This window comes from Vidua macroura, chromosome 8 (genome assembly GCF_024509145.1).
Source record: "Vidua macroura isolate BioBank_ID:100142 chromosome 8, ASM2450914v1, whole genome shotgun sequence".
Lineage (NCBI taxonomy): Eukaryota > Metazoa > Chordata > Aves > Passeriformes > Viduidae > Vidua > Vidua macroura.
This window is the reverse complement of record NC_071578.1, coordinates 9413263-9485351: the sequence shown is the minus strand read 5'-3', so window position 1 is coordinate 9485351 and position 72089 is coordinate 9413263. Positions and strand designations below refer to the sequence as shown.

Here is a 72089-nt window from a genome sequence, read left to right as displayed (position 1 = left end):
TGTCTTCTATAGCTGTGAACATTTGAACTGAGTGTGGACATGTGTGGCCAAAGTGAGGGGGAAAAAAAGCCCCAAGGGTGCTATAACCCTTAGCTCATTATTATTAGAGCATCATGAAAATTAGTAGTGAAGGCACCACAAGACAGATGGGGCTTCCAAATAAAAGGTACACTGATGCAGGGAACTCGAGGCTAACTCCAGCTGACCTGGACCCAGAATGGGTAGCAGCAGGCTAATGTCTCCTCTGCAGCCTGTCACCAGCACATGGACATCCTCTCACCATTGCCAGAGAAGCAATTTGGCAGGCTACCCTCACCATGCATTTGTTTTCATCTGCCACCTGCAGACCATCCCTCCCTTCCATTTGCAACACTCTGATGCTCACTAAAAGTCTTCTAGTCCTGAACAATGCAGCTGCTACCAGGGGTTAGAGCTAAATTATCTCTTTCTGCTCTCTTCAGCCCTCACTGAGAGTCCTACCAGCTGTGGAGATGGTAGTTGCTCCAAGATCACGCGTGAGTTGAGTTTGAATCATTGAGGAAAAAATCTCCCTTACATGCGGCAGAATAAGCAAGTTGCAGAGTTTTGAGTAGTTAACCATCATTTATTCTGTTTGTAATATCACAGCTCATATCTCCTCTTCTAATACACTCACGATTAATTTGGCCTCCACTGAAACACAATTCTCTTAAGGGTCCTCATTCCATCGCCTGCCTTTATTAGAATTAATCTTTATAAGAAAAGCATGAGTCTTTCTGAAAACTTTTCCAAAGGGTGGTGATTTTGATCACCAAGCTCCAGCTATCTCAAATTATTAATGTGTACATCACAGGCTAAATATTAACAATGCCTCCTACCAAATCCTCTCTAGTAGGCGTACTACTGTCAATAAAATGAGAGTAGTGGGGCCCATGAGTCAAAACTGCATAGTAAAAAGATTCAGAAAGAAAGAAAGATCAATCAAAACAAAGCTTACAATCCATAAAAACCTTTTAGGAAATGAATGAGCAGTCAACTAAACTGTGTTAGAACAAAATTCCAACAGTAAATACAGAAGCTGGATGTCAGAGAGGTCTCAGCTGTAAAAAAATAGCCTTGATAGGTTATTCCATGTTTTTATCAGAGTCATCTTCAGGAGGGCTGACAGCTCTGCAGTTCATCCACTTGCACAGCGCTTTAAACTGTTGCCCACCTCGAAGACTCTAGGGGAAGGTTGGGCACCTTTTGTTTTAAGCCTTGACTCCACCAGCCAACAAGACTGGAAATTTTTTAATATAGTCACTATTCTTTTGGTAGCTGTAACAGGTTGATACATGGATACATAGAAGCCTTTTACATAGGGGAAGTTCATAGGAGCCACTTAAGGGAATATTGGTTAAAGCACATCATCCTGCTCCACAGCTCCATCACAGCTCCCAAATTTGTTTCTTCCACTCATCCCCCCAACCAGTTCCTTAGGTCTTGTAGGATACTTTGTCTCTCCTGGTCAGTGCTATTGATTTGCACTGGGGTAAAACGTGGCTTAAAACCCTCACAAACCAATCTTTAAAGAGCCTTGAAGACAGACTCACCTTTTCTTCAGCTTCTCTCTGCCCACCTGCTGTTAGGAGCATTGCGTATTTTAAATCCTGAAGGCACAGCTCCCACCCCTGGAAGAGGGGGGGAACATGTCAGTACGAAACAGGCACTGAAACCCTGATTTCCTCTTACTATCCACTTTCACCTTACAGTGAAGTCATACAAGAAACAAACTTCTTAACTTGGGTCCAAGAACTTTCCTTAATAGTAGATCAAAGGTTTACAAAGTTAGATTCACCGTTTTCCATAAACAGCAAGATGCCACAAGGCATCTAGGAAGCAATTTGTGGTAAAGACAAGCCTTTGGAAAACCAAAAATTTCAAATCATAAGATGAGATTTTGTTCAGTGAGAACATTGTCACTGTTCTCTGAGGAATGATGCCATTTCTAGGTCACCTGTGAGAAGCAGCTGGTGAACATCAGAAAAAAAGTTCCCCCAGAGCACTTTTGGGTTCTGTTTATCCATTGGTTCCAAGAGAGTGGTCATGGTCATCTTCCAGACATGTTCTTATAGCAGCTCTTTTCTACAATTGTGGCTTCCCTGGCACATTTCAAATATCACGAAGACGACAAAACTAGAATACCCCTGTGTCTACAACAGAGACTCTCAATTATATATAAACATTCATGGCAGAATTCTTGTAATTAGTTTGAAAAAGTTACAACATAGCAGCAGATGTTCCAGGAAGAGATGTAGGGAGCCAGAACTGCCAGACGGGTTATTTTCTAGAAGTTATTTATTCAGCATACCGTCACAGAAAATGCAGATAGAATGTAACACAATAGGACAGTGTAACAATTATTCTAAATCTCTGTGTAGTTTAGAAGAAATTACTTCCCTCTTGTAGCTCTACTGAGCCATCAGGATGCTTCTGTAATTGAAAAATGGTAAAATTTACTTGCTACTTCTGTAGCAAATTCTATCAGCCAGTTCTTTACAGAACAAAGTAGAGAAAAGTTGCAGAACTTTACGGCTTACTCAATTCTCAGAATTTCCTTTAAGGGATTACAAAGGAAGATGTTCTCATTCTAAGTACAGATTTTTTTTAAAAAGAAACCTGGCCTTTACCTACTAAGCAAATGAAATGGGAAAGAGGTTTTACAGCCACATGATCCATCCAAATCTACCAGTGAAAATTACATCAAATTCATCAGTTCCCAAAATGAATGGACATTTTTAATCCAGTGCAGTGCTTTGTACCTCCACAGACAGAATTCCTGGAGCCAGTTTTCTACTTCAAAGAGAGCAAAGCAGTACTAGACACCAGTCCCTTTGAAGCATCATAGTCCTAATATAAAGGAAACTCTTCCTATGAGGGAGTTAGATCAAAAGAATTTGGTCATATAAGTCACTCATTTGGTCGTGTTTGGTCATTCATACATCGAGCACATATAGAAGGTCAATATAAGCAAGTGAAGTCCTACCCTGCAGTTTGAGTGGTCTAACACTGCACCTTGTCAATAACAACCTCTGGCAGTCATACTCCAATCATTACAAACACAGTGTTGTGTGCATTGGTACCCTCAGCTTCATAAACTGTCCAAGGGCATTGCTAAACCAGCTGTAGGGACACAACATCACTAATGTAGTTAATACCATTCACACTGTTGACATTGATCCTCTTTGAAAGAGCTTCGAGATTTTATAGGTTATATCCAGCCTGCAATATCTGAAATTATGTTGATGTCAAAATTCAGGCCAATCACCAGTTTCCAGGAACATGGTAATGCAGGGTGCTGACATTCAAAGCATCAAATATTTGCAAAAAATATAATGCAAAATCATGATTGATTTTAAGTAGCAATTATCATTATTCCCCCCATCCCCACAGTGCTACAATACATTTTTAAGGTTCTAGAAAAAAAAAAATGAAGCTTTTGAAAAAAGCCAAGTGCAAACTTAAAGTACTGTATGGTAGATTAGGTGATATACCTTGGGGCAACAGTAAAAGATTACATCAGTGACTCCTTTTAGTGTGTTAAATCTAGTATTTCACAGGGTACCAACAGTCAATCTTCTGCCTTGATTTATCTTTAGATAAAAGGATAGAATTTCCTTATTTGTGCTGAACAGATCCCTAGTTACTAATTTCAGAGGGAATTCCACCATAACAGAACTGAATCCCAGACTGCTTCCCCTGGGAGCCCACGTACCCCAGCTCTGTGCAGGTTGACTCTTACAGCAGCAAGAACTGCTACAAAGCTCATTAGGATTCAATTCCTCTTCCTATGTTAATTTGATACTTATCTAAATTAAATAACTAATGCAGATTCTTTCCATAATTTATGGAAATAGAAAACACATCTTGAGAGAAATTTGTTCCACTTCAAGTCTGTCCAGAGGGGTCTCTTGACAACAGAGGGAGCCTGGGAGCTACATCCAAATAAAGTAGACCTCAACATTTGAAGTTTCTTGATATTTCACGAGTCATGTAATTATGTTAAAACTAATTTTACCATCCAGTGTGAAAGTTAGTGTTTTTGGCATATGTATATAAGAATATATATATAAGAACATATATAAGAACAATTTAATTCCTATAGTTGTTAGTTGGTATATTAACAATAAATATCCAAAGAGAGGAAAAAATCCCCCAACTCTAAAAAAGTAAAGTGTTATTATACTTTAAAAATAATATGTTTCATATCTCTGAAGGTTGACATTAGATTGCTTCCCTACAGTTTTCCTATTTGCACCCTGCTAATGAGAAATTGCACACCATTTCTTTTGCTGGTCTTCTAATGAACCTGATTTGTTTCAGTTTGCAGCCTCAATACAATTTTATCCCAAACACTGAATGTCAAGTGCCACTCCCATCCCTCACCTGTGTTCCTAAAAACCTAGTCAACTCATCCTCTGGGAGAAAGGAAAATGCTAACAATCAAAATTACAAATACTTCATTGTCTTATTACAATATGCTTATTTACATAAATGCCCTCTACTCATCTTATTGGATCAGCCTGAGAAAAGCAGAATTTGCATTTAAATAGTATGACTATAATTGCCATCAAGTACCTGCACTTATTTTCATACTCTTATATCCACATATAAGAGTCAGGGAAAAGCTTTTTCTACTCAGAGAACAAAAGACAAGGATGAGATAATATGCAGAACAATTTCTCAAATTTTATTTTTCAAATTCTCCATGGATCCTGTACTTTCCCCCTTTATAAAAGTGTGATAGTAGAAGAAGCAGCAGAGAAAAATCAGACTTGAGTTGGTCAAGGAGAAATTGAATCAGCTTGGATGATGTAACAAAGAATCACTTTTAGATAGCATCTCTGAATAGAAACATCCCAGGCAAAAGAGACAGCAAAACGCGATCAACAGCCATTGCTTTTTTGGTGGGGTTTGCATTTCTTTTTCTAATCAAGACAACTATCAAATCATACACTGGAAAGCAGAAGCATAAGCCCAAAGCAAAAAGGTTTTATTATCAGTCTGGAAGGAAAGGTTGTCAGAACTCAAAAATAAAGCTGCAGAACGTCCTTGGAAATTCCTTCAGTACCACTCTGCTGCAGGAGGAGAACTGGATTGCACCTGAGAGATGAGGTGGGAGAAGTGGTGGAGTGGACAGTGGGACAGTGGCCATGAAGTGAGAAGTGGAGCAGGAAAAGACTAAATACCACCAGCTACAAGAACTGGGACAGGATCATAGAGCAGATTATTACCTTCAGGCAGTAATGCACCCTCTGAACAGCAGCTGACTGGAGATGAGCAGCCCACTACCTGAAACCATGCCATAGACACACATAGCAATTAGAAACTGCTTTCTCATCTCAAAAGGAAGCCCAAAACCAGAATGAATTATTGAAAGCTTCATTTCCTGAGGTTCTGGAATACAACACAATCATTGCTAGGATGAAGGAGTACAGTAATTATGGGATACTGATTATGGTTTTATTGGATGTTGTTGACACTGTGGTTCTCTTCTACACTGCATTTCTCCTCCATAAAGCCACAGAAGTGTGTCATTTCCACATGACAAAGCTCCTAAATGAAACATTTAAATGAGGTGATTTGTTAAATCCAAGAAAGGGGGAAAAACTGTAGCAACATTCAGAGGATAAAAGCTTGTAGCAGAGTTATATGAACACAGCTGAACTGCTCCAGCAAGAGCAGCATTCTCAAGGCAATGGCCAGAGAGCAACAGAAAGCTCACACAGGACATCCCACCTCAGGCAGCAGGATGGCAACTCCCCCTAAAGATGTGATTATCCAGCGATGGGCTGCAAGAGTTACACAAGAAAGGAGAGGGTTAGCTACTCCTAACTGCTCCTATCCTGACTCCAAGTCAAAATAGCTTTTAAGCATTTCCCAAATCTTTGGGGTGGAAAAGCAATCTTAGAGTAGAGAGAGTTCACAGAGGCTGACACAGATAGACTGATGTTTATGGACTTCAGAAACCCTCTGTGTCAGCCTCAGTGCCATAGTAGCACAGGTTTGTTGAGCTGAGTTAGTGTGATTTATTTGCTCAAATATTTTGTGGCTTGAGGACAGAAAGAGTCTCCATGACATTTAAATAGATCCAGCTCACTCCTTGCAATATCAGCAGCATGTGTTTTGTGTTCGATTTCTCCTTTTTTTTTTTTGTCCCAATAATTAAAAGAACATTTTTGGAAAAGAAAAGCAAGAAAAAATCACAACTAAATCCCAGGCAGAAAAAATTGTTTTCAAATATCCTTCAAAGCTAATACTTATATTTTTTGCAAGGCATTTTTTAATTCATCAAATTCAGACAAATAAAATACTTGCAAGACTTCGCCCTCAAATTAACATCTTCCAGCTGCTTTGTCAAGCCCAACAGCATCCTTTTCCCCAAGCACACCAGGGGCATTTGTCCAGAGCACTTTGAAAGTTATAGATTTGTTCACCTGATTTTCAGATTCTTGACTCTAGAATCTGGCATACAGGCATTATCTCAAGAATTTGCACAAATGCATGGTTTGCCACAGCAGCCAATTGAAAGGGCCCTTTTCAATGCAACTGGGAAAATTAATCTTATTCCTCATGAGAAGAAATAGCACCCAAGAGTTCAGTAACAGTGTCTCAGACTTAAAGTGCAGTATTACAAAGTTAGTGGCAAAACACAATTAACTGAAATTTAAAGTCTTTAGTAAAATTACCAATACTTCCTTTTTCTTATGTATGGGTGACATCTATTGCAATCATCCCAAGACTTTCCCAAGAATTTAGGCCAAAATTGTCACCAATGTCACCTTGGCCCTAAAAAAGCTTCAGTAAATGCTTCAGATCTTTTATCAATACTCTGATTTGTCAGACACTTTATGTCTTAAAGGTATTTACTCAAATTGATGTAAATTCTACCAGAGTCAAAATGGCCTTTTCCATTGCCTACAAACTTAAATCAGGCCAATGACCTACTAAAAATTATGATAAAATATTTTTTTTCCTTTACATGATTTGAGTTTTTAAACATCTTTTTACAAAACTTTTGTATAATCCAACTGAGCTATTGATGGGATCTGGAAAACAATTTGCCTTGTTTCCCTGCATTTTTGCAGAACAATGTACTTTGTCAGCTCTGACAAAAAATATTTTGGGTTTTTTTCTGCCAAAATACGTCATCCAGTTACAAGCTGAATTGTTACTTTTTTTCAGATCAATTCTTAATCTTCAGAATAGTCAGAATAAAGTGATCCACTCAACTATTTGAGATTACGAGTAGCAGAGTATTCAGTCTCCACCACTGTAAATGAACCTTACAGGGGTTAAAAGTCAACACATGTATTCTAACAAGTTAATGCTTTTCACTTCTTCCAGCAGAGGACTCAAGTTCTCTATAGACAGATTATTCTGTGCACTTGAAGACCTCTACATGACATCCCATTGTAGGCATCAATTTGGTGCCCAAGTCACATTTCTGTGACCCATTTTTTCCCCTGCACATCCTGATCTGCTTGTGAGGTGGATCCTCACTCCTTTTCATGCTGGAAACGTCCTAAGAATTTTCAGGCAAATGTGACTGAATATCTCCATCCCAGGGATATCAGGACGCTGTGAAGCACCAGCTGTTCTGCCCATCTCTTCTACAAGACACATCAATTTCAACCTGGTGAAGATCTAGCTCCAGCTTCCACTTGTTAATACCACAGAAGTGAGTAGCTTTGACCCGCTAAAGTCAATTGAGCTACATCTAAATTTGATAGAGAAATACTTCTTGCTGTTCTTTATGACCCCATGGACTTTTGAATATGTATAACTAAGGTTTAAACCATATTATAGCAGTACCTTATAGCACTTAACTCACTCTTTTCTCACTCTCCTTCCTTCTGCTTTCTTTTTGCATCCTTAATGTCTAAAAGGCATATTTAGTTCCCAGGGAGTAGCAGATTCTTAATGTTTCTTTTGTTGCATTTGCAAATCATCTTGTCCTTTTTCCCCCTTCACCTTCTGTATCATCGTCAATTATCTTTTTCATGATCATCATCACCATTGATCACCATCAATTATCTTTTCTTCTTCTACTAAGAAATTTCTGTTCTTTTGTACCCTTCCAGTCCTCTTTTTTACTCTCCCACCCACTACTTGTGTGTTTTGTTATCCCAGCATGTTTCTTCCTGATGTTGTTTCAGTGCAGTCTCGCACATCAATCACTGATTTTAGAACATTACTTTCATTTGGCTCTGTCATCACTGCACTACTCCATGAGGTGCTCACTAGGCATCCAGAAGTGCTGCTTAATTACTTGCCTTCAGCACTGCAAGCTGCTGACATGATCAGAGGCAGGAGCTCCAGAAGTCACAGGAGGAACTAATTTTCTGACATTTTGGTTGAAATTTAAAGAACAATAACATCTATGACAGCTACAGAAGTGAGCTGTGCTGACTAACTCAGAGGGCATTTCACAGGCTCAGGATAGTTTGCAGGATAAGGGTGATAATTATGTTTTGTACAGTTTTTCCTAATTTCTACTCCAGTTATTTTTGTCCTCTATGACAATTTCTGCTGACCTACATGCATACAGAAAAACAAGAAGCCTGTAGACGTTACTAAAGGCTCCTCTCTGCAAGCAAGAGACTGCTTGGTTATTTTCCCCCTTCCCATTTTATTTAAAGGGTCAGGAAGCAAAAGAATCCTCCTGCAGGCCTGGAGATGCAGTCCCAGCTAAGCCAAGGGGAATGGAATTGGTACAGATAGAATTGGTGCATCTGCCAGTCTGCAAGGCCATTTTCCACCTTAGAATGCCTGGAGATGCCAGCACCATGTGGCAACGTGGCAAAACCCTACAAAGATTATTTAGGAGAATCACAGCATCCCAACACAGCGTCAAGTTTGCAATTACATCATTTCTGTCTAAGGGGCAGAACTACATCCTTCAGCAAGCCAGCAGTGCATGTGCAGCAAGAGGAGCAGTGGTGCAGCTCAGGCTGCCTCACTCTTTTACTGTACAGTTTGTCCCTGTAAAAGTCACTCTTTAACTGTACAATTTGTCCCTTCCTGTGCCCAGCAGTCTGATTTGGGCAGCTATTTGTCAACCCACTCACCTGGGCCTTCATTCAGCACAATACCAAAGCACACAGTCTTTGTTATTTTAAGGCCAAGTACAATGCCCATGATGGACTGCATCTGTACCTAGCATTAGAAGTGCTTTTGATGAAATCAAGGCTAGATAAGCCCTTCATGGAGCACACAATGCTGATCAAACACCTGCACACATTCAGGTTTCTCTGGTTGTTCCATAAACATCAAATTCACCGGACCAATCAATTTCTCCCAGTAAAACCCAATCCTTGAGCCCACACTGCTCCTGACATTCTCAGCCTGAAGCACATTCTAAAGGCATTACTCTCTGCCTGTTGTCTTCCCTGCTGCCACTAACACCAGGGAAGAAATTAACTTTAGCAGACAGAGCAGCCAGGACAATTATTGCTTCAGACAGGGAAAGCACAGTGTTATGGTTTCCAACCCTATTATGAAGGAACTCTAAAGCCTTAGAAAAGTCATTATTGATGGACTTGAATAAGTTTGTAAATCTATTATACTGCATATCACCTAGACAACTTGTTTTCTCAGATTCTGACTTGCATAATCAGTGAAAAACCGGGGCAGGGTGAGGGGATCTGGAGGGAGAAAAAGCCTTTTCTGCCTACTAATTCAATCATAAATAATAGCAGAGAATGCAAGATATCCATTTCTGTATAGAATCAAATCCCCAGGGGCTGACTGCCTCCTTCACTAACCCATCAAACTTCATACAGGCAGAGCAGAGTTTCTCATTAACTGTTTTGGGTTTTTTGATGAAAGAAAATCTTTGAAAACAATATATTTAAATGAAGCAGCATTAAAATTACTTGTTCTGATAATGTTTGACTAATAAAATAGTTTTAAAATATTTATTTCAAGTTTCATTATTAATTTGCCCACAAAGAAATGACAATGTTTCAAATCTGATGATTTAATCATTCCATCTTGCAAAATAAAGATTTTTTTTTTTTTTAATAATACTGCCTTATCCTAGTTCACAATAGATATAGCAATTCAGGAGAGGTACATTTTACACACAAACAAAAATAATTAAAAAAAAAAAAAAAAAAAAAAGAAATCTGGGTTTCCCCCCCATGAGCATGGCTGTGACTAGAACTCAGTCCAGGGTTTGAGTGGCAGATAATGACTTTTCCTTCCCACAGTTTGTTGGGAAAAAGTGACAGTTACTGAGCCTCACAAATCTCTCTTGGACAGGGCAGTGCATTATCCCACAAGACAATAGCAATTCTCCACACAGCTCGGAGAAAAAATTATGCACTGCTGGTTTATCTTATTCCTTAACTTTTCTGTCTTTTCCTTTATTTCAGCAACTGATATAATACCACCTAAAATGGATTCAACATCAGCTTTTACTGAGTCTCCCTGCTAAGCCATTTCTTCCTCACTCATTGCAAGCTCAAACATCTCTCCACAAACAATTCTATTTTCAGGGGAGCAAGAAATGGTGGGGAGGGGAAAAAGAGGAGACAGGAAGAAGAGATGCTTGCTTTTTGTCTACAAAATAAATTTGAGCAGTGCTTCATCTCCTCTCCATTCCCACTGTTGCATCCCAAGCATCTCACTTAAACTGTAACTAATGAGCAAAACCAACAAGCTCAGCCATAAGGCAGCACCTGCAGCAGAGCTTCTGCTGTGGTATCAGGTGGCAGAGATCAGCAGTCCCCATGGACATCCTCACAACTCCAAAAGAAATCCCGATCTCCCTTTCCAATTTATTTCTTGCCAGTCAAAGCCTAAGGCCTGCATTAAAATGCTGTACTCTAGATTTGCACACAAAGGAAATGCCATCAACTCCAGAGGCAGCTGCCTCACTTCAAGTTGAGTGAAAATAAGCATGGCAGCAGCTGACAACTGATTAGTCCATTCTCAGCTGGAAGAAAAAGGTCTCTGACTAAACCAAGCTACTACACAAACACAGAGGCAGGTCAGCTAAGTGAAAAAAGTAGGAAAAATGTAACTGATTCTGTCACTAAGAAACAGGGAATTTTCCTGATGACAAAGCATTGCTGAAGGGATCACAAGAGCTTGGTTCAAATCCTGGGTGCATCTTCAAACCCTCATCATGGAAGCTTCATCAAAATGTACACACCTTTTCTTAGCTTGGCTCAGATCTTGGTGAGTCTGGAGGAAACTCCAAAACACAGCAGGAAATATTGCCCTAGTACAGAAGCAGCCCAAAGTTGCATTAAATTACAACTAAGGGTGATTCCCCAGCAGCATGGAAACCAATAGACTTCAAGACTTATTTATAAGCTATGTTTAAGTTCATATTTATTTTCACATTACTAGAGCACTAAACATACATCAAGACACTGTTACAAACATAATTCATGCAGCCACATCTCCTGTTTTTACCAACAAGTTTCCTGTTTGAAACCCATAGGAACTCAGTCCAAAAGCCCACAAGAAAATATGTTATAACAGTGCTAGAGAATAAGCAAAGTGTAAGAACCACCTAGGCCTTCCTTGGAATCAGAACACTTCAGAGTAGTCAGAAGTAAACCAGATTAGAAACTCAAGCCCTGTGCTGGGCCTGGAAACAAGTAGTATTTAAGAGAAAAAAAAAATATCCCTGAATATTTATGTCTCCAAGATAGAGGATGAAAGCAAAAAGTTCCACACTTATTTTCTCTACTTTGATTTAAAAGGTGTTAGACAATCAGCTCCACCTGAAGTGGCCTGTTACTTGTCATTTCCATCAGGTTACACAAATCCTCAACCTAGTGTTTCTGATGACAATTCTGCTCTGCCACTCAGAAGAAAAGCCAAAGCACCAAAAATAACCAGACATTCTCTAAGTGTCAAAAAGTTCTCTAGTTCAGGAAGAAAGCAAATATTCAGACATGGTCCACAATCCTCTGCCCCAATAGCAATTTTACTAAGGATGGAGAACAGAAGAAATATTTTCCTATTAAATAGGAAAACAAGTAGCAGAAATAACTTCTTAAAAGCATGCTTTTACATTTCTTGAACTTTTTAGCTTTCCTCAGAATCCCACCAATCGATCAAGGAAAGAACAGTCTGTTCCTACAGTGAGCTACAGCACTGAGTGAGACCAAAACAGACCTAAAGAGCTCTGGAGCACTAACTCAAGCATGTTCTGCTTATTCCTCCTGGAGGAGGGAAGTGTGCTTGCCTACCTTGTGAGGCAATACTAAAGAACTTTGCAGATTTCTGCAGTGTGCTGCTGCTTTCACAGAAAGGGAAAAGAATGGAGGGACAGCTCAGTGGTCCAGGACACTCCTGTGGCTCTTTCTGGGCTGGGGCAGGAGCCCAGCAGCCTCCTGGGGAGGCAGATAGCAGCTTGGGTGAACAAGAGGAGCAAAACAAGGGAGCAGACAGAGGCCTTGGAAGCTGGAAAACAAGCACACAGAGTGTGCAAAGTAGAAATCACTGGGCTGCAGGACACAGGAACAAGATGCCTGCAGCAGCAGAGCCAAACGCAGGTCATTTAATGTGCTGAGAGAGCAGTGTCACTCATCACAGAAAGAGGTAAATCCTAAAGAGCAAGATACAGATGTTTCCAGGAGTGTTATAGCACTGCACAGCACTGACTTGACACAAGAACTTCTTGTCAGCTCATACAACAAGATAGACTTCTTGTTCTTATTTTAAGAGATTCTGCTGTACCAGACCCAACTCAATTTTTCCCCAGACAGTTTCTCTACCTTCAAAACTGGCATGTCTTAATCAAAAAACACCTTGCATCAGTATCACTTTTGGTTTTTTCCAGTACTCTCTGTGCAAACATATGTCAGTGCCTATGTCTCCTGCCTGGGGAATGGGGATGTGCTCTCCTAAACCTGGCCCAAGGCCTGGCCACAACCTTACTTATCTTTCTGTGTCTGACAGCTCCAGTCAAAGAGTAGTTTTATGTCAGGAAAATGGAAAGAACCTGGGAAGAAACTCAGCCTCTATAACCTCTGCTCTACAGACTCCCAGGATATTCCATGATGAAAAGGAATAGTCTTCTACCACAATTTTACTCAATAGCCACGTTAGCAGGCTACCATCTTTGCAGAAATAATGGCCTCAGGACTTCAATGCTCTGTCTAGCTTCCAACTCTGTAGTTTTTGTTGCGACAGGATAAGGATTAAAAAAAAAATGTATTTAATAAACAAATTAATTTGATCGGGTTTAGGGTGCAAGTAATTCCTTCTTGGGAAAAGTATGCTGAAGTTACCAAGTGTCCCTAGAAATTATGTCAAGAGGATTTTACTGATTAATATAGAAAGAAATCATTCCCAGCTCAGGAAATTCTCTGGGCTGAAAAGCAGAGGGCAGAGGGACACTCAAAGCAATTCATTCCTCTTCCCTAAGCATTCACTTAGACCTTTGCTAGAGGGACTCTTAAAACTGCCATTATTGATCAGGGCCTGGCATGACAGATCCAATGCAGCTCAGAGAAATTAACTTAAGTTTTTCAACTTGAAAAGTCCTGTAACATGAACAAAAATAAATGCCACCTCAGAAGTTGACACTAGTGATGAGCTTCCAGAAAGAAGACTTCTTTCCCATGGCATTTTGTGTTAAAAGCTAAGGGGCCTCATGTTTGGGGATTTCAGTGAAGCAAGAAGGGAGCAATGAAGCAAAAAAAAGAGAAGTCTTTTCTCTCCACTGGTCACCTGCAGAGCCCCATTGCTCAGACAGCTGAAATTGAGGGATCTCCATGGAGTGGAATTTTACATGCAGACACCATCAGTCCTGCCCTCCCTCCATCCAAGAGCCCCTTTGGATCCAAGGCTGCCAGGCTGTGCAGTTACAGACCCGGAGGCAGCACAGACTGGCTGGGATCAGAAGCAGCCTGGTAACATCATCAGGGAGAGCCAGAGCACACCAAGAAGCCCAGAGTTTTTCTCCAGACAAAGGAAAATTAGCAGCCCAGTGCTCTCATTTGAAACCCACAGTGATGAGCCAAGCAACTCTCCCCAGGAATTCCTGCAAGCTGAAGGGGGTTCTTGTCTCAAGAAGGGTAGGAGACTTAAGAGTGCATCTTGAGGTTATAAAAAATTTGCTATGGAGCATTCAGGTGAATGACTCCGAAATCTACCCAGAAGGAAGAGGATACAAGCAAGTGAGCTATGAAAAAGCTTCAGGAGGGAAATTCATGTCTTGTGAGATATCAGAGCGCCATAGAAAAGAACCCCAGGCTGCTCTGGGATCAGCAGAGCTTACCTAAGGCTTTAGCAGTAGGAAAATTCTAGCAGAAAAATATAGTCTAAAATTTTGCCTGGAATGTAGTCAAATTGGAGAGAGCAAATAGAAGCATCAACTGTCACAGCCTGACCTAAAACACTGAGGGCATGAAAATATTTGTTTTGTAGAAGAACTGTTGTACACTTCAGTCAAGGTTTTCAGAGTTATTTACCCCAAATCCCTTCTTTACATGTACTCTAGAAATAATTAAATCTCAGTACTGTGTGGAAAAATGCAGGTGCTTTACAATTTTCTGTGTGCATAATTACAATTATTTTGAGACCAAAATGGTAGCTGTGGATATGAGTGCAATGTTTCAGCCTTAAGTTTAATATCAGCAGGCAGGAGAGTAATTAGTTAATGGGCATGCAGAGTTTTACCAAAAGGATGAAAGCATTAATTATTATTTCTTATATTTTAAATTGCTCTAATAGGCAGAGTCCTCCCAGAGTACATCTAAAGATTTATTTCTATTCAGGTATTGTTTTATACATTAAAATTCAGCCTTGAAATTAGATGTTGCCCAGGGAATTTGTAATTACTATTATTCCTAATTTTTTTTTCTTGAGAAGTAAATCCCGTACTCTACAGAAGTAACTCACAAAAGGCATTAATGATTCTGCACTGCAGTTGTCAGCAAATGCACAAATTTGCCTAATTCAGCAGTGATTTCCAAGGCAAGTTTTTATTAAAATGTCCCTGACCACCACATAAGTGTAAACATTGTGCTTATTGCAAACAACAGGAATTTTCTTTTGGTGACAGCAATTTACAGGGTTGACCAAATTCAGAGGAATGTTACTCAAAAACTTTGTTTCATGCAGGGACAGAGCACACAGACTGGCAGCACAGCTTCAGACATGTCACAGAGTGACAACAAGGGAGTTGTACGCTTTTCAATGTCAGAAGCCATTTTCTGTTTGGGAAGCTTTCATCATGCCAGTAGCAGAAATTAAACGGTGACAATCCAAGGCCAGCAGGAAGTGGTTTTTCCAGAGAAACAAAAGCGTTAAACTCTCCCATGAGGCATGATGGCTTCACATCACTTTAGGCAAAAGCAGAGCTGCTGGCATTCAGGTTTTGGAGTTATTCTCCAAATGTCATCATGTCCAGCTTGTTGGGAGAGTATGCTCACCCTCAGGGACATTTGTCAGGAGCAGGGCTGTCCTCCTCATCCAACAGCATCTTACAGCTCACAGAGAGAGCTCACCCCAAGCTCTGAAGCTTCCACATCACCAGGCTGAGCCTGGCACCCCACAGGAGCTCTGATGCTGACACAGCAAGAATTGGTGCCCAGAAATAGCTGGAGCCAAAGCTCTGCCCCTCACTAGAGTCGCTGTTACCACAAGGCACTTCCCGAGAGGAGGCTGAGATGCAGCACCCCCTGCCATGCAAAGAGATTTTCTGGGAACAGCCCAGGTAACCCCTGCCAGGAAATTCAAATTCCCACTCTGGCCCCAGCTGACCTTCTACAAGGAAAACAATGGTGATTTCAGAAGCATAGCTGCATTTGGAGTACAAACTGTTTTCCATGGCATAGCTGCAGCATTCAAAGGGGGAGGTACAACAGTTATGCTTATTAGCCTGCTGCCAGAAAAAAGTATTCCCACCAGCAGAGCAAGAAAGGAGTTATTCAAGACAAGGTACTACATCCATTATTTACATTTTGCATCACCACCAGTCTTATTAGTACATATATACAAACTGAAGGACTTTTTTATCCTCTTTCAGAGGTTATTAAGTATTCCCTACACTATTTCCCATGTGAATCTAGTAAGGTATATAAACAGATATTGATTCTAACTTGTTGAAGACTTCACCATTGTTACCTAATTTTTGTCTGTACTAATTAAAATACTGTATGCAGATAACATCAACACTAAATGACAGCAGATTGAAAGCATCTAAGCAATTCATCATGTCACTAAAATATGCAGGTATGTTTCTCAGCACTAGAACATCTCCTTTCTAATTTAGAGGTGAATTAGGCATTGCTGCTAGTTTGTGACTCAAAGATAATTGCAAGACACTTTTCCTGGCTTCTTGTGTTTTCAATTTGTGATTACTGCAAGGAGTTTAATAGCAGCTGTAATTCTTTGTGCCGCCCCAGAAGCCCCCAGGGGGCAGGCCACAATGCCAGTTTCTCAGAAGTAACCATTACACTTGCTCGCTAAAGATCAGAATGTAAAATAAATTTGAAATAGAATGTAATTAAGAACTCCTTTGCCAAGAACCATTTCCCTTCAGGACATTATTCAGAAAGTCTGAGTATTTTGATGAAAACAAGTAAAGACCAATCCTCTGGCCAAGTAGCAATGACAATTGCTGTCTTAAAAATAAAGAAGCCCCATCAGTTGTCTACTCACTGTAGGCTAGGCTGAAACATGATGTTTTCCAAGTTGCTTAATGTTGAGTCACATTGTTTAGCTCACAAGAGACAAGTACCTAGATTCCCCATGAGGTAGGTTAAAATAAGAAAAGACAAATAGGCTTTTCAGAACATAGTCCATTGGCCAATTTCTCATACTGAAGGCTAGAAAAAAATGAAAAGGTTTGCTTTTTTCCCCCAAGTTCTACCTGCAGTGCTAAATAGACTTGAACAGGCATTTCCAGTCACTTCAGGAGGTAAAAGGGAAAAAAAAAAACAACATTCTATTCAGTGATATGATTGAGACCAATTAAAGAACAGCAGAAGCAAGACTGCAAGCAAGACACTGGTACTCCATTGTTACATCTGTAACAAACCCATACAACCAGGATCAAAGCATAGCTGACATCATTTCATCCTATTGCAATTAAAGCCAACAAGCAACTTCATCAAAACCAAGGCAGTCAGTGTGAGAAAATTCTACCAGAATTCCCTCAGCCCAGACTCAGAAGTTCCTATTGCAACCTTGTACTGAACACCCAGACCATGAGCCTTAATATCAATTAATACAATCCCTGAATATGCCCCATACTGAATCCCTTCAGCTCTGAAGCAAGCCAACACAAAAAGAGTTGGGAGTACCTGGGAAGGGATCTGTCCCCCCTGCCTGCACACCCTACTGAGGCAAATTGGGCAGGACCCAGGGCTGCACCCAGATACATCCAGAGTGTTCCAGTGGTGATCATCTCTGCTCAGACACAGATGCATTGTCAGAAATAGTCAAAATATTTTAAACATCATCCCTGACCTTCACAGCAAAATTCCATGCACTCAGTGCTGCTGAGTATTAGGAGAGAATTCCTGATCACCTTCCAACAAGTGCTTCAGTGAACCTTCATCTTATTCCTTCCCACAGAGGCCTGAAATTCTTTAATTTCTTTAAAGTACATAACTCCCCTAAACACACAGTAAGGTTTTGTCACACATTAAAAACCACATGCCCCAGGGCCCTGCCATCAGAGTATGTCTATAACAATAGATCACTCGTGAATCAGATGAAAAAGACTAAAAAATGAACAAGCAAAAGCTGCTCTCAAAGTCAAGGCAAACACATTTTTAGGGCATGAAAACAACAAAAGGGTCCCCAGAGAACTACAACAGAATCCCAGTCCCCAGCAGAGGACTACAACAGACTCTATATCAAACACTCCATCAGTGCAGGCAGATCACGAACGTCACTGCCAGCACCAAACACTGCCTCAGCTCTAATCAAACCCCCTAAAGCATACTTGTATTCAAGCAGATTTTGCATCTCCTCAAAACACAATCAACTGCAAGAAAGCTTAAGAGTCCCAAAGACACACAAATCTGAACCATAAATCTGAAGCTTGATGTTGCATAAGAGTAATTCCAGATGAGAAATAGAATAGCACAGACTCAAAAAACAAGGAAAGGAAACTAATAGGGCAGGCTGATTTAAAATAAAATAAAAAATATTACAGAGCACAATTACTTATTTTCATGTTTCTTCAGCCCAGCAGGTCAGAGCAGAACTCTCATGAGTCACTTCATGGTGTTTGTCTGACAGGGTACATGATGCATCCTTAACACAGCACCTTTTACAAAGGGAAAGAAATCCATAATAGTTCTTCTGCAAAGGGCTCCAACAGCTTGCAGGCAACTGTCACATTTGCTTTCAGTATGGGCAGGAGCATCTCCCACTATGAAAATGTTTGTTCGAGATAAAAATAATCCTATACAGCAATGCTGCACCTCAGAATTCACAAAGAACAGAGGGAACTGATATTTCTTACCACCAAAGCAATAAAGCCAATGTGCAATGTGGGTGTTTGTATTGTCCCAGTCAGATTTTCAAGCCTTCACTTGTCTTTGGAATGGCCTGAAAGCCTGCAGGAATACATAGCACCCTAAGTAGATTTTTTTTTTTTTTGGGAGCACTGAGCACAGTTTTGAAACACTGGAGTTTACCAGTGGCTATCTGGACATGCCCGAGCAGAATTTGTGCCCAGAACTCCACAGCCACCTTGGGGGGGCACTCATTTGAGCCTAGCAGTCACAAGAAGCACATGCAGGGTGGATACCAGATACCATCATTATGCTGGGGCTTGAGCTGTCTAAATGCATTGGAACAGAGACTCACTGTTGAGCCAAGACCCAACACTGCATTTGGAGATACTTGTACAGATTATCTCTTCCCCTTGTTCAGCCAGGCCTCGTGGGTCACCACCAGTTTTTCATATGCCAATTGGTGCCTTACACTCCTTAGAGAAGGATCATTAAAATATTTCAAAATGCTTTAACCTATATTTTAAGAGTAAAATATGGAGTATTCCACTGGAAAGGGAAAAAACCTCCTTCTTCCCTCTTTGTGAAAGAGCATGAAGGTGATCAGATGGAAGCAGCTACATTGATGCCATGTAGATAAACCTGAATAGGTACAGACCCACAGTGTGGGACAAGGGGGGAGAGCTGCAGCAAGATCCTTTACAGAGATCTGGGAGGAAATCCCCCAGCAGCTCTGCAAGCCCCCTCTCGATCACTTATAAATATCTGCCAAGCTTCCTGTGCAGGTCCAACAGCCACACCCACACACATTCACTTCTTCATGCAGCACACTTGTTTATAGGTATTGCTGAACATTTACCTGTTTGCTCAACTTCTCAAAGCTGTGTTGCTGAATAAGGTCTTCATCCAGTAAAACACCATTATTCACACAGCAGTGTTTGTTAGAAACCAAAGCAATGTATTATTCATACAGTTATTCCATTCAATCAGCCTCACCCTTCCAACACCTCATTTTTCCTGCTTAGCCTAGCACAGCATTTTCCTGAAATTGAACATAAGGCTGAGATTTTTGATTTATTTTTTGAGGCCATTTGCTATGTACTAGACTAAAAGAAGCCCTACCACATACACATACAAAAAAAAGCCTTATTTCCCTCCACTCTTACTGCATCATCCTTCAACTCTTTGAGGAAGACTCACTCCCTGCTGAGTAATACACTCCATTTATCACCACCTGCAGAGAACACTGCATCAAGATTTGGCCCTGTGTTACACCAGCCCACTGTCTACTCTGAAGGTTACAGAGGAGTGCAAATGCATGTATTGTACCCATTACTTAACATATTTCATCTGTAAATTGTCTGAAAATTCAAATTGAACCAATATGGAAGATGTCTATTACATTTCCCTAAACTAAAACTTCGGTACAAGTCTTGGCTCCTCATATTTCAGTTAAACAAAAACCTCTGGCTGCTACTATAACCAGAATGCCAATAAAACAGACAGTTTAGCTGGTTATGTATTCTTGATTCACAAACACATTGACAAGAAAGCAAAGTGCCATTTAACATGCAAGAGAGAAAAACAATTAACAGCACAAAATACAAAACTTCTTCTATTACACTACAGGCTTTCTATCACTAAATAGTTCATCACTAATTAAGCAGTCTACACTAAATGAATTCTATCTTCACTTTTGGAAAAGAAGTTTGATACATTCTTTGCTCATCATGTCCTACAAAGCTTAACTTAATTTGTTTTACAGCCCTTATTCTGAAACTAAAATAAGTTTCAGCCTGCCAAGTTCAGGGGATAGCATGTGACACAAGGAACTGTGTTAATCTCCAGGACAGAATCTGTCCTATATCTACCAGCATCTTTTGTCTTCCAAGCAAAGGTTTCAATCATAATTGAAGTACAAATCCAGCAGTTGCACCAAGGTATAGTGAAAGTAAGGCTTACAGAAGTTCTGGATAGAACTTCTGCAGTTCCTGTCACAAAGCCCAGGCACTGAGAAGAAAAGGATGTGGGAGAGCAAGAAGTTCCTATGACATTCCTGCTGTGTGCTTTGCAGATAAACAATTTTATTCATTACTTTTATTAAAAATCCAGCATTTCCTTCCAGAAGCACTGATGCACCCTTATAAGAGGAGGATTCAAAACATCTAATCCTGGATGACAGCCTGCACAGCTTTGGGTAAAGCACATGATCTCCTCCATAGTTGCGCTTTACTAAGACTCAGAACTGCTTCAGAGAATCTTGGTATAAACACTCTTACTAGAATTAGTTGGATTTTTCTCACAGAGAAAAGCCTTGAGTCACTGCAGGTTTTAATCATTATTTTAGAACGATGCAGAGAGGCAGGCAGTAACATAACAAGAAAATGCTTGCATTAAGTGGACCATGAAGAGCACCTGGAGACAAATAGATTTTAGTTACAGAATCTCTTTCACATTAAGAAACAAACAAAACACAATGCTCCAAGTCTCTGCCACATTTGCCTAGAGCCCTGTTACAGGCATCAACATCTCCTGCAAGAGAATTAGCCACTAGTAAATGTGATCTAAAGCAAGTACCACACCTTCTGCAGAAGTTACTGTTTTAAGGGAAGAAGTGAACTAGATCTCCTCTATTCAGCAGGGTAGGAAGCCTACATCCATAGCTGGAGCTTGGCTGATTACTATTATGACACAGAATAAAGAGCTCCCAAACCAGCCCTTTAAAGGGACTCCATAGCAAGATCTAGTACGTAATTTTCCTCAGGACTAGTGATGAATTAGCTGTAGTTCACCACTATCAACTAACCAAGGCACAGTACTTGGTTAGTTGCCATTCAACCAAACAGCTTCAACATTTTCAGAAATCAGCAGACACTAAGAGTAGCCAGAGCTACAATAAACTTACATAGCTAATCTTCAGGCACATAACCACTTCAGCCAACTTCCAGGTGTCTCCTCTCTTACCCCAGCAGCATCCTGAAAATACCTTTAACAATAACTTATCAAAAAAAGCACCTTCTTCCCACAAAAACCCACGGCGCAAACACAACCATCCCCAACTCAGCCTCTTCCTTCAGGTTTTATCTTTTTCAGTGAACTGGCTAATTAAACCAGCAACTCAACTTCACCTGGAGCAAATGGAGAAGTTCTCATATTGCAGATGTGAGCAATGAATCACACAAGTCATGTAACATTGGTAAAACATGAGTCTTTTTACAGAACTGAGGAAAAAATGCATTGGAAGGTGATCTTGGAAGAAAAGGACTGGGTCAGGTGTTGTTAATGTCTCTAGCACTCAGATACATGAGTTAGGTATGGCTGTGCCCTTCCTAAGATGCATAGGATTAACTGAATTTTACTAAAGGGAAAGAAGTTCCCAGAGTAGCTGATCACTCAAAAACTGGTACAAGAAACCTTTGCATGTTTTTTTCTCTGCAGGAAAGATGTTCTTTTGATGAAGTTAGCAGCTAAATCAGAGCAATGTGACAAAACAGGTTGGTTGGATGAAATTTAAAAGCTCAAAAAGAATAGCTGGACGGCAGAGCTCAGGTTAGGTGGTCTGATGACATTTTTGACATTAAGGCCCAGGCATAAAAGACAAGAGACAAGCAATGGGTAGGCTGTGATTCACTCCTGTAAATCCTTATTTTCCAGGTTTAGTTCCAACAGTTAATTGCATGCTTTACTTTTATGTGCCATGAACAGGTTTTGTAAGATAAAATATTTTGGGTGTCCTTCTGAATCCACTAGAGAAAACACAAGCATTTTCACAGACTTTCCTGGACCTTAGTCCAGAATAAACCAAGAGGATTTCTGAGCTGTCTAACTCTCCTTGAAGCCCTTTGAAAGTGATTGAGTTTTTCTGGGACCCTGCAACCTCCCTGAACTCATGCCCCATCTGCTGCTTGTGGGATCTCAGAGTAAGGTTCAGGTTCTCCACCTGTGAAAGTGGCAGTGGGTCTTTTTCTCTCATCTCCTACCAAGATGTTTTCTTTCTTCCTTATGAGTTTATTTATATAGTAAAGAACAGCTCAAGCATTTTCATATCAGTCTGAACTTGGTTTTGCTTAGGACTGATCTCCAAGTATTAAGCACAGAAGATCTCACCATAGCAATAGAACCCTAAAGTCCCCACACCACCCAAACTGTAGTTACCAATTTTGCTCCTCTAGACTCAGTCCACACAACTCACTTTTTCAGCTAATTTCACTTTAAGTTTTCCCTGTGCTTACAGAGAAGCTTCCCCCTACTTCTTTCACTCAGCTTCATATGCCTTTTGGTTGAGGTTATCTAATGGGTAGTTAAATGTTTAGTCTTTGTCCCTTAGCCAGAATTAGCCCTGTTCCACCCAGAGCCTTTTCTTTGATTAATTAAAAGGAAGGAGGAAGCTATAGAGTAATTTTATTGCTGTTTTCAACTGAATAGCAGTTTGTGTTCTGGATATTGTCTGACAAATGAGCAGAACCACGAAACAGAATTGATAATAAATATAAACTTGTTAGTATTGTAGTAATACTAACACCAGTGCTATCAGTTAGGAAAGTCATAACACACTATGCATTACCCTAGGAATTTGGCTTGTTTTGTTTTGTTTTGTTGTTACTGCTGTTGAATTAAAACAGGGTGCACTGTTTTGACCACATAACAGAAATGCATCAGATTGTCCACGTTGCTTTAAGTATCATGGAAAAATCTTCAGTCACCGTTCCCGTCTACACTATTTTCTAATGGCAACTAAAATAATTGCTTTTTTTATTTTCCCAGTAAAGTGTGAAATTGTTTTCATAGCTAATTAGCACATTGTGCAGCGAGTAAGAATTAGTGTAGCAATTGTCATCACAAAACCCTTAGAAGTCCAGAAGAGAATGGATTTTGAAACAAATCACCTAAATCTTTATAAGGTTTTGAGCCCGAAGTGGCAGAGAAAATTACCACAGAGATTTAGTGTGAGCTCCCATTAAAGTATTGTGGGAATATACTGTGATTAAATAAAAAGTAAACTATCTGTCTTTGCTTTGCAATGATAATAAATAGCCTGTGGTCCCAAAGTTGCAGAGTCTAAATCTCCCGTACCTGTAGTTTTCTCTTTAGAAAATAAGAGGAAGCTCAGAGATGCTTCCAACAGCTGCAGGCAAACAAAAAAACCTTGTATTTCTCCACCCTGCTAATACAGATGTTATCATTTACGCTTGGACCAAAGTGAAGTTCTCCAACTTCCTCTCAGTCTTTTGTCCAGTTTTTTTTTGTTTTGTTTTGTTTGTTTGTTTGTTTGTTTTTGGGTTTTTTTTTTGTTTTTTTTTGTTTTGTTTTGTTTTGTTTTTGTTTGTTTTTTTGTTTTTTTGTTTTTTTGGTTTTTTTTGTGGTGTGGAACTGTCACTCTTCTGGTTCATGAGAAAAATTTTTCTTTACCTAAGATACTTCAGGAACTTTCTATTCTTCCCACGTACTATAGGTGTCTCCAGTAAAGAAGCATATGCTTGACTTTCCAGTCGCTGTAATTGAAGAGTGCTCCACTGGCCCAAATCAGCTTCCCAGAGCCCAGCTGGAAATTCAAACACTGCCAAACATTTGGCAAGATCCCATCCAGAAGTGGCTTCAATCAAAGCACCCACATTTCACCTCAAAGGAAGAACAGGAGAATACAAATCACTTGGTCAGGGCAGTTCCTCTCTGTGGGGTGTCAGGATTTCCCCTGAGGGATGCAGAAGGTGGCCAGGTGGGTTCTTCTTTGGCTAAGAATTGTTCAGCAACTGATTTATTTCCCCGGAGTTTGGAAACCTTGAGAATATGTCTTTCTTTAATCCTGATTCTCAGCTGATCCACTGTTTCCCATTCCACGGGATCTATAACAAAGTGACAGATTTGCGGTCTGAGTATTGGTTGCTGCCTTTCCTTTCACTGAATTCAGGAGCATTTTCTCCACAGCATTTTAGCCCAAAAAGTGAAAAATGGGCAGAAGCAGTCAACCATCCAAGAAAACACTGGAGAAACTGTTTAGTGGATGACTTCTGCATCTGGGATATGGCAGCAAAGGGCATTTCAGAAGGACTGGGCTGAAGACAAAGCTATGAGATATTTCCAAGGGATTAACCTGGGACAAGGGCTCCTTTCAGAGCAGGTCCAGGTCCAGCCAGGAGCCAAGGTCACAGTCACAGCCCTGCCTGAGCTGGTCAGGGTCTCCTGGACCATGGGCAGGGCTGGGACCAGCTGGGCAGGGACACAAAGGGCCATTCATGCCCTCCAGGGCCGCCAGTGTGACCTGTCCTGCATTTGAAGGATTACATTTGCAAATGTTAATTCCAGTATAAAAGCCAACAAAAAATAAACTTCAGTTTTATGATCTCAGCAGCTTTCTGGGCTCTCCTTCAACTACATGAACACTTGCTGGGATTAAACTTTTTTTCAGTTTGTTTTTTTCAAAGATATTGCTAGGCAATTATCTTCAGTAGCAGATTAGGTGATCCAGCTAACAGCTCTCAAATGCTGGAAGTCTTCTTTGCTCATCATTAGCACTCAGTTCACCAGCTGACTGAATTATTGCTTGTAAGTACTTTTGGATAAATTATCTCTTGTGCGGTATTTTGAGCTGTTTGAATCATTGTACATTCGTTTCTTGATCTTAAATTGTAAAACATAAGACCGTTGGACCCACAGAAATGCTTTATTCTACCCTATTTTATACAGTTTGCATAATTTACATGGCTTCTTCCAACCCCTAGCTGGACTGAAATGCATATTCCAAAGTAACTGTGTCCCATTACACAGGTAATTAAAGCCCTGACACTTTTAAAGTTTTATCTCAGAACTGGAAGGTCAATCCAAACTATGCTGATTTTCTTTTTCTCTTTCCTACATCAGGGTTCTTGGCCAAAAACTTCTTTAAGATTTACAAAGATTTCCTGAGAGTTGGCAGACCTGTATGAGCCAGGGGTTAGAAACTGAATTTCATTCTTTGCCTCTGACTGTCCAGGTATCCTCAGGCCTCTCTACCATCTCTCAAATCACTGATGTATTTGCCAGTCACATTCATTTCCCATCATATGGGAAAAAAGATATTTATCAACATTTTGCAAGGACATGTCAGTCCTATAGAACATTTTTCAAACCTGAGATATACAAATGAAAGGGGAAATATTATTAGTCAGTTCTAATTGTCCTATTCTTCTGCAGAACACAAAGTTGTCGTCTACAGGGACAGTTTTGTACAGTTTATCACAGCCTGTTTGCTTTTTTCAAATTGTTCATCTGTGTTTGGATGGAGAAAATTTCAGGCTATCACTGTGGGATTAATACCCTAAGATTTCCTAAAAGAGAGCTGCACCAAAGAAAATTCTCTCTGGTATGAGCAGATAAATTTCATGCAAACAACTCACTTTTTTAAATGTCCTATTTTGAGACTGCCATTGGTGGCATGATCCATCCTAGGGCTATTGAATTTTTCTGCTCCTGGATTTTCTGGAAGTCGAAAATCTTTATTTTTTAGAGGTACTGAAAAGAAACAATTCTATTTTAAAACCCTCAAATGACAGAAGATCAATATGAAATCTGCAGAAGTACAATTTTAAAACAAGACTTTTTTAAAAAGGAGTTCAAAGTGCGCCTCCTGGACCAGCTATTAAAACAAACACATTTCAGCTTGGATATTGAAGTCCATGATTTTTGCCAAGTTTTCCCAGGATTTATTCTGCAGTTTGCATTGTGCGAGGAGTGATTCTGAACATCACAGTTCTCATTGCAGCAGCCTCCAGCAGTGGGAACCAGACAAGACACAATCCATTCAGTCACATCTTCAAAGCAGGAGTCACAGCAAACGAGCAATATTCCCACTTCACATGGAACGGGCTGGAGCATTTATATTAACTATTGTAGTGGGCATGCAAGTGGATTTCACAAAACCTACAAGAGGGTTGCCAACAGGCACCTAAATACCCCCAGTATGAGTTCTCACTCCAAAGCTTATGTGAAATGTGACCCTGATAATTGCCCCACTGCTTGCTGTGACAGTGGTGCCCACTGATTCCCCCAGCTGGGGCCAGACCTTGCCAATCACAGTTGCTACCACAAACACCACTTTTTGCTCAGTGTAGACACAGCCAGCAAGGCAGACCAGGTGGTCTCGGGCTGAAGGAGGCCTCTGAGCACTGCTAAAGTTAGAAATAGGATGTTTGGTCCCTGGATAAAGTCACATAGCAGCCAGCCAAAGGGACATGTGTAGCCCAGAGCAGCCGAAAAGAGCTATTAAAAGATAATTTCCTAATTAATTAATTGAAGATTTCTGGAACATATGAAGACATGAAATTGAAGACTTGAAGATGCCCACTGAAGACCTGTAACCACTGTGGCTTTGCAGCTATGAAAGCAAAGCATTTCATACCCACATGAAGGAGCACATCCTCCTTCTTTCTGGCTGCTGGAATTCTCTGCTCCCGGGAGGCTCTGCCAGTGCTCACCCCCGGGAGCTTGTGATGAGCTCTGGCAGTTTCAATATTAGTCAAGCAGGATGTTCAAAGCCACATAAGGCTTTTACAGGCCCAAATTCCATTAATTGTAGAAGGAACTGAATGCTTCAAAACCTTAGGGACCATCAAGCATTTTACCCTCATTTTCATGCCTAAGCTTTCCTTTAAAGGAAAGCTTTTGGTAAGAGATGCCATGGGGAAAGCACTCATTTGCAGCTCTTGCTGAACTGATTACAACAAGCAATGAGTTAATGAGTTTTCTTTGTGGTTTCTGAGTCTTGTTTGTAGAGGTGATTTTTTTATCTCTTCTAAGCTTTCTGTTGGAGGTGACAGCTGCAAGGTGGAGTGAAGAAAGACGATCTGTGCAAAATGTGCTGGCAGAAGCTAATGCATAAAAGTTTTAAATCACTTGCTTATGACAAGCAGAAGGACTCTGTGGCTAAGGTTTACTGACTCTCTGACACAGCAGTTTATCACTCCTGGCCATTCAGTCTCTCTGCTTGCTTCTACCAGGTAAAGTGTTACTAGAAATGAAAGAAATGACAACACAACACGTTTTATTACTGATGGACCCAAGGCACTACCACAACCTTCAGATGTTTATCCTGATGATTCAAGGAACACAAACATTCAAGCCTCAGATTTTATTTCAGCTTGTTCTAAAGATGGGGATTAGCCAGGTAAGCATCATTTGCTGGGTCAGTCATAGGAGATTTCACAGGAGTTTAATTGGACTGTGATACTTTTGTCTATCCCTCTGCAGATGCAGGGAGATGACTCCTACACAAAGGTCTTTCTGAATTGCTGTGTAGTCTGGTACACCACAGAGACTCACTGGAGGGCTCCTGCACTACAGCTCTGCACAAAGAAGTCTGAAGTACAAAGCTCTGTTCAGCAGTGCTGTGCCTCCCCTCCAACACTGTAGTCTTCCCTCTGCCTGCAGGGATAGAGCACATTTTTGGTGCCAGCAATCACAGGAGCTTACTAAAGAACATTGTTTCCACAGGATTCAGTTAGTTGTTTTTAATTTTCTACAGAAGACCAAACTTGGGATGTGGTTTGAAGCATTTGTTAACCTTAGCAGAGAGGTATTGAAAGGGCAGTAACCTCCTCCTGTCACCTTCCTTATCCAGGTGACAAGAAATCTGCTCTCATGTCTTTCCTTTCAGAGTCATTTCCCTTGCTGCTTTCAGACAGTTTCATACATGGGCAATATTGAAAGAAAAAAATGTAAAACTCCTCTCTCAGAACATCTAAACAGGGATTTACTACAGAACAAAGTAACAAGAAAACTCCATCTTTCTACCACACAAGCTCTTTTTCAGGAAAAAGGGTTCAAGGTACCTTCAGTGTCCTGGGTGGTTTTTCTCTATGTGGAAAATTACAGCCATTGAACATGTCAGTTCAGTGGTAAAGCTATGAAGTAACTCAAGAGCCTAATTCCTGAATGAGTAGGGAGAGAAATCTCTTCTAGGCTTTTAGGAGAGTGTTAAGATCAGCAGGAGGGATGCACTCACAGAGCTGTGGCCTGGCACCAGGCAGAGATGGGACCCTGCAACCCACACTGACAATCTGCTCTTGGGAAGGAAGACAGCCTGTAAGGACGGAGGGAAATAAAGGATGAAACAACAAACTGTTTCTGAATTTTAACTTTAATCTTTGAAGGAAAATTCCTAATTTTGAAAGTCCTAACTTTTTCCCCAAATCTGGCAGCAGCTTTATGAAATCAAAAGTATAACATAGCCCAGGTTCACGGGATCAGAGTAAACCCTGCCAGTGAGAGGTGAGGAGGGACTCTCTGTTCCTGCAAACACACAGATACCACAGGCAGGGCACATCCACACTATCCAAATCTCACCATGGAGCAGGAGCTGATTCCTGTTATGTTTTTTTTGACTGGCTCAGTCTCACTCCATACCACTACTTATATCCTTCTCTGTTGTGTTCTCTGACATTTGCTTAAAAATTATCCCACAGTAGGAAAAATTATCCTGACACAGCATGTGATGCAGTGCCCCCCAGCTAAAAGGTAGCCTGTGAGCAGGATTGACCATCAGAAAAAATAAACTTTGCAACATAATTTGGTATCAGAAACAATAAACAATAAATTTCACATTTATATAGACCACCAAAAGGCCTATTCCATACTAAATATCTCTTTCACATACACTGATGGACACCCCAACATCTAATCCAAAGGATCAGCTGCAGAGCAGGAATAGCAGTTTTAACAGGAGAGGGAGATACAGTTGTAAAATATCAAATGGGATATAGAAATGGAGCTCTCCTGCACATAGCCTTATGAAAGGAAGGAGATAGTCTAGTTAATGTGAATTGGGAACCCTTTGCAAGCTGGTCAGAGGAAATGCCTGTTGGTGTGCAGGAGCAATTCATGCAAACACCAACGAGCCTTTGAAACTCATTGATGCTGCACCACTGAGGGACACAGGAGATCACACAATAAAAGCTATCCTGCATTTCAGCCTGGGTTCTCAGGCATGAACTTGGAGATCTGGAAATTAATTTTTAAGGTAAGTTATTTAACTGTGAGGGTTTTTTAACTTATGTCTTAGCCCATGCCCCAAGCTGCTGTCAGGGGCAGGATGACACAGACATGGTTTTCTCACAGCAGGACAAATCCTGCATTTTGACACTCCACAGAAACTAAAGAGTCGTGTTAAGAGTTGTGTTTATTAACTCTACAATATCATGGATAATTCCTTTATTTCAGCTCTGCTGAGGAAATCAAAATCCTGGATTCTTCCCTTCTGAAAACCTAATTCCCTCAACCACTTTGGAGAGGTACTTTGCTGAATTAAAATCCTCCCCAGGGAGATTTTGTAGGTGCAGTAACACTGTTTAAAGATCGCTGCCAGGCTGCCTGTGCCATCGAAAATCCTTCTGGAACTCTTTTAAACAAGCAGAGTGGAGAGGTTGAAGTGAGGGAAATGTGAGAGTTGTGCAAGTGTGCAAGTATGTGATAACCTTTCTGAGAGAAAAAGAGTGTGGTCATTACCTGAATCAAGAATCAATTTCTAATACAGCAGAAACAGCAAGCTTGCTTTTTAATTTGTGATAAGAAGAAACAAAGCTATAAGGAAACTCTGATCACAATTTTATAATAGGCTCTCTAAGAAATTCACTAATAAAAGTGTATTGCAAACACATTATTAAAGTTTTGTGGTAGAAGTTCAAGAGACTGAATCCAGGAGATGGAGCAGAATCTAACACATTTTTATGAATTCATAAAATTTTTTACAGGATCTCACGAGCAAGACCCTGCAAATTTGGAGCCTGAAGGAAATGTTTTTACAGTTCACATATATAAAACCAGAACCCGAGGTTTTTAATGGCAGTGTTGGCACATTGTTAACTATACATGATGCTCAAAATATGAAAAACAAAGAAGGGAAAAAAATGAAAGAATTTCTGAGTACATCTATGTTTTCTGTTATTTTACATGGGAGCCAAACTATGAATTGAAACAAATTGCAAGCCACTGTTGAAATCCTTCTTCATGTCACTGGAAATTTATAGTCATCTTCCAGAACTCCTTTGGATGAGGGCAAAGTTATAACCTGACTGAGCTGCTCCCAGCACTCTTTTGTTACAATTTGTTTCTTTGCAATGTACTGATATCCTCCTTTTTTTCCTGACTGGAAAGGCAAAAGATTGGTGTTTATTAGATGTTATTTATGCAGCATTTCTTTAAAAAGTAAAAAAAAATTTTAAAAGCAAAAAACCGAAAAAGGCATACAGATTCTATAGAGGAAGAAGACAGAGAAATCTACTTTATAATTAACTTTATTTTCATTTACATAGGTTTTGTTAGTTTCCCTTCACAAATATTATGTGTAGGAAAACAACTGCTGTAAAATGAAAAACATTAAAGTGGTGTCAATCCTCTGTTTCACAGAGACAATCATGATTGGGTTACCCTGCCGAGAAGACAGAGAATTGATTGAACTGGGACCATTTAAATTTTAAAAAGTCACTTTCACCACCTTCCTCCTGCATCAGTCTTCATGTATTGTGCCTTGCCTGAGCTAATACCAGATTCATTGCAGCCATGCTGTAACTGATTGCTGTAAATTTGCATATTCTCCCGATGTATATGAAGAAGTAGCACTGAGGCTTTCAGGATTAACAGATCTATGCTTTGAATTACTTCTCATTTCCATTCAAAGTCCATGCAATTCTTTACAAGGGCTCTTCAAAAGAAATTCTGCAGGAAACAAAGCCAGAAAATTCACAGTAGATTAAAACTCAGCAGGGGTGAATTCATGTGGTGAAGAAATGAAATACAATAAGAAAACTGATTTCACTTTTACATTTTTAAAAACGCAATCACGACATTACAGTGATCATAATTCTCACAGCAACACAAAATTAAGTGTCTCAAAGGCTGCCCGTGTCTCTTAATTTGTCTAAGGGTGGCCTGGAGATCTAAAACAGAGATTCCACAGGTCTGTTCCAGTTCCCAACAGGAGCAAAATAATGGAATCACTTAGGGTGAGAGGGACCACTGGAAGTCAGGTGATCCAACACCTCCCACCTGCCTCGAGAGAGGGCCAGCTTAGGACAGGCTGCTCAGACCTTGTCCAGTCTGGTTTGACCCCTCCACAGGCAGAGATTCACCAGCCTCTCTGTGACCTTGCTGCAGGATTTCACTGCCCTCACTGGGGATGTTTTCCTTGGTATCTGATAGAAATTTCTCTTGTTGCAGCTTGTGTTTGTTGCTTCTGTACTCAGTGAAATTTTAGAACACTTCAAGACTACCTTGGTGTATCTGGTATACTACTACAAAAAAAAAATCCCTGGATTTCCCAATACAATATTTTACTCTGTACTTCACTTTTGTCCTGGTCTGTTGTTGTCTTCTTAGAAATCATTTATCCAGAGTAGCTTTAGAAGACACAACTGGAGAAGTCCAGCTGAGGAAACAACCCACTACCTTTCTCAGGCATTTGAGAAAGAAAATTAGAATAATTACAGTAGGATATGAGAAATTTGAGTAAAATTCTGATGCCTCTCTGAATTCATTAACTGCCTGTCTGTACTATGAGTTTAGTGTTTTAATTGCCCAGAGTACAAGCCCAAGTTCTTCAGCTGGCTGTGGTAAGTGATTTATCCAACACACGGTATGTAATTGGCCTGCAGTTTGCTCTTAGCTCCCCTCTTTGGATGAGCATCTGTGATTCTGAGGAATAGTATTGAAATTCCTTCCCAAAGGAGCACACTGATATCAGGACTGGCAGGCCTTTAAACCCCTCTATTCTGCTGTCTGAGGAGGTTCACACATCATGCCTGGCCTCACCATCCTGCTCCCAGCTCCACACTGCTCTATGAGCTCCCTTAACTCCTGCACTACCCCAGCACCTCCACCCTCCTGGACCAGCCCTCTCTTCCAGCAGTTCCTGGTGTCAGCCATCAATAACATCCTAGGAGAGAGAGAAGGAATGAAGATTTTATGAGCATTTTCCCTTTGGGTTCCTTCCTCTCTGAAACCCTACCCTTAAATGAAGTTTACCCAGGGAGACGAGGTTTTCCCACAAAGCAAGGGGAGAGAGAGAAGAAAAGAAGAGGAAGAAAAGAAGAGAAAGAAGAGAGGTTTTCAGGTAGCCCTTCATGCTCCAATACTACTTTTTTTGCAAGAGTGGAAAGATATAGTCCAGTTGCCTAATTTTCTCTTCTACCCAGAAGACTCAAGAGGTTGTTAGGTTCTTATTCACTGAACTGGTGTCATTTAATGGTGTCTCAAATTGTTAAGCAGTTTCTGAATCCTCTCTTCTGATGCATGAGGCAATTCTATCTTTACGTAATTCAGAGGAGCCACATGAGACTTAATTAATATTTATAAAGCAGTCAGGATGCTCAGTTGAAAAGGGTGATGATATAAAAGCTCTATAAAAACACTCACAATTTTTCAAATTCTCTGATGTTGCAGGTCAAATTAAAGACTCGCTTTTCCCCTTCATTTTCCAGCAGCAATTGTGTCCCCTATGGGTTGTGTGGAAACAGTCAATGCCCAGAAGCCAGTAACACAGGGAATTTTTAAAAAGTGGATAACCTGTTTATACCTGTAAAGGATGGCAGGGCACAAACAGCAAAACCAATGAAATGTTGTTTCCTGTGAATTCGTGTTCTGTCTCCTCTAACCACCACCTCACCAGACATCTTCCCCCAGCCCTTTGACATCTGCCACGGGCACAGGATGCTTCAGGCAGGAGCTGATCCAAGGGCACTGAGGGGCTGCTCAACGTGGGCAGTTCCTCTGCCTGCTGCATCCAGAGAGGGCAACGAGCTGAACTGCACCGTGATGGCAGGAGAGCTCCTTAAACAGCTGCAAGCACCTGGGCTTCTGCAACTTGGTCGGAAATTGTCTGGAAAAGAAGACAGACATCTCAGCTGTCTGAAAAACTTAATTTCTTAACACTGCCAGGCACAGCCACAGGCAGATCAGACCAGACTGAGGCTCTTGAGGCCTCTCAGTGATGTCAGCCTTCTACCTCTGCCTCACTTGCAAACAGCTCTTGGTGCCAGCAGAGAAATAAAGCACTGTTTAACTGAGGCTGGAGCATAATGGAAACGGTCCCACCATGCTGCAGGGCACTACCAAAGAGATGCAGTGAGGATCACAGTGACAACAGCAAAGACACCAGACTGGCAGGGATGTGCTACAGCTGGCAAACACAAGCACCAGTCAGAGAAACATCACAGCCCACAGGGAAACATGTGTTCATTTTTCAGGTCACATCTACCACGCAGAGGAAAATTATAGAGAGTGCATTGTGTATGTGTTTGCATCTCCACTCAGCTGTGCTGAAAAGAGGAAATCATCAAGCCCATGGATTTGTCTAATGTGGGATGATTTAATGGCATGTGGCATAATTCAGCAAGTAACCTGGGGCTATCTGCCCCCCTAGGCAGCCTGTGCTGACATCCTCCAGCCCCTCAAGAAAGGCTTCCTGAGGCTCCTCAGGGCGCTGTTTGATCCAAGTGCTGCTCCCACCCCTCGTGAGGAGACAAGGGGTGGCATGAGCTGCTTCTAAGATGGAATGGTGGAAGTTGGTTTATTTCTTGACATACAGTGCCCACAGCTGTTTCCTGTAGACATTTGAATGACCTGGTCCCTGCTCTGTATCAAGTCAAGGGATCACTGGACCAAGCTCCCGAACCACGGTGCCTTGGCAGCACGCTCTGATTGAAGTGTGGGACACATGGGCCCATCTTGCCTTCCCTTTCCTCTCCTGGTGCCAGCTCCAGCATATTTCTGGTCCAGAAATATACTGACAGTGACCAGTGGTGCTTTGCAGGGAGCTGAGCTGGGACTTTGAGGTGCCTGAAAACTAATCCATAAGAAAAAGGGACGGAGGGGCTGAAGGTGCAGAATTTCATTCAGCTGTGCTCCCAGCAAAGCCTCAAGCCAGCTGCCTAGGAACAGGGGACACAGCACTGGGGAGGAACTAAGGAGGGAGAGGGAAGGGGAAAGAGCAGGATTTGTTTGGATCAACAGTCTTGTCAAGACATGCACATGAGTGACATCCCCTGAGATGCACAAAGCCACCTGGACACTGGGACAAAGATGCTCAGCACGGCCTCAGCCATCTCCCTGTCCAGCCCCACATCCTTGAGCTGTGAGCACTGTCCCCCCCTACCTAAAGGATTTCTTAAACTCAGTGGACTCCTCCGCTTTTACTGAGGGCAGGTTCAAATCTGCTTTGCACCAGAGGGGCTATCAGGAGGTTTTTAAGTAAAAAAACCTCTACGTGCTGATGAATTAGCATGCTCACTGGTGTTTTAATGACTTCTTTCTGGGATACTTGAGATCAAGAAGGTTACCTTCACAAGGAAATCCTGCAGAATACTTTAAAATTAAATTAGTTTTTGTAATGCTTTGCAGAATAATTATGACAATGATGTGATCCTGTGATAACACCTTGTATCCATACTCGGGCAAAGTCTTGAAGCTGCTCTGGAGCATTAGAGGAAGGTTTATATCTAAAGGGGGCTAAGCTGAGCTGGCAGCCCTGCCAGTCTCTCTCCTTTCCACCTACCTTGCAGAAGATCCAGTTCTCTGCCTCCCACAGCCATAAGGAGCATTGGTTTACATGGTGCCAGGGGAGCAGGTCTGATATAGATCTTCAACCCAGAACTCTGGTCTTGCATTTGGGATACTTCCAAACTTGAGCCATGCTCAGGTCTGGTCTTGGAGTGATTGTTTTTCTTTTAAAAGCCTGTCTGCATCAGAGAGTGCAGGAAAATGGGTGAAGAGCTTCTCTCCTAATGCACATTTTCACTTGAAGATGAGTAAACTCCACATGGTCTTTCAAGGTGATGTTTGTGTCAGGTGTCAAACACAGCCTGACTCCTGAAACTATAAAAATCAATCACAGCAACAGATAAAACCAGCTCCAAATGAAGTGCTCCCTATGTCTAGCAAATACTGCAGCTAGCTGCCAAGGAAATGATGTTTTGTTTCTGAGGGACAGTCAGGGACTGAGGTTTGGGCATGGTGGTGCCCGGTTTCTCCGAGGGAACTGCAGCTGTAGATGAAACTCCACCACCATCTGCTGGACACACTGGGGATGGAGCTGGGCTCATCCGTGTTTTGCTATGAGCAAAATGACAATACTTGTCTAAAGAAAAAGTTGGCCAGCGTGTTAATGCAAAGTCCCTAATCCCGTTTTACAGCCATCAGGAATTTTTTCTACCCATGGACATAAGTGGCAACTACATATCTCCTTTGGAAAGTCTGGTTTTATTTAATTTCACGGTAGCTGCGATAGATCTGAGACACAATTCGTAAAAGTACGGCCTGAATGTTAAAGCAGGCAAACAGTGGGGAAAGAGTGTTTTCTTAGGCAATCTAAAGAGAATCCCCTTATGTTTACACAGCAGTGAGCAGCCAGGGTTAACCCCTTGTGTAAGAATGAGATGGGAGAAAGAAATCAGAGAGGACATTGCTGTAGTCACACAGGAGCAACAGGGAGAACTGAAGAAAGAGAGAGACTATTGAAGAAGAAAATCACCCTGAGCTAGCTGGACCAGGAGTCTCACTGTGTCACAGTTACCTCCAGGAGGTCCTGCATACCCAAAATTTCCTGCACAAACCCACTTTCCAGCTTAGCTGAATCTGCAGCCTGGCTCAACACACCAGACAACTCTGCAGCAGCAACATCTCAGGCCTGCTGCATCATTTAGATCTGATTCTTTAATAAGTGAAGAATTGGGGCTTTAATAAGAGATAAGAGAGCTTTCGACTGCTGTGCTCAGACTAATCTTTTAGTTGAAAGTGATAGAAAAGCTGCTTCAATTTCTTATCTAGCATTTTCCTTTGAATTATTAATAACCAATTTATACTTAATTTACTTAGTTCAGAAAATTAACTACATGTGCCATTGATTCCAACATTTTTCATTTTTACTGCCATCTGCATCGACAAAGGGATAACTTCACAAAAACTAACTAAAAGACAAAGATACACACACACAACCTCCTGCCCTGGTTTGCTCTCCCAGCTCTCAGGAGTGTATCCACAAATACCAGCTTCTAATATTTCCATGCTTCTTTGCTTCGGACTTCTGTAAACTACAGCTTGGGTTAATGATTACAGCTAGTAAAGGGATGGAATTCTCCTAATATCTAAACTGGTTTTCCTAGACTCTTGGACAAGAAGAAACATTTTGGGGTAAAAGGGACAGAATCTGCAGGTTTCAGGGAAGAATGCAGGAGTTTTAAAGCCCAGTACCAGAATTAACTCACAATATATCTAACAACTACAAAAATGTAAACACAAAATGTGTTTAAACTTCCTCATCTCCTAGAAAAGGGAACATTCATTTTATTACACACAATGATTTATTTTAGGGGATTAAAAAACATTTTTCCAAGGGTACACTAAGGAAACTGGAGGCTATAAATGGCCATCCAGCCGACAAGACAAAGTGAGAGATTTGCAGGCAAAGGTGCTGAACTATGGTAATTTAGTTAAATGAAGGGGAAATATAAACACAGAAAAAGGCTTTTGCTGCCTTCTGACAGGTAGTAGTTTAATTGGCCTTCTCCATCCTGCAGAGACAAGAGGAAGTCTGATTTCAAAAGAGCTGAACATCATGGTTAAAATTAGGCTTCAGCTAAATTTAAAAAAAAGTACATTAACACGGCTGTAAGGTGAATCCCTGAAACTGTCCACAGATATGCAAAATGTTCAACTGGGAAAACTGGGAACAAAACCTCAGCCCTTCCTCAGCCTCATCCGAAGAGGGACACCAAGTCAAAGGTGTGACACTGGTTTTACAGACACTACACAGTGAGCAGTTAACAAACCATCCCAGGTACCAACTACACAGCACAGAGATCTCTCAAAGAGGCTGCTTAAGTACTTTTGGGAGGATCCTGGAAAGTCTTCCAATGAAAATGCATTAAGAGAGTGCCATTGTCAATTCTGTGGCATTTATAAATGTTGTTTTCTTTGTGTAGATACAATCATTAGGGCCTGAACTCCTGAGATAATGCAATAGTCAAACAAGCAGTAAACCCAAAGCTCAGGAAATATCACTTGGCTTTCAGTATTTCCAAAGCAGTGCCAGAGTTAAACTGTAAACTGTTAACAGATTACAGGGTTAATTTTTAATGTATTATTGTTATCTGCCAGGAACACTCTGGAAGATGAAAATGCCAGGGGCAGGATTCCTTGTCCCTTTTCCAGTCACCAGGGATTTTACTGCTGGCTGAGGTAGGAGACTCCTACAGCTCTCTCTATGAAAAGGCTCACACAGCACAGTAAGATAATGTGATGCCTGATTTCTTCTCCAGTCCTTTCCTGCTCCCTGCTGGCACTCCATCTGTTTTTTGACCAGCAGAAACACTAAGAAAACATTTTTACAGAACAACCTTAATAAAACCCTCCTATATTTTACTCCTCAATGATTACAGGGACAAGAAGTATAGTTCATACTACAGCTACTCCTGATCTCAAACACAAAGAATCAGCCTGACCACCAGCCAAAGCAGCGAGACCAAACTGTTTCTGTACAAACCCATTTCTACTTTGCCCAGGAAAGATGCCCAGACCAGGAAGGCAGAGCTTCACCTGTCTGTTCTGCTCACCACCACACAGCAAGGTCCAACCAACAGGGACAGCGACCCAGTGTTTCCCAGGAAGAGGAAACATCAGCCCTCCCAGGCCATCTATCTCAGCACTTCTCTTTGCTCACAGTAAAAAATTTTTACATTATCTACCCTTGTTCTTTTCAATGCAACTGAAGACTAAATTCACCCAGATTTTATGCAATCTGGGTACTCCCATAGCCAGGGTACAATCCAGATACTTCTCTGTGCAGAGGGCTGAAGGGAAGACCTTTTTTATCCCCTTCCATCTTGCCTGCAGCATCCTTCAAACAGAGCATGGTATCCCAGCTGAGACCTTATGGACAGCAAAGTTTTGCACTGTATTTGTCATTCATGTGCAGGAGTAAGGGTATCATTACATGACACCTGCCCTTTCCATGGCAGCAGGACCCTTCTCAGTAACATTCTGCTTGTAGTCTGCCAGTAAATTGGAGTTTTCTCTAAAGAATTGCTACACAGCTGGTTTATTTTCTCTCCTGTGCCTGTATATCAGCTGGTACTCTCTCAGATGTAATGCACTGTACTTCCCTGGCTGCAACGGCTTTCTTCTTTTTGCTTTCAGATCTTTCCAAAACTTATCTTTACCCCTGGGATCATGATGTCCTCCACTGGACTGGCTCTCCCAGAACTTATTGCCTACAAATGTAAAGAGCAAATTCTCTACCATTCCCAAGGTCATTAATGAAGATACTGAACAGACAAGACTCTGAACAGATCTAAAATCATGTCCACTCCTAATAGTAGTCCTTCAACTCCAATTTTTTTTCATTCTGGCTGTGACTTGTGTTTCAAGGAGAGGAAAAAATCCACTTCATACCTGTACACATGCAGTTCCTCAAATTACTTCCTAATGAAAATAGAAAACAGCATCAGAAGTGATGTGTCTAAAGCCATGCATTGGTTCAGTGACTCTTTGAGCCTAATTTGCATCATCTGATCTCCCTATCTGGGTTTCCTCACATCTCAGGGACTGCCACTCTGGAAAACATTTGAGACCAAGACATTGCAAATACTATCAGTTTAACAACCAACATAATTACTGTGCTGGAGAACCTTTCCATGCAAATTACTCACAGCAATTATGCTATGTGTCTTCTACTGAAATTTTGCATTGCATAATTACATGCATATAGATTTATATAACTAATAGTTACTCAGCAATTAATTAAATAGCTTTTGTTTCTCTAACTGCCAATGCTTTATGACAGATGAAAGCTGAAAATCTTTTTGGGGTTTATGGTCTCTCAGTCCTAAACTCTGGCACAACACACAGTGATGAACATTTCCTAAATGTTTCTTTAGGAAAGACAGAAAGTCAATTATTCTAAAGATAGCATCAACTATGATAATACCTTGTGGATAATTACATTAACAGGTTGGCCAACTTACAGAATAAATAAGGACAATAACTCTCACCCAGCAGTGCAAAACACAGGGAACATCTATAAATAAAGACTGAAAAGAAAATGTTTCAAGTAACAACTCAATCAATATGGATCTTGCCTTGAAAACACAGGGCTACTGAAAACATGATGTACCATAAGAGAACAAAGCAGAGAGCTCAAAGCAATGATCTTCTAAATAAGCCTGACAAGCTTTTATTATAGAAAAACTGAATTAAGCAAAAACTAGAGATAAGTGCTTTATCTGGCACTTGGGATTTCAAAAGACTGAGAAATAGGAAGACATTTACAGAAATAACATATAAGGTCATCCCCAACAAGAATTGGGTTTAATTCAAGATACTGACAATAATTGAATTCTACATTTCCTGCTTCACCCTAGAGTTGTCAATTAATTGAGCCTTGCTTGCATGTGAACATTGCTAGAGGCCTCTTACAGAATCAGCTGATTATAACTTTTTTTTCCTGAAGAGTGAAGCAGCATCCCTCCTTCTCGATTTAGGTAATGATCATCTATGCAGGTTTTATTATATTAAAGCCCCATTCCAATTAATTCACATTTGCCAGATGCTGTCACAATTGCTGACAGATGTTTATCACACTCCAGGTCAGCTTGAAATCACCATAAGAAGGGAAGTCTGCAGCATCAGAGCCATCCCAGGCTCCTGAATGACACAAAAACACCCCAATGAGGAGAAATGTACTGCGAAAGAACTCCAAGTGCAACAACCTTGTGGGGATGGGCAAACAGAGAGGCAAAATGGCACCTCCACTTTGCTTAGGAGTTGAGATGTCACTTCAACCTGCTTTTTAAGTGTCTCTGCACCAGTTCATACACTGGTGGACATAATTTTATTATCTCATCTATGATGAGATATTTTAATGGTTTAATTTCAGAAACTACCTGCAGTGGGACAAAGTTATTGAATGAATTATCTCAGCGAGTTATTAAAAAAAAACACAACAACAACAAAAAAATCAAAATAAGACTAGAAGAGCTTGTTAAATGTCTATTAGCAAACAGTTTAATTTATTAAAATGACACCTCTGTGCTTCTACAACAAACACGCATTACACATAACAGGTAAAACACAGTAACATTCTCCAGTCAGCAGTTCCCGGCTCATCAGCACAGAAACACAAAAACAACAGCATCTCACATCACCTCCCAGATCAACCTTCTTCCACATGGGGCTTGGGGCACTTCTCTGAGGAGCAGGCAGGCAGCTGAATGCAAGTGTGTGTCTATGCTTCCTGATCAGAGGTGGTGAGCGCAGCCCTGTGCTGCCCAGGGCACAGAGCCAATGCGCTGCCCAGACTGCGAACACAGGCAGTGAACTCATGGAACACGGGAGTGCAACCCCACATTTCCATCTCTCTAAAAACAGGGCATCTACGGGATGGGTGTGGAGAGGTTAAATTTCTCACAGCATGAAAAGACACTGGCCCAAAAAGATTTGCACACCTGAGTATTATGCTCATAAGAATTACGAGACTCATGTAAGTCTTTATAATGTCTTAAAATGCAGTTGTTGTAATTCAGGGCCAGTCCTTTCTCTTTTACTGGTTAACTTCACTGAAATCAACTCGACCTGGAATTCTAACAGCAAAGCAAACATGAAAAGTTAATAAAATCAGAAGACACTGAAGGTGTAAATACAGTGCAAGTGTTTGGTTTAGTCTTTTTGACTGTTATAGCCTGATAAATTTACATTCTGTGCTTTAATTTCAGGGAAAAGCATAAGTGTTGTGTGTCAGAACATACATACTAGCATATATACATGTATACATCATACACACTTGCTGCAGAATGCAAGGGCTTCCAGTGGCATATGATTCATAGTACCAATCTATCACATGCAGGTTTTTTTTTCATACAAAACCAAAACAGTTTTAGAGGTGCCCCTCCCCCTGCATATATAAGTATCCATTAATGTGTATTCACATGCATTATTACCCACTCATTGATTTATGTTAACCAGATTTATTTTTTAAATTTTTTTAATGTAAGCAATAAATTATTTTAGTTGCAACACCTAGCCAGAACACTCCAGTGACCACAGTACTCCTGGGTTTTATGGTAACTAATACCTCCATTGGCAAAACATTCTTAATCAAATGACTCAAGTTTTGTTTGCTTCATATTGCTTCGTTTTTTAAAAAAAAAAAAATTATGTACAATCTTTGCTGTTAGTACACTTCAGATTTGCTGAAGTGCAGTAAACTATGAGAGCTCGTTATTCAGAAGCACCTAGACTTTTTTGATATTAAATGGAAGCCATCAGCAACAAACATTGTATGGAGAATTCATCAGGTGGATGAACAGTGCACATCAGTGAGTATGAGATGAAACTGTTTTCTAAACAGCTGGTAGCCTTCACAAAACAAATTATGTGTGATGTAGTCAGTCCTGCTGAGACAGCAGAAGGACATAAGAACACAAGTGATTCAAGGGTCAGTGTTTATCCATATTAATGTAGCTTTGGTTCAGAAATTCTTTAAGTGTTGTAGAGCACCTGGTTTAGTGACCAAACACATGCATCTCACAGTGCTAACAGTACAATGCTAATAAACTATAAACTGCAGCTTTCAAATATTAATAGCATTTAATAAAAAAATTTACAGAAATATTCTTGTTGACAAATGTGCAGTACAAATGTAAGCTCCTTGGCCACAAACTCTAATTGTGTGCATCAGTTTTGTGCTGGCATAACAGTGCAAGTGCTGGGATTCAAGTATGATTTTCCTGTTTATGTTAAGCAACAGAAATTACATGATGAAATTTGGGGGATTTTCTGCTCACAAGGCCAGGATGTGAGAATCAAGCAAAGCAATGCAGCAAAGGAAATATTTCATTTCCCTCATCTAGAAGGCAAAAAAGAGGGAAAACACATTTCACAAGCAAACCAGCTTCACATACCACTAAGTTATTGCTTCAGCTAAATCAGCTGTACTAAAATACAGGACTAGAAGTTGCAATCTAATCTGCCCTCACATGAAGAGAAGATGAAATCTACAGTGCAAGTCCTCCATGAAAAAGGATCAAATTGCAACACCAGAGTCCTGTTTCATAGGACAGAATTTATTCATCATTCAGTTTTGCCTGTGAATTAATTTTTATTTGTAAATCAGTTAGATCACAGTCTAAAGTACACTGTTTATATTTCTGTGTTTCTAGAGGTACTACTTCATGCCAATTCAGGTCTGCTCAACAACAGAATATAATACGAACACTCAGTTCCAAAGAATTGACAAAATTATTGCTGAAATTTTTAGGGTCAAAATTAAAACTTATTTCACCAAATCAAGTCTTTACTCCACTTAAAAAAATCTGACATCCTACTAATTAAAAAAAAAAAAACAAAACAGAAACAAAAAAACTCCTGAACTTATTAGGTTTTTTTTTAATTAAATAATAATCTAAGATTTTACAAGATATTCACATTCAAGCAACTGTCTCCTGACTCATCTGGCTGAATGACAGATGCCATAATAAAAGCAAGAACACTACTCTCACATTCTTCCTGACAGCAGTGATTAGTACAGTTTACCACTGCACTACACAGTTTTAATAGTGCAAGGTGTGCCTGCTGACATTTCTCACAATCACCTGCTACATGATCGTTATTCTCAGATGTCTGTACCTGTAATTTTCATTAGAATTTTGGCATTTATGTTAACACTTATGAAAAACTATGGCTTTATCCATGAAGTATATAGCCTATCTAAGCAAAATTTTTGAACCATTTATTAAAACAATAAAACAGAATTGGAATGAAAGTTACTCAGTCAAGCCATAAGCTGTGCTGCCACTAAACTCAAGAACTCAGGGTTAGCCACAGAACACCAATATGTGTACTTGTGCATCTGTTACAGTCTTTAGAAGTTAATTTAAAATGTAACACTGATAAAACTTTGTTTACATCTAAGTCTGATAATTTATCTCATTTTTTGCAACATGTTAAATTGCTTGTATTGAAAGTGTCATCTGAGTATCACTGTATGACAACAGGACTGGGACCGTAAGAAACCCATAAATGCACACGTAAGAAGGCACTTGTCTTCCAGTAGTTCAAGTCAGAGAAGGCCTTACCCAGACAGTGGCACCTTACACTTTGAAGGATTAGCAAATGTCCCCAGGCTTTGCCACAGTCTCAAAACCTGTCCTCGTGTCCCTGGACAAAGGTGTTGTGTGTGTTCTATAACACCATGAAGCTCATGACAAATTCCAGTAGTTTCTGCCTGTTGCTCTGAGGTAGGAACGTAGAGCCAAGTTCCAAAATGGTGTCTTTCCTTTGCTGAGTCTGCTTGAAAACCTGAAGCACAGCATGAACACATGTAAGCATCACCACGTTAAAGGGAATCTCCTTTCTTCTGAGATTAAAATGTTATGGTCTATACTAAGTTTTCCCTCATTTACAAGACTTCTTTCTTTTCATTTCTTCAAGGCTTAGATAGCAATGCCTGTAGGTGTTATTACAATTCACTCAATGCTGAAGCCCTTCAGGGGTTATGGAAGAAAAGAAGTTGAGAAATAAGTACAGTGTGTGATAAAGAGCCAAATCTTAACAGTGAGGGACAAAACAACCATCAAAGGCATCCAGTTGAAAGTGTAAGCACTTTAAAAACAAGAATTCAGATGCTGTGCTATAAAAGATGCTCAGCAAACATTATCTAGTTCCACTTTTCATTCTAGTTTATCCTGCTGTTGGAAAATGATGGATTCAGTTTGTGCTTTCCTCACAGCTATTCAGAGTCTACAGAAAGATGCCTTTACTAGGCCAACTATTGTTGGATTATTCAATATATCAGAATTTAAAGGCAAAGACTTTAAAACCCATACCCAGCAACATTTTTCCTAAACATCAATACCTTCCAAATTATAATGCTGCATCTTATCTGGCATTCAGGAAGTCATGCCAGTCTGATGAAAGAAAAACACTTCACTTGCAAAACCTAGATGGGTGATTTATGATTTAAAATACTAGTGGTAAAGTACAAAACTGAATGTTTATCTTAAACAAGACCTGTATCCTCATGGTGAACACTGAAGGTGTATAAGGATGGTTCCTCTGAAGCATCAATCACTATTAAGCCAAAATTCAATAACTAATGCTTTTTTAAAGATTTAAGTAGACTTCAAAATTAAATTTAGCTGTTACTGAGCATAGATCATGCTCTCAGCCTTTCAGTATGGCTCAACAGGGACACGGAGTAGAACAGAGGAACTCCATTTGCTATGAAAAAAAATGTCTAGTCACCCATCCATCCAGACAGACCTTCCCAGGGGCAAGAAGTGCCCTGTTCTGCAGCTTGTGGTCTCTGTTACAGCCCCCAGCCTAAAGGAAACCAAAATGCTCCAAACCCACAATACATTTCCACAGATACAATCACTGATTTTAAAATGACACTGAACAGATTCCTTGAAATGTCCAGATTGTGCTCATTATTAAAATGAAACTTAACAGTCGCCAGCTCTGAGCACCAAACACTTACTCCAATTTCCTTGAAGACTTTCACTGCATTTTTCACATGACTGTAGGTAGCACTCTCAGCTGCAAGAGAGAAAACCCAGAGATAAACAAACTGAAATTCAATTTGGGCTACCTTGTGGTAGGAAGAACAGAATGAATCAAACCCTGTTCCAAAACCAGTTTAACGTACCATACACAGCAACATTCCTCTCTGTCCTGCTTATTAAGTGCCTGTGTAGCTTCTGAATATATTCAGACTCTAAAACAGGACCACTAAAATTGTGCACAAAGATGACAGCAGAGCTGTATGCCTCCAGTAATGGTCCCAGTAACCTCTGCAGGAAGGTGATGTATTGCTGGTGCTCTTGAGACTGGCTCACCTAAGAAAAGGCAATAAAAGGTTCAGTGACAGAGTGGAAATCAGAACGACCTGCAAGGCATAACATGTCCAAACAGCAACCAAAATAAAAACAAAAGCACAAAAACCTATACAAAAAGAAGTGTGGGGGCACAGCACAATATGGGAGCATAGCAAAAAAAGAGGTTTATCATGAGGGACAAAACAGGCACTGAACATGACAGACCAATGCTATTTTTTCCTCCTGCAGATTATTACTTTTTTTCCCAAGATAAAATTAAAGACATCATGCTGTTCTGCAGCCAACAGAAGGGCTGCCCTACATTCACAGAGACAGAAGTTTTCAAGTGTTAACAAGATATCCTAAAGAGTGTTTGTGTCAGCTCTGAGAAAACTAGTAATATATCTAAAGTCAACATAAGCAATCTATGAAGTGAAACATAGGCTGAATATAAACACCAGCTGGATGTGCCCCTTTTAGACTGCATGTAAAGAATAAAACCAAGGTACTTGATTCTTTATTAGTTTTCAGGACTCTAACCATTGCTCTTCCACCTCCCTATAAAGATTGTTTATGTTTCTTCAGCTATTTTCCTCATGCGAAGGAGACAAATGGACTGTACAAAAATACTAACGTATTTACAATAACAATACTAACATATAACAATAACCAACAAAACCCCGCCCCCCCCCCCCCCAAAATTATCAGTACCTGTCCTGAATAAACAAAGTCATTTACATCTCTCACAAGAGGGTTCAACATTAGTAGCCTAAAGAAAATATTACCTTTAGGTAGCAATCTCTCTGCTCTTCTCCAAAATCACTGTCTTCATCTTCCTCATCACTTCTCCAAGATAATGGCTCAGGGAGTTTTTTATTCCACTGCTGTTCTGTAAGATTGGGACTAACATCCTCCTGATCATCCTGCTTAAATTTCAAAAACAAGGTGGTAAATAGGTAAAACTCCAAATCCAGGCAAGCAATTGGTTTATTTTATAATCTCATCTGACTTCATTCATTTATCAAGCAATAGTTAATGGATGCAAGTGAGACTCAATTATAGACACCATTGAGAAAAGGAGAGAGAAGAGACATTTGGTGAAAAAGACTGGGTTTTTTTCTTGCTTCCTCCTGGGTTCCCAGGTTTGTTTACTGTGCACAAAAAGAAGTTTATGAAGAAAAGATATGCTGAATCAGCTGCCTCCACTCCTAAGGCTTTCTTTGCACTGTGCACCTCTGGCAAACTGCACCACACAGTGACCCCCCCACAACCCTGAAACTGCAAGCTGAGGAGTTTTACAGTAATTCTGAGATAAATACAGAAGAATTAAAGAATGACTAAAGGTCTGGACTCCTGACTCCTGTAGACTAGAAGGTAAAAAAATCCATGTAACTATGCTACATTTGAAATGGCTTCAACAATAAAATTAATCCCAAGTTTCAAGACAGTACAAAAATACATGTCTTCCTCAGTAGCTTTACTGGTAAAATGAAATTACACACAGAGTCATGAAGCATCACAGGCTGACTGTACCCAACTGTCTGATGCTTAGGAATAGAGGAATGAAGCAGTCTCAGTCCTGGGCACGTTGTTACAAGCTTTCAGTAACAGCATATACTTAGAACAAGTCTCACAACTAAGGAGCATAAACCACCCATGGTGCAGTACACCACTCCCACAGCATCTCTGCCACTTTACCTCAGCCACCAGGAGAATGCCATACTGGATCAGCCTTTCCACAGACTCGTGGCAAACTTGATAGACCACCTGGCAAGGCTGCACAACATAAAAGGAATGCAGTGAAAAAGTCACATCCATTACACCCATTACAGCAACATCATTCCCTGTTCAGTATGAATGTTTTTGATATAGCAGTACTATTTCTTTTATGCAAGCTGTTGAACTTTTATCAGCATAATCCCACTGCACCACTCTTGTGTTTATCCTGGCAGACATTAAAAAAATTATAGTGAAATAGGATATTTAAAACATGTGCAAGATTTTTCCAAAATGCATTGCCACTGGTAAAAAGCCACATTAAATATTACCCCTTTTTAATATCCTCTAACCAAATTTTAGTTTGTTAACATGCCCAGAATAAAATCATCATAAAATTAAAATTATTGAAACTCATAAAAGGGATCTATTTTGAATTTATAGGAAACTACACTTCCAAGAAATTCTCTTACGTGTTTTGAAACTGAATTTAAAAAATCCAACTTCTTTTACATAATACAATAAATAAATATATAATATTTATATTATATTTATTTATAATATATATTATAATTATATAATATATATTATAATCTGTAACATCTTTATTAATAATATTATAAATATATTATATTTATATATATATATTTTATATATATATTATATATATATAAAAATAATAATTTAGGAAATATTTTCCTAGTTAAAAAAATAATAATCCATTAATAACTCTGAAAGCAGAAGGATAATATTACTGAAGAACTCCAGTATATGAGCTAACATTGCTACGTAGACAAAAATACTAAATTTGGCTTATGCTTCCATAAAAACGCACATGTCAAATATGAGTACTAATGTTAAGAACTAATTGAAGAATCTCTAGAATTTTAAGAAAAAATAACACCTAGCACTTAAAACTGGAAGTATGCAGTGTCTGAAATGTGAGATAACATCAGCTCTTGTCAGTGTTTTGTAACAAAAAAAATTGAAGTCAGGCCATGTTTAAAATTTCCACTAAGTACTAGGTGTGGCACAACATGAGTACTGCACTCCTATGCAAATAAGGGACATTTTTACAATACGGAGCCTTACTTCCCAACACAATTTCAATTATCTGTGCAAACTCATAGTAGCTGGGTACTTACAATGACTTTTGTTTCATTAGGTAAAAAAAAAATAGTTTGGGCCGAATGCAAATACAGCTGTGACGATCTAATGACAGGAATGACACAAAATATGTTACAGAAGCTGGTCTCTAAGCTTCCCACAACTCGAGGTGGGCTTCTTAATGCTGCCTTTCTCAGGAAAGGCCTAAAGCACAGCAGAAACGTCCCAGGCCCAGCCCAGCATCAGCCACTTCAGCACTTTCAGGAGCAGCAGGTGGCACTCAGTGTGTGACAGCCATTGATACCCATCACCATCACACTGCAGTGTGAACAGTGAACAGACCAGAGCTGTGACACTTGTAGAAGGCATCCTGTAATTTTAAAGTAACAAGCAAAACACAAACTGGACAATTAATGCAATTACTTACCAAAGACACAGTGAATTCATGTGAAAGCAAGTAGCACAAGCTGGCAGCTTTTCGGACCAGGTGTTCTTGACTGATTAAACTGGGAGAAGCACCACTGGTGCCGTTTCTGTACCTCCTGCTCTGAATCGCGTGAAGACTGCAGGCTGGAGCAGAAACAAACACAGGCAAAGTTTAATTTTCCTAAGAGCTTTATGGCAAAGGAAACATCAGACTTCTGTTTTGTCCACTTCTGGGGCTAAAAGCAGTCAAATATTACACATGCCATTCAAAATAAAAACAGACTTAACCACTCTTTTGTGTCCAGTAATGTCAGATCAAAACAAAATCTCATAAAAATACTGCACACCAGAACTCAGGTTTTACCATGTTGGCTCAGAACTCTGATAGTGCCTTGTCTATGGCAGTGACCAATATACAAATACTTCCAAGAAAGATAAAGGATGAGGGGAAAAAAGAATAGGAACATTCCTCAAACAAAATATAAGTTTGCTTTAAAACTCTTTGTTAAGGTAAACATGAGTTGAAACAGGAAGTGGAAAATTGTATTAAAGTAAATAACATGAGAAAGTGATAGGGATTTTTGTGCAGATACTTTGACTTCAAGGATTACAAGAAAGTCTTCTCCTGATAACCCCCAAAACATACCAATAACAGCCTCTTTAATGAATACATGAAGTATTCCATTGCTGTAGAAGTTGAGCTCAAAGACAGCAGGTATTGTGATGCTGGGAGTAACAAAGAACTCGTTGTTTCTGCTCGTGTTTGTGATATTTACACAGTTCCCCAACAAGTGGATGGCATGCATGACAACATCATCTGAGTTCCCTGAAAATCCCAAGTCAAAGTCACGGGCTAGGACCTCCTCCTTCATAGAGAAGAAATCTTCTACCAGTCTGGAAAGATCAGTTCCCTACAAATAAACAGAATCACACAGTTAAAACAATTTTTCTGCACAGGAATCTATCAGTAAATCACATAATCAGGTATATATCAAACACAATACACTAACTGCCAATAATCCAAAGCACAACAGTCTTATCAGAAAAACTGATTTTCACTGAGGTTTTGATGAAGTAGTTCCACATGTTTTGAATTACATGCAATTATATTTTACAGCCATGGAACTATTTGGGAATGCAAGGTTTTTCTTTGCAGCTTGGTTTGTTTCACAGCCTGCAGACACCTGAATACCTCAAGATACCTCAAGACCATGTCACAAGTATCGTATTTCCATTACCTATGCTGTAAAGAGAATGATCAATTAGCTGGGAATATCACACTTAATAGAAGGGAACAATTGGTGTGGAACATGAGGAAAAGTCTTTCCTCAGGCACCTCCTTTTCCTGTTTTCTGCCAAAATGGAGTCAGATCACATTGTAAAATGCTTCTTTGATTCCACTATTTTAGGAAATTGGAAAGACTGGACTGATGAGAATGGTAACACTTCCTTCACAAGCAGGACTATACAAGTGACCAGTATTTTTCCATTTGTTCTCAATTTATGTGCAATAAAAGCTTCAGATTTGAAAGACGTTTAGAAAAAATACAAAAACTTGTAGGAGGAAAAAAAAATCTTCCAACTTTCATGCACAAGACTTCAGGTAAACATTAGTATCATTCGGCCATTGTGATATAGCATTTTAGTACTGAGGAACAGTAAAATCAATTTGGAAATTAATGGAACAGTTTCTAGAGTATTCAGTAGTGAATATGTTTTGAAATCTAAAAAACAACCCTGATACAATAAATGAAACCCATGCAATCTTTAAAAAAAGCATAACATTTTGAATTACAAAGATTTATTTCCACATGAGCATTTATTATCATCCCATCAATAATGGCTTGTGTTCAAGCACTCACTGCAAACTAAAATATCAGCACTCAGACTACCTGAAATCCACTTTTAATTTAAATGCATCTTTTTTTTTAATCAGTATCACGCAATAGTAAAATCCATACTTTTTTTAATACGTTAACAAGGCCAAAGCAATGTTTGGCTATTTAAGCAACACAGAAGCCTTACCTGCCTGTGTCTGTACAGCAACAAACAGGCAACAATGTGGGTAGACATCACAGCACAGGACTTGTCAGCAGCTAGAGGTGAACAAGATAAACTTGCTGAGCATCTGAGACATTCCAAACACCATTACAAATGAAAGAGTACCCACTATTTAAAAAATAATAACATTGATGTGGGCACAGAACTGTACCCACTGAATGAAATACAAAGTGTATTATGTCTGTCCAGAAACAATATTAAAGTAATCAAAGCAACTGGGACTAAGAAGGCCAAATAAAGCTTTAATATTTACTAAGGTAAGTACTGTTTCCTGTGTATCTCTGGTACCACAAACCACAGACCTACTGACTGAAGCACACAGCACATAACCTGTAAAACCTGGCAACACTGATCTATGCAGCTAGATGAGTTCATGTATAATCTTAAATAATGCCATTAAGACACTCCAATAGCTCCTTACATGAAGAGACAAGCAATGAGTGTATCAATAAGACAATCAAGCACTTCAAAGTACAGAAAGTTTAGTGTACTAGTCCAACAAACAGAATAAAAATCTTCTACTTGATCAGAAAAAGAGTTTATTAAATTTTGAAGAGAATGGAGGGAGACAAAAGATGGAGAATTGTCAAAATTATGTAAGTCATGAAATGATCACCTGAATGGAGACAATTAGGAAGTGTGACATTACCACACAGAAAATTCATGCTGTCAGCAAAACCGAACAGGCAGCTGACAGCAACCTGCTCCAGTGGAAGGTGTCACTGCCCATGGCAGGGGGGTTGAAATGAGATGATCTTCAAAGTCCCTTCCTATCCACACCACTCTATGATTCTGTGGTAGTGATACTCTTCAACACTTACTGAACAAAACATGCTCAGCCAAGTTGGCTATCAGCTCTCTTCTGAAGGGTTCGCTGGTGATATCCCTGGAGTTGGGCAGCGAGGCTTCTGCACCTTCATCCACAGTATCATTAGGTCTGAATACAGAATAAAAATTAACATGATGACATTTAGATTCTGATCAAAATGTAAAATAATATAAACTGATTTTTTTATGTACACTTAACTGAACCACAGCACAAAATACCATTACAGTCTGGTAAGGGCAGAAAATGTTATCAGCAAAAAGCTCTACCAACTTTTCCTGATTATTTCTTTGCACTGCACAAAAATAAGACTACCAGAAGAAAAATTGCAAGCTTTTTCTATGGCTACTCATGACTTTGCTCTAACACCAATTGTTCTTTTTTCTTCAACGAATATGGACAACAGTAGAAAAAAACAATTTGCCTAAAAGACAGAGCCCAGTTTCTCTACAAACTAGAAATGGTCTTTTGTACGGACTCACAACTTTCTAAAGGTACAGGACTGACTTTGCCCCCACCAGGACCACACAGGTTTGTATAACTCCTGAAAAAAACAGCTAAAATGTGTACCTATGTAACAAATGCAGAACTAACCCTTGAGCAGTTTTGCAGCTCTGACAGTCACCTCCTTGAAAACAAGGAGTACTCACTCACAGGTCCTATTTGCTTTGAAACTATTTTCCAAAAACCTTGTGAAATGTTTGTGAGGTTCAAAAACAAGTCCTTTACTTTTCCCTAAGCATGTCATTTCCCCCCCTAAATTATTCCATAACATTTTTAAACAAACCAACAGAGGTTACTAAAAAAAAAAACAATAAAAAAGGAAAAAAGTCTACTTGAATTTATTTGAATAGAGCTCATCAGGAAGAATTGTAACTCTTATAATAAATTGCACTTAGAATTGCCTAAGTTTTGCACTTTTCTATAAACAATTAGATTATCCATGCAGAGTTCAAGCATTGCTTGGAATATAATGCAGAACACTAAAAAGATAAACAAACAAATCCCAACCTGTCCTCCCTTTTCGACAGTGCCCAAAAAAAAAATCTCTACCTTGATGGAAGTATAGCTGGTAACAAAGCTTGTTCCAAAGAAAAAGGAGCAGGCACAGGTTTTTGGCTTTGGCTGTTTACATATTCCTGTTAAAAAAAGGCCCGTTAATTTTGTACTTTTTCTACTTATTCTTGCATTCAACTGATAATGCTATTACAGGAAAAAGACAATGATTCAAAAATGCAACTGATTAAAAATAGCTCCCCCTAAAAAAGCAGTAATAAGGTCAGAGATATTAAAAGTTTTCAACAGCTTATTCACTTATTTTATGCAAAAAGTAGACTTCCCACAGCAAGCAATCTGTACTTCATAAAAAACCTTGCAATGAAAACAACACATAACCTCTGTCAGCATGCTGCTGTGAACAACTCCTTTGAGATGAGTTCTACGATTAAATTAATGAGAACTGCCTCATTAACATGAATGAAAGCAAAACCTAGCACCCATTCAGAACCAGCATAGAGACTGTAATTATCGCTTACTCCTGCCTCCCTCAAATGCCAGGAGAGAGAACTTCTAAGGGGAAGAAACACTGCTGTACAAAACTCCAGTTGCAAGACACAAACTAAAGACCCCAAGAAGCAGGCAGGGTACTGCATGCTTAGAATTCCTGAATCCCAAATTTCTCACAAGTCAAACTCCTCTCCTTATAGGTTAAAACTTACACTATTCTGTTTTCAGGACACTGTGTTCCCTCAGTTTCTGTAAAGAATGGGAAAATAAAGAGCCACTTAACCTGCTGGTCAGGAAAACAGCTCCCTCCCAGGAAAGCTGCTTAAAAGACTTCCACAGCCTCTTTCACACTCTCTTCTGCTTCCAAGCCTGTGCTCATAGAACTGCAGATGCCCAAAATTAACCCCCAAAGCTCATCTGCTTTAGAAAAACCTGCAGTGACACAACTAAAGTTACACTTCTGCAAATGTGAGCTAAGGCACACTTAAACGATTTATGTCATTTGTCATTATTCTAGAGCACAATAAGGAACACAGGTACAAATGAGACCTGACAGAGGCTGCTGGGAAGGTACAGAGTGATTAGCATTTCACTAGATTAAGAGGGCAGATAACCCTCTTTTCCTTACACTGATCCAAGAAGAGTTGTTAACTCCCTACCAAGAATAGCCCAAGCCTTCTCCTTTGGAAGTGAATTAGTATCTTTCCCTACTACACTAATTATAATGGAATGCAGCCGGTCACAATAATTTCGTGCTGTGGTAACTGAACTCTCCAAAGCTCTCCAACCCTACTGCTTTTTCTGAGAGAAGTAGGGCAGAAAGAACACCTAATTAATTTGAATAATGTTCTAGTAAGTTGCTGTTACAGTGCTTAATCTTATTAAAGTCACACTAAAAATAAGGTATACTGTGGCAGAATACAGATTAGTGAAATATAGATTAGTACCAGCAGATTCTGCAAAGAGATTTGAGAAAATTTAGATAAAGGTAGATACTGCCACACTACCCCATTCTCTGAGAAACTACAGAACAGAAGACAGTGAAGTACTGTAGGTAACAGTTGTGAAATAATAATGAATGATGACTTTCAAAGAATATACAGATTTTCATTATATATTACCCACGACACTTTTATAGCTACTAATTTGCTTAGCAATTTTAAAAATCCAGCGAGATAAATGCCCTTCCTCAACCATTGCAGATGTCATTAAATTACACTGGAAAACAGTATTCAGCTTCCTTCAACTCCAAATGTCTCTGCAATGTAAAGAATTGCTAGACAGTATAAGGATCATTTTAAAGATTGCTCGTTAAACAAAGAACCCTACCAGTAAGAATACTTACACTGTTTCAAAACTAATATATCACGTCTGAGACTATTTCAGCTTAATACAAAGGTGCCCAAAGACTCAAACATTCATCAAAAACAGGGATTCTTTTGTCCTGCTAGAATGGTCTGCAGCAGATAATGCTAGTGATGATAACCAACAGTGAGAAAATCAAAATAAATGTGTCCCACTATTGAAACACCAAGAATGTCAAACCTTTAAAAAGGCATTCAAGATATCAAACTTACTTTTAAGGAAAATGGTTGTGCAAAATCTACTCTGACACACCCATAATTCTTCCGCAGCATTCTGAAGACTCCTCTAGCTATACTCCAAAGACTTTCATTCTTCTTAGGCTTGCCCTAGAAAACATAGGCGGTTGTTTTGCTTTTCTTCCACTTTGCAATTAAAAGGTTATGTTTAAAATTAAATGCATGCAACAGCAGACAAAGCAAGCCCAAAGCTTTTGACACACCTTATAACTTCAAGTTCATCTAGAGAAGTATTTTTCTCTGTAGATATCCCCTTGAACATATTACTTGTCATGTCATGAATTTGCATTTAGAAGTGTGTCACCTGTATCTCAGCACTCCCCATCAGAGACATTTTGAGATTCATGGCTCAACAGGAACCCTGAGTCCATGGAACATAGGACTAGCACAACCTTTAACTATGTAACACATTTTCCTGCACATAAGCAGAAAATCCCCCAGGCAAAACAAGTTGTTTGGTTGCTCTTACCAGCTGTTCACTGTTATAGTGACCTTCAATTATGCGATCATAGGAGATTCCCACAGGTATAATTAGGACATCAGGAGTAGCATTTGAGAAGAGAGCATCCACCACCACAGACAGAAGACCTGCTCTAGCTCCAGATGTCTTTCCACTTCGAGACCGCGTGCCTTCCAAGAATATTTCTAGAAACTGCTGCTGTCTCAACAATTCTTCTATGTGCTGAATACAAAAAAGATTGGAAAAGAGAAAAAATAAGTATCTAATGATATTGGCATACATAATAATACACAATTATATTTCCGATATATTGTCGGCAACCATTGCCTTTTAAAAGCATTGGAAGATCATGACTTGGCATAAGTACTTGTGGGGAAAAAACCCAGTAATTAATTAATGCCTGACACAAGCCCAGACCTATGTGCAACTGAATTTGCATGAATATACAAGCAGTATAATGACATCTGTTCAAAAAGCATCTCTAGCAATGGTTGATGCAGTTGATTCACATTCATTTCCTTCTGGTTCCCCAGCACATCCCATCTTCCAAGATGCAAATACAGCTACTACACTGAAGGGCACAAAGGATTACATCAACCCATCAAGAAGAGAGACTTCCATTGTGTTAAGTGAATCAGTGTAGAGATGCCTCACAACAAAAGACATCAGTGAAACAAGCATAAGTTAACTCAGAGAGCATTAATTCCACATTCTTTAATAAGGATTATGCAAGGTGGATATCTGCTCATCCTCAAAAGGGCTGAGCATGCAGTTTTCTTTATTCTATAAATTCAAACCTTCATACAAAAATGAATCCCCTTTTGCAGTATAAAACTCAAATTCAAAGAGCGATGGAACCCACTTTTCCCACTTGCCACCCAAGTGAAACGCTGCCTACAGAAAGACAGACAAGAAATACACACCACATAGAGCAAAGCTCTGTACAGGAAATCCTTACGACCGTCAGGGCTCTGATCCAACTTCCGACGGATGAAAAATCCTCCCAGCTTGCGGATCAATGTGCTACACACCAAAGGAAGATTATACTCATTGGTTTCAGTTTGCAGGAAACTACTACATCTCCAACAAATAATTCCTTGCACGCAACAGAGATTCAAGTAACTGAAATTCTTAAAGACTAAACTGTATTACACACGTGATGGGACTAAACAAATATTTCTGTTTCACTTATGAACAGGCTTATTTGCACTGTCTTGCTCCACTTCACTGTCTTGACAGGCCACTGACCAGGAGAATCTTGCACACTGAGATGCTGGTGACCCATGTATGAGTTCACCTGAGCTGGCTCCAGTCTGTGCTGCACAGACTGCACGGCCTGCATGCCCGTGGTGTGCTGCACACTCCTCCCAGCTGCAGAATCAGCTCAGCCAGCTGATTTTAACACAGCAATCTACAGGCAACTCCCCCTTGGCACCAGCAATTGCATCACCTGCATGGTCCGGCATTTATCTCACAGTGAGAATTTCTCATGAGGACATCCCTTCTGCTTGACAGAAGCCATGAAGAATAGGACTGTTTTCTTGAAAAAAATCCTTTACTGCCTCAAAAGACCAAACGGGAGTACCCCGTTCTGCAGACAGGATGCTATGTAGGGAAGATGGGCCTGCTGAATGCTGCAGAACTCAGGGTGCCCAGTGCCTAAAGTAATGTTAGATTATCTATGCTAAACTTTCTTTATTCTGCTGGCACTAAGAACCAGCATTTAAATTGCTAATTTATAGGAATGTCTTTTTCACTAGGATTATTACAGACCAGCACCTACTGGTGTAAAATATCCTTGAAGTCAAGGCATTCCCCTTCTTTCCTCATCATTTCCTATAGTATCCAATCATTCTTTAGATACCAAATATGTCCAAATTCTCAGTGGCAAAATATTACCTAAATACCTCAGGTTCTTCAGCCACCAGAAATATAATTTAAACACAGACTCAAGTGGAATACTTTTTCTATTCAAAGTACTGTTTCTGCTCATTAGCCAGCTCACTAAATTGCATGAAGAGCTGTACAGTCACAACTCTTTCATATGGTCATCATCATATGATGACCTTTCCTTAGTCAACTAACCACTATGAGACTCCAAAAAAGGAATATCCTTTCTCCTTAACCTACTAAGGTTGTAACAGAGCTTCTCTGTTAGAAGGATGTTGTGATGCTCTCTGTCTGAACAGGAACCAAAGAATCTGTCATAGAAACCAAAGAAATTCTACATAATGGCCCAATAACAGTCAGATAATCTTACACTCGCACACTTTGTGCAGTTGGTCAGATCCCACCACCTCAGTCTTTCTTCAAATAAGGAGAGATTATTACCTGAAGATGGGGATGTTGAGATTGTTCCCTGCAGCTATGTAGGGTGCTTTGATGTTATGGCAGAAAAGAATGAATGTAAGAAGTAGATAGTCAATGTGGGATTTGTGAACAGGCAAAAAGATAAGAGGCAAATTCATCTATGGTGGGGAGAGAAGGAAAAAAGAAACAGGTCAGTTGGTAGGAAACATGGAATATTACTCCTTTTCTTAAATCCACTGTTGAGATTGCTAGCATCATCTTATCTAAACTGCTTGTATCTTCCAGTTACCATAATAGAGTTTGTTTACTCCTGGTTTTCCTACAGCTGGGTCAATGAGAACATTTTAGTCAACTTTTCTTTAGTTTTCATGGACTGTAGTTTTCAATTGTATCTGTTACATTAACAATGATTAATACTCCCAGTTTCTTCAGGCTGACAGTGTTGAGATACCAATCAAACAATTAAAGGGATGTGGAAAATCCTCACTGTCACCAAAGTACTGGTATAGAAATACCAGATAGACATTAGCAAGGAGTTATGAATAGTGGGTTTCCCAAACACAATATTCAAAAAACCCCAGAAAAAACAGGAACTTTTTTATTTGTTTTATTTATCTCATCAATATTGCTAAGGTAAATCCTGCAAGAAGAGTTAATTCATTTGAGTGTAAAGAAAATGGTAGCATTCAGGAGTTTGTTTGACCAGTTTCAATAAATATTGAAAAACTGGAAACAGATTGCTAGTAAGAAATGGGAAAAGGTTTTCTTTAAAGTTTTTATGCCAAATCAAAGTAGAAGTGAATAATCCTGACTTGATCTTCTAATTTATTGCTGGCTGCCTCAGCTCAGAAAGCGGAAATGATGTCGGATGCAAGGTTATCCGAGATAATCATTCAGCCTAATAGTTAAAATTTGATCCTGAATCAAAGGTAAACCCAAAGTTCACATAGTATTTCAGGTCACACAACTCTAGGAGCATATATTTAATTATGAACACTATTTCACAGTGTTCTTATTGTAGTGCAGATATAATACAGTTCTACCTACAATTGCATTTCATACAGACTTAGCAGAACTCTCGCAAAAAGTCCTGTAAATATTATTAGAAATTACTTCAGAAATCAACCTCGCTGGATTCTCCCACCCTCCCTTACCTCTGTTGCTGCTTTGACCATTTCTATTTGACCTCTGTGGATCTGGATATTCCAGAAGAAGCTGTTAAACAACTTCAATAACACCCAGCCAGTCAGCCTAAGGAAAAAAAACTCAAAAAGCTTCATTTATTTCTGCCTCTGTTTTGTATTATTTCTGTATGACTAAAGGCAAAGACGGTTAACCTGATAACTTATATTCAAACAAAATTACTATAAACAATTTATTTATTAAAAATTTATAAACTATAAGTTACTATAAAATCCAATTGCTAAACAAGGTTTTGCCTAGCAACATTTCAGCCTCCTGCAGTTATGACACAAATCTTGTATCAACCTCAGTGAAGGCTGTGAACTAGGAACATGACAGAGACAAAATCATCCTTAGTACTAAATGGAGACATCACAAGAGAAGATTTTATCTAAAATAAGACTCTCTGAGATACTTATATCTACAAATTATAATATTGAATAGGCTAATAGAAAAATTATCTTTCAGTCTATGAAATAGACTAATAGGCTAATGGAAAAATATCTTTATGATGCTGCAGATAGCCGTTCTTGCCCATATGAACAACAAATTATGCCAATACTGATCTAAGCATTAGCACCAAAACTAGTTTTGGGAGAAAAGGAGAAGTTTGTATTTAATCTTATCGTAAGATATATTCCTTGGAAAGGCAGAGGATTTCTGCTGAATCTGAAAATGAAGAATAACTAATATTTTTGTTGGTATTATGCAGAAAGAGCTTGTCCATCCTTCCACTCACTGACAATATCAACGAGACATTTTTCTTACCTGATTAAAGCAGGTGACACATTTGCTACCATTTCCTGGAGAATTTTCCTAGCTTTTTTCTTCACTTTGTTGATAGCTTTAGGATCCGTCTGAACAAAACTGCCTGGAGTACTTGGTTCAGAAGCTTCATCTACAATGGCCTTTTGGACTCTAGCATTAAAAAGTAAAGTTTACGAGACAGCCCCACAACAGAAGAGTCCAAAACACAAACAACAACTCTGAATGAGCTACATATTACTACAGGAGTAACCTGCAAACATAAAAAGCATCCACACTGAACTATTGTGTACTCCAAATGCATTAAAACTTGATTCAGTTTTATAAGCTCTAATTTAAGAGGCAGGTGATGATTGAACAGGCTCAAAGGTGACTACATGAAACATTACATACACAATTCACAGGTACTAATATTAAGTGATTGCCAATTTTCTGAAATGGTTAATAAAGTTAAAAGTTCAGGGGGAACGGGTGCAGCCTCATTTTTGTTAATATTTTCTTTTTCCTGCCACAGCAATTTCACATACCTCATTAGACAGATTTATGCAGTTGCTGTTTTGAACATCTAGATTATTTTTGCCCTTGAATTCTCAGTTTTACCAAGTCTAACTAAATTTTATAAGGGCTATTTTCCCCCTTTAAAACATACCCAAGAGACCGTAAGCGGCTTTAACACACCTTGACTGTAGCACAACACAGTCTGCTTTACTTTTCAAAAGCAACACTATCATCTTCAGATGTGACTCAAGCTTTAAAAATTCAGGAGAATTAGGAATGTTAATGGAGGCAGTGTGTGCCCTCTGACAAAAGTAGCCCCAAGGAGCAAGCATGCGGTTGAATTTCTTTGTGTCCAAGGAAAACTGATCCCTGAACAGCTGATCAGGAGCTCAAGATGCCATTTAAAATGAGGCATATGAAACAGAAAACAAGCTCCACAAAGTTAAGGCTGGGTACTTCATTCTACAGCCTTTTTACATTTTTTGTTGCACTCTCCAGGTGTATAATCAGGGTACTCCAAAATGCTGCTTTCCTATTATTTCTGAAACACTGACAATTTCTGATGACTGCAGTATGGCTTCAGTCGTAATGACATATATGAATTAGATAAACAGAAGTTTGAAGAGCTCTCATGTAGCAATTTATTTTTCTGTGCAATGTCTGCTCTTCCCCCACTACACAGTTCATTTAGAGACTTGTAATTCTTAAACTCCCTCTTTTACTATTCCAACAGAAATTGCAAGCTACATTCCTGAAAGGCTGTGCTAAAGATATTGCATCTTCTAGTATCTTAAACAGTCTGATTTTCAAAATTTACAGTTTATAATTAAGGCATATTTTAATGTAAATAGAAATTTTAAAAATACTTAGTTTTGTGTTATCTTACCTGCTGCTATTCAGCACATTTTCTGTCAGATTCTTGGCAAACATACCCTTATGAACATCCCTCTCTTGCACAAAAAGGACGTAGCAAAAGCGTCTTGCAAGCCACCCTCTGTACCTACAAAAATATGAAGGGTATTTCAGTGTGATCCTCAAAATATTTTGCTTCCAAAAACAATACCTTTAAATTCAAGTAAAAATACAATTAGGAAGCAAAAGTAAGTAAGAGTTTATAAATGGCTGTCTAAAAGCTTCTATATCTTCTAGTAAATTGCCAATATCTTCATGTTATCGATGAAACAACTGATGCATAGCACAAAACATCTGAGCCAATATCTGCACCCCTTCAACTCAGGGTGACACTGGTCTTAAAACACCCACAGAATCACAGGAACATAGCAAAGAAACCATCATATACATTTTGTCTGTCCCCTGGAACCAACTTGCCAGCTCAGCAAGGACAAAAGAAGTGATAGTGCTGATTTCCAAATTGGTGCCCCTTTCCACCAAGGAAAGTAAATGCCCAGCTAAGAGGTTTGTCAACTTCTTCAAGGAACACCAAGCCCTCTTGGGAAAGCTGCTCACGTAAGCGCAGGGTAAACTCTCACAAACACTTTTGAAAATATGTTTGCATTAGCCATCAAAACTAAACTCACTTTTTTCGTTAGCTTTTCTTTCTTTACAGTGTTTTCAAACACCCAGCCCCATGTGTCTTCTCCACACCTTCTCCTAGCAAAGTTTTAGCAAGAGATAACCACAAAATAATCAGTAAATCTCACTACAAATTCAAGTGTTTAGGGTAACTTATGAAGACAGTCTCTTCTTTTTTAATTAACCCTGTCTTCTACTCTCTCAGTCATACAAGCAGAAATCACCTGAGAAAATGTTATTTGGAATATCAAACATCACAGAGGATGCCTGTGACACAGAAATGGCTTACACCCCATCCCCCACAGTGGATATTCATCACTATTCCTCTCCTCACCTCCCTCAATTACCAGGCCTGAGTGGACAAGCTACCATTTACACAAACCAGACACCTGGGACCCCCAAACAGCAGAGCTGATGTGATGGGGCAGAATTAACAGCTGGATAAAAAATTAAATTCTGGCAATTTCTAAGCCCAGAGCAGTAAGTATTATGCAAAACCCCTGTCCTGAGGTCTGCTGGTGCAATGACTGGCTGCTGCTCCAGTGAGTGCCCCCAGTGAACTGCGGGCGACAAAGCTCGCGGTGGTTTCCATGCTGGAGCCCCGCCAACGTCTCACCCGTTGTCATCACTCGAGTTACTGATCTTGGCTGTCAAACCTCCCTACCACACTTCAGTAGATTTATACATGTGTTAAAAACAGCTAGGAAAGATGAGACAGAACTTTTACACTGCAAAAGGCCGTGAGTGCACTACAATTAAGGTGCACATGCACGAGCCATGGACACAGAGTGGCATGGAATGATCACACAAATTTTCACACCCGCTATTCATGCTGTCAGAGAAGACTGGTGACTCTCTTTTAATTGCTTTTTTCCTTTATCCCCCTTCTCTTTGGAGTTTTAGAACCTTACTGATTTTTCTAGAAAGCAAAGATAAAGATATGCTTTGTGACAACAATATTTTTTTGTAACTATGAACATACCAGAAGAGCACACAGCTATTGCAGGGATCTGTCAAGGTATGAAGGTGTCTACATTCATTTTACAACTACAACATAATGTAGTTTAATTGGAAAAATCTCTTTTCTGATCATGAAGCAATAAGAGAAGACAAAAATGACACAGAATGGACCAGTCAACAGACATTTAAAACTGGCAGTTGTACCTCAGATAAAGGCTGTCAAAACAGTTACAGCATGCTGGCAGTTAAAGAGAACACCTCTTGCTTTCTAAAGCCAGGAAACTGTAACTATGTAGCCCCATGAGACATCAGAACTTCATTAAAATTGTCCATTTTCATACTATAATGACACTATAAGTCTCACTATTCTGAGCTAGATGCGTTTATTTCAGAATAATTCATTAAGCCATGTTTTTTTCTCCTCATATTTCCAATTCAAGTAACTTTGACCATTCAAAACCATTCAAGCATTAGACTTTTGAAACTGATTTTAAAAAAGTTAAACAATATTTCTGTTATTTTTCTGTATTCTAAACTACAAGCTCAACTCTTAAAAACCCATAATTAATACAAATTTAATAAAGAACAGCTTCTAACATTAGCTTTCTCCCTCTCAAGCACACACAATGCTGCCTTTCTTTCACTCAGACACTTTGGCTCATTTCTTTCAGGCTGCTGGCCTCTCTTTGTTTGCTCTGATTCTACAACAAACACTGCAGGACCTACTTATGCTAATGATTACTGTAAGAAAAACTTAGCAAGCATTATTAACTTTCCAAAGGACAGAATATTTTTGTGCAATTCCAGTATCTTCATCCCAGAACACAAGATATTATTCTGATAGCACAAAGACACATCTTCATTTTTTAGATTTTTTTTTTCATTTATACTACACTTTTCAGAAGCTGCACTCTGCCACTGAGGCAGAGAAGAGACAGATTCATAAGACATATTCAGGTTAATTGCCATAAGTGGTAATAGTCAACACCTAAATTGTGAGCCAGATCTGCTCAGTAAATTAAAGGGCAGCCTGAAGTCATTCTGCATAAGGGAATAAATCAGGTGCCCTCAATATTATGCTACAGACGCTGCCATTTGCATGAAAGGAGAAAGAATTTTTTTTGTGAAAAAATTCCAGGTTTTTTGTGAAACAGGTTTGACCCCTACGCTCCTTGTCTATAACCCCAAAGGACTTTGCCCAGTTCCCAAATACACACAGCCAGATTTAACAAGCATGTTACCGAAGTCAGCACCAAATCTCTGCATTTTAGGACCACAATATATATCAACTCAGTCTAGATCATAATAAAGATTTCTCTGTCATAAAATCAGAGCACATTGAATTTTAAAAGCAAAATAAACACTTGCTACAATACCTTGTATGTGTTTCATTGATATATATGACATTACGTAGACCCAAAGAAGGAATACTAGAATTGAAGAAGTTATCCTGTAAAACCAAGAAAAAAAAAAATTGATGGACTATTTAATTGCAAAAAAAATAGCTTTGTCTGTTACATTCATCATAATATTTAAGATAATGCAATGTTTGTCATTTGTACTATAATCAAAGCCAAAACCAGAGAAGTGTTGAACCTGCCTGCGGTGACACCTGCCTATACAGTACACAAACTTCTAAAATGAAAACAGAAATTCTAATCACTATTCCCAAGTCCAATACTTTCAAAGCATTCTCTAGGCTTTACTGTGTGCTTGCACTGGTTATGCTCTTCAAGCCACAACATTTCAGCAGATTCTCATGTAATATAAACCAGGACTTGTCATAATACAGAACTCATCTTTTCTTTATTAAGCCACACTGGGCATTAGTGTAACCACAAGCATTTGATGCTCAGTCTGTAGCATCCAATTTGCCAGCAGAACAAGCATCACGTAACAATAGCCCAAGGGTCAGGATATCCATCCATGGTTAGGTGGCAAATCTCCACATCCCTGCTCTGCCTGAACAACAAACTCGCTCCAGCCTTGTAGAGCCTTGTTACAGACTCCACATGCCAAGGTATTAACTGGGATGAGTTTAGGAGCACTTCCACAACAAATATTCCTTAGCAGGAAGACCTAAATTCTACTCTTCCATAGTCCAAGTGAATACCTTGAACAAGAGGCTGATTTCTTTCTACCCAAATGATATATAATTATAAAACTGGTACCTTGCCAGCAGTGAACTACAGCTAAAACTACTGGAACTGTACATGTCAAAGAAGACAAAAAAAGGACAGCAAAGGAGAAAGATGGTCACCAGCAAAAGCAGAGCTGCAAAACAACCTCACCACCAATTCTGCAATGGGAGTAAGAGTCATTTGTTTGTATTTTGTTTAGGACACACCATTTGCCACAAAATTTAAATATATGATTGTCCTATGTTATTTGCAAATCAGGTAGAAATTATGTGCTACAGTGAGAGCAGAGTCTTCTGCTCCCTGCTAAAGCAAAACTGTGCTGTACAACCAACTAATTGTTGCTGTAAGGTCTTAAGAGGAAACTAATTTCTTTGACTATTTCTTTGACTATGCTAATTTCTTTGACTATACACTGGTGAATTTTTGTGGATCTTATAAGCTGATGACATGTTCTGAAAAAGAGAAGCAAAATTACTTTTTCTTGGTCTCCCAAACAATCAGCAACGAAGTTAAGTACCACTGAATGCCAGTCTATACCTGCCTATACCAGTGCTCTAAGTGTCAGGTTAAACCTCACTATGAAACTCATTCTCCAGCAATACTGTCATACTTTAGCTTTTCTTTATTTAACTCCTCTCCAGTCCTGTGTCAGGCAGAGCATGCGGTTCTGTGAAACCAACTGAGCCAATACAGGATCTCCCTGCTGGCACAGAGAAGAAGCCCAGCTCCCACCACCACATCCTGGCCTTTCCTGCTGATCTCTATGCCTCACCTCTTAACTTAGAGCACCTCTAGCATTCATTACACCCTTTAATGTCCCAGCTTCATGCAGACAAGACAAAAAACTAAGATAGACTAAATGAATAAAGCAGGTAGTTTTCTGCTTGGTTAGTGAACTTGATCAGCACTCAAGAGAGCAGGAAGGAAAACAAGAGGGAGAGGCAGGACTTTCCACTCTCAGCATTGGCAAGTTGTTAGTATGGTCAGCTCACTTAAAGAAATTTGCCTCATTCATTTATTTTTCTTAAGAAAAATAATGAAAAAGGCAGCTCCAAAAAAAGTATTTGGAATCTAATGAGATGCTTATCTTTGTTACTGTCTGTGCAAGGATGGTATTTTTTCCCTTATAGCAGAAGGCAACAAAGGGCTTAAAAGGTCATGCTCCTTTCTTAAGTGGGATCTCAGGATAGTTAATGAGTCTCTTATTGAATGGACAAAATACAGAACAAGATTTTTATTTTTAAAGCATAATTCCCAGTTTGAGAGGAACAGCCTAATTACTAACAGACTCATTACTAAATGTATAAAGCCCTAAGCTGAGGATTCACACACACCTTTTTGTAAGTCAAAACACTTGACTTGTCTGTTGAAGTAGTCTCAGTTTATCTAATTGTTTGTCTTGTTGTTCATATTATACACAGCCTCCACAGTACATTTGGATTTCTATACCACATTTGTATGTCATTGCTGCAATTTTCTGTTCTGGCAGAGAAACAGAGTGAAATAACTTCTCTCTGTTCAAAGAGGCAAGCAAATTTTCCCTCTAGCCTATCCAATGAAGGTGTAACTGAGTGCAGCCTAAAGCCCAGGGTGTACACATAGCCAATTACATGATGAACTGGTTGCAAACTGTGTTGTGCCATTATTTATCAGCATTTTGCATCCTGAGCTTACAGAAAGCCTGCCCAATGCCGTTCAATAAAGTTCACATTTTAAATCAGCTTGCGCAACCTCTCTAGAGCCACCATCCTGACACCGTTCCCAGCAGACAAATATCCCCACTGTCACAACTGGCAGTCCTTGTTTCCAGGCTGGGCAGAGAGGCGAGTAATCAGCCAGGTGTAGAAAATTAACTTGTTCTTCCAAGTACAGGACTCAGCAAGTGGGAAAGGAAGCATACTGCTTAGTTTCCAAACTGTATTTATTCTGTGGATAGAGAACTAAAGTGTCCTAAAAGCAAACTTTCACACTTTTATATGCTCCAAATTCCCACTATTAATTTAACACACCAGATAATTTTGCTGTCCCATTTCCTAGTAGTAATTCTGAGGAGCTGGAGAGTTTTGTGCAAGGAGTAAGTCTGCACTGAGAGGTGGGAGACTAAGCATCAAAACAGGCGTGTACCACCCTTTAATTCCACGACAAATGAAATGTAACCACAAAAAACCGTGAAGAACTATAGCACTTCATGAAGTAAAAAACATTGTGACCTTAATTCTGAAAGTAAGGAAACTACTGCAACTTCATTACGCTGCAACTATGCATTATTGTCAAACATAATCCATTCCATAATCTTCTTACCCGGCTCTGGGGAGTGCATACATAGCAACATCGTCCCACAAACGGCCTTTTCCTGCTCAGCAGAGCCTCCTTCCATCTTAAAGTGGCAGATCGGAACAGAGTGGGACGAGAGTTACACTCTCCCTGCAGAACAAAACACCACTGTGTAAATATGCAGAAATATGTGTTCTGCTGTGTATGGGAAAGCTTGGAGGAAGAGGAGCTGCCAGACACACACAAAAAATTACCCCTTAATTACATAAAGCACAATTTTTTCCAACATTTTTCTAAAATTTAAAGAAATAAAAGCAAAATCTCAGTGTTGTACTTATGTAAGCACTGCTGCATGGGACACACAAAATTTTAAAAGGAATGATAACTGTAATTAGAAAAACACCAAAGAAAGTGCCTGCTGAGAAAATTGAAAGAGATTAACAGTACACTGCATTCTCAATAATGTAAAGGTGCTTGCAATATAAACAATGTATTTTAAAGTTCAACTGAATATCACCCAGTAAAACTGCAAGAAGACTCAATGTATCCGAAATATTAACTCCAGGGACTCTGTAGGCACTTTCAGCAGTTTCATGCACAGTGATATGAAAAAGGAACCGCTGTGCCTTCTCCAAAGTTACACTATCCGAAGATTACAGAACAAAAAAATCCAGAGTGACTGCATTCACAGAACTCATCCTCTATGTTAGGACATAATGCAAAAATTGTAGTTAAGTATATTTTCAAAGACCCTGATTATTTCCATTAAAGTCTACTGAATTATTGCTTGCCTGAGAATGAGAACTGGGTTGCCATTTTTAAACCACATATTTTATTTAGAAGAAACTTACTTCCAGTATTAAAAGGGAAGTTACAGAAATAAACCAAACCCAAAATGTTGTTTAAAATAGAACTTTTAAGTGGCAGAGCAGCAGGGTAGAACCAAGACTGGAAGACACAAATACAGATCATCACATACTCAGCCCAGTGAGAAACTCCCAGAAAGTCAAAAGCCATGCTGAAGATGCTTAAAAACTAAATAGTGCATGCATCACATTTGGCAAGTAGCACAAACTGGCAAATATTCCAAGGCTGACTCTTCCATCTGAAATAAACAAATATCAAGATGCTAAGCCTGCCATAATCCCTCCTCTACCATCTCCTTTAATGCTAACTCCAAAACAAACAAACAAACTTTGTAACAATGCCATCTTCCCTCTGCTTGCCTCCAACCCCTGACACACCTCTCCAGCATTTTCTTACAAAACCTCCTTTCTATCTCCTCTGACTTGCCTGCCCTTATTCCACTTCTCACAGATCTCTTGGTTACTACAGCTTGCTGTTCCATGGAACTTAGATCTAGCTAGATAGAAATCCCAGCTGACAAGACATCTGCCCTTTCCCTCAACTCTGACCATGTTTCCAATTCTTCTTCAGTATCAAGTTCAAGCTCCTCCTCTCCAGATCCATGTCCAATTCCTCTTGACCTACGCTGCTAAACCATCTATCACCACCCAAGTCCCCACATGGCTCTTTTGGCTCCACCCAGACCACTCTGCTCACCGCCTCCTTTGTCCCCTCCAAATCCCAAGACTCACTCAATGGAGGACACAGACTTTTAATAGGCTCCTTATTTATATCCACCAATTTTCTTCTGCCTCCTGGACTGCACTCCTGCTCCAACTTCAACACCTATATGACTGCAACTTCAGCATCAAGCTCCTTTTCACCTGCACACTTCAAACTATATCACCCAGAAGAGCAACAAGCTACCTATTTGACTTTCTGTTTGACTTTGGCTACTCCAAAATGGGATTCTGTATATTTACTGCTATATAAAATGATTAGCCACACCACACCAGACAACTCTAAGACTATCAATAGAGTTTGACAGGATTTTTCTTTTCTAGCAACATTATTCTTTGGCACAGAATTGAACTGTTGGTTCCTCCTCATGTTTCAAGTTAAATTAAAACCAAACTGTTATCATGCATGACAGACTTAACTCCTTATCTTGACTCTTCATAACAATAAAAAATCCACCTTCAAGTTGAAGAAATAATAAGATAAATAGGGCCAGTAAAATTCTTAATTTTACTTACCCACTCTTCAGCGGAATGCTTACATCTACTGATGCTGCAGTCTGCTGAGGTGGACAAATAGGAAACATCTATTGTTCCAAGGGACAAAGCAGTTTCATCCATGACACAGGAATTGAAGTGAAGATCACAAACTGCAAAATAATAACACGTGCATACATATATTCTTTTTATCTTCATATATATATATTCATATATTAATTTGTATATTCATCTATTTATATGCATGCAGAGAAACACACACCTAATTTCAGTGATGGGCATCTAGCAATAAATTAGCAAACTGGTATTTTTTCACCCTTCAGTAAAAGTTCAGTTCCAAAGACACTTCCTTGCAGCTAGAAATCAGCATGATTTTAATATGCTAAAAACCCCAGCACATTTGACTTCCAAAAACACAGCACACCAACCAGCTTCCTGCACACTTTTCTTTCCATGCTCTTCTTCCCATAACAGGTCACTATAGTACCCTTGTAATTTTCCACTGTTCTTTACTGCATGGTTTAAACTCTGCAGCCATAAGGATACGCATGTCAGACACTTTCATAAGTTTACAATTCTCTTGCACTCTGACCTTGCTCTTTCATAATTTGCTTCTCAAGGACACCTATGATCTACAAAAACTGTCATTAATGTTCTCACCTAATCCTATCTCACAGTATATTTTATGTGTCTGGTCTAGCTGTAGTCAAACCAGTTTGCAAACTCCTTGGAAGAAGGAGTGCTCTACAAAAAAAGCACATCTCTAAATGCGAACACACTGCTGACATGTGACATTTCAGTCTTGTGAGATTAAAGAGCAATAAAGAGATCTCAACCTGATTAATTATTTTGAAATTGAAGTTTTGTAGCTCAAATAATGAGCATAGTAAATAATTCTCCCTTGGCCAAAGAAAAAAGGAATGGCAAACATACTACCATAACTTAGTACTGTACAGTGTATTTTCAAGACTGCAAATTAAACTTGTTTGTTATTGAGAGCCACTGAAATAGGAATCCCAGCATTTTCACCAACAGAAACTGTAAAGAGGCAATACCTCCTCTTCCATCTGTCACTGCAAAGAAACTTATATCATGGCCAAGCTGTGGGCCGTCAGGAATGAGATTGTTCCCACCCAGATTGCTAAACTAACATCTGCAACAGCAAGATCTAAAACTTTAGTCCAACCTTTTTGCCTTTCCTAGTGGCCACCCCAAGTTGCCACACACCCATCCCGTAATATGCACACAGAGAGCTCCCACTACAACCTGGAGTCCCAGCCAGTATAACCATGCAGACCATGCATATCCTTGCACAGCCTAAGTACCTAAGTCATCCCTTTATCTTTGCTGGCTGTTACATTCAATCCGCCTTTTATTTAAATCAGTCTTCAGGCAAATTACTATCTAACTCTCCCAATAAATACAAAAAAATGCCTGGAAACGTCAAATGCTGGAACCGAAATGCGTCCCGCTCAAGGTGACCTTGGCTGCACCAGTATATACAGAAGATGAACTTTAAAAAATATGCAATTAAAAGCCCGTTTGAGCAGCAGCCGCCGCATACCTACCTGTGAGCCAACCCGCCCCCCGAGCGCCCGCTCCCCGCTGCGGCGCTGGCGCTGTTCACCTGCCGGCCACCGCCATCCCCGCGGGCTCCAGCAGCGCTCCGGGCTCACCAGGGCTCCCTCAGCAGCGCTCCGGGCTCCAGCCCCGCCGCTCACCAGACCTGCTATAAATAAAACCGCGTCGCTGAGCGCGGTGGGGGTGCGAGGCGCCCCGGGCACCGCCGCTGCCAAGGGGGCCGCCCCGCGCCTCCCCGGCCGCCGCGAGGGGCGGGCGCCGGCCGCGGGCAGCCGCTGGCACCGGCCCCCCGAGCCCCCCGGGGGCGGCCGAGGCTCCCCTCGCCCGCCTGGCCCCGCGCCCGCCACCCGGCCCGCGCCGTCCCTCAGCCGGCCCGCACCCCCGCTCCGCCGCTGCCGCCGCTCCGCCGGCTGCCCCGCGCTGCCCCGGCCGCACCGCCCCTCCCGCCACGCGGCAGCCGCTGCGCTGCCCCGCCCCGCCGCCGGGGACAGCACCGCCCGCGCGGCCCCGCCTGGCCCGTGCGCGCCGCCCGCTCCGCATCGCTCCGCTCCGCATCGCTCCGCTCCGCCGCCGGCCCCGGGCCCGCGCTCACCGTGGGCTCCGCTGCTGCCCCAGCCCCACCGCCGGCGCCGCGCCTGACGCGACTTCCTGAGCGCCCGGCCCGCAGCGCGGCCCTGCCCGGCCCCGGGCCCTACCACTGCCCTTCCAGCCCTCGCACCGCGGCCGTGCGCAGCCCTGCCCGGGCCGCCCCGGCCTTGGTGCCGCCGCCGCATGGTTCTACAGCCGCTTCCTCCGCCCCCCTCCCCCAGCCCAGAGGGAGCAGCGACTCACGGCTGTTTAGCTCTCAAATCTGAGGTGCTGAACAGGAAAACGCCGGAAAAGTGATGTGAAGTTGTGTTTAAATGGGTTTGCAGCGATTCAGAGTTGCCGCTGAGGGCAGTCGCGGAAATTTCGGGACAGGTATCGATCTGCCTGCCCGGCCTTGCAGCAGTGCCAGTTTGCCTTTTACTGAGCGCAAAAGTAAATGTTGATTGAGATTGCTGCATGTAACCAGACAAGGGCGAGAGTATTTTTTGGCTTTGGCATTCCTGGGCTATTTAAAGAGAGTTTCTCTGGGGCTTGAGTTACAGCCCAGCAGGAAGGCTCGTGCCTACATTTCTTCTTTGAATGTCCAAATCACAGCAGTGCAATACAGGAATAAAGTGACAAAATATACTGTTTATACTAATGCAGATACTCTGCTTACATATTTAAGTAGCACAAGGTGTTAGTTTTCCCCTTACGGTGTTGTTTAGAAATTATTACAAATGAGAATTGTAAGAATTACAACTGCCTTTCACACGTAAAAGAAAATGCCTAAGATGTGATAGAAACCTAACTGCTGCATGCATAGAACTGCCCTAGTTCCCACAGCTGAGTGCCTCCGGGGAATACCACTGGAATATTAGAGCTGATAGTTTACAAACAGCATTCTGCAGTTTGTGAGTCAGAAGGGATTTTGAGTCTGAATTTTCCTCCTTTAGCAAGGAAAAATACTTTTTTTTTTTTGTTGCAGTGGATGTTGGAATAAAAGACACTTTTCAAATTAAAAAAATACAGTAAGATATGAGCTAGAAATGTACAACTATGAAATGTACAAATATGAAATTTACAACTCGTATAAAGTTTGTATTTCTGGGCAGTAAACAGTCCAGTATTTGTGTCTTTGATCTGGTGACCAGCCTCAGGGCCACATCCCACACTCAGGGTTGTGTGGTATTTGACCCAGGGCT

The 72089-nt window shown here is 40.1% G+C and overlaps 1 protein-coding gene across 2 annotated transcripts; it reads right to left on the bottom strand.

Moving 5' to 3' along the window:
* Positions 1-40455: 40455 nt before the first annotated feature.
* GPAM (glycerol-3-phosphate acyltransferase, mitochondrial) lies at positions 40456-70416 on the bottom strand. 2 transcript variants are annotated; one of them, XM_053984153.1, is made up of 21 exons: positions 70305-70416; positions 68758-68888; positions 66683-66805; positions 63617-63690; positions 60634-60747; positions 59253-59402; positions 58457-58553; positions 57324-57460; positions 55916-56015; positions 55002-55214; positions 54509-54622; positions 52479-52564; positions 51421-51536; positions 50564-50634; positions 49185-49449; positions 48540-48682; positions 46988-47065; positions 46075-46215; positions 45121-45310; positions 44953-45011; positions 40456-43772 (listed from the first exon to the last, which is right to left on the bottom strand). In XM_053984153.1, the coding sequence occupies exons 2-21, from the start codon at positions 68857-68859 to the stop codon at positions 43656-43658; spliced, it is 2490 nt and encodes an 829-aa protein (XP_053840128.1). In that variant the 5' UTR covers positions 68860-68888; positions 70305-70416; the 3' UTR covers positions 40456-43655. The 2 variants fall into 2 exon arrangements, with proteins under 2 accessions (XP_053840128.1, XP_053840129.1); XM_053984154.1 differs by having other exon boundaries at positions 46075-46212.
* Positions 70417-72089: the final 1673 nt, after the last annotated feature.

Excerpts from the sequence above, each read along its gene's own strand:
- GPAM (XM_053984153.1), bottom strand. The coding sequence starts at position 68,859 with ATGGATGAAACTGCTTTGTCCCTTGGAACAATAGATGTTTCCTATTTG. Across the intron at positions 58,554-59,252 it reads GTGTCACCTGCTTTAATCAG|GCTGACTGGCTGGGTGTTAT; the intron begins GTAAGAAAAATG and ends TTTTTTCCTTAG. Across the intron at positions 55,215-55,915 it reads ACAGAGCTTTGCTCTATGTG|CACATAGAAGAATTGTTGAG; the intron begins GTGTGTATTTCT and ends TTTTGTATTCAG.